Raw genomic sequence first — 72,089 nt, 5'->3', positions numbered from 1 at the left:
CTTAATACCCATCACCCATTCAGCCCATCCCCCCCACCTTCCCTCCAGTAACTCTCAGTTTGTTCTCTACAGTTAAGAGTTGCATGATGCTTTTTTCACAACTTGCGTATATTTCACAACTTCACAACATATTTATAAACCACTGGGTTCAATGAATTGAAAACATGCCTTTTATTGCCTTCTATCAGGGATCTGCCACTAACTAAACCTGTAACCTACTGTTTCGGTATCCCATTTCTTTATTTAAAAATGGGGCTAATAATAAGACCCTTCTAATAAACCTGTGAAGATTAAATAAGATAAAACATGCAAAATGTTTAGAAGTGGGCATAACAAAAATGTTACTCTGTCCAGTATCACTACTGGAAAAAGTTTTGAAATATGCCAATATAATTACACCACCTTTAATAATGAGCATGGAAATTTGCCTTCTTGGACCCCGAAGTCTTTATTTCACTCAGTTTTCTAAAGCACTTCTACATCACAGTAAAATAGCTAACATTCTGTGCCTTACCCTCCTACCAGGAATAGTATAATTTTGAACAAGTCATTGTGTGTAGAGGACATATGGTGTATATTGAATCTATAAACATATCTAGTGTATGCTCATGATTGCAGTCATAGTAGCTTTTACCTCTTAAAAAATTAACTTTAGCCCAAAGATTTTCCTAAGTAGAGAAACCCTTGTAGTTGAGTACAACGGCACACTGACTTTGATTAAGAATTACCTTAGGAAAGATAAACACAAAACTTTTAGAACTTAAATAGCTGTTTTCAAAAGCAAAAACACTTATTCAATAGCCAAAGTAGTATATTATTTAACAGAATCAATGTCATAGCTTCTTTGAGCCAACTCAATAACACATGTTTCCATCATGTTCTAATTAAAAAGAAAAGTGAAAAGGATGGCTTTCTATGTGGGAAGAAAAAAAACAAATTTAAGAGAAACATAATTTCAGTGGCAGTTTGGATTTGCCTGACCAGTTGGTAAGGACTTGTCTTTTTCAGAACCAGCTGAAGATAGAAACTTGACGGTTAGATAGTTTGAACTTGGAAAATTCAGACTAATGTGCTGTCTCAGGACACTACCTGCTATAAAAGGGGGAATTGATAACCTAAAAAAGACTGACTAGGAAGATATGTTATTTTGTGCAGATGGCCAGTTTTGGAGAAATCAGAGTACAAATGAGGAATATGGGACGACGACTGAGCCTAACTCTGACCATCTGGAACGGACCTTGGGAACTTAGCAGCAGATCCCTCCCAGCCAACGCTAAATATGGGAAGCCTTCTGTTTGAGAATATTAAACTACACATCTTTCACCCTTCACCTGGATTCAAGAAACTCTACGATTCTTTTTTTTTCTTATTTTAATTTTTTATTGTTATGTTAATCACCATATATTACATCATTAGTTTTTGGAAACTCTACGATTCTTTAACAAAAACGTAAGAAAAAACAACAAAGCAGTGCCTTTTTGGAAGATTGTTATCACAATTAATGAGCAATTCTGTGTAATGACTATAAGAACCCAAGAATCAAGATTAAACCTTCTCCTCTTTCTGAGATATTCCTTTGATGTACAGTTCAGGATTTGCTTCTGACCCTGTCAGTTAAATTGAACTCTAAGACATTGTGATGCTTAGGTAATCTTTCCAAATTAAGATCCAGTGAGCACTGACCTTTATGGAGTGTGCTCCATCAGCGCTCCAGTGCCCAGATTAACATGCTTTGAAGGAAAGGCCAAGGTGGCCAGTGGTGCTTATTTCACTTGACCAAGGGCATTTGTGGTTATCTTTCCAATTCAAAGTCTTTTGACATTTAAGAGTTCACAACATAATTCCCTCAAAAGTAAGAATTACCTCATTACACACCCTGAGTTCTTTAGACGCAGCCTTTTAAAAACATCCCTACCACACTAACTTGCTTCCGCCAAGGACGCCATCTTGCCCCAGGCATTCCGCACTGACCCAGCCTGATAGCAGCAGGGCAGGCTAAAAATAGCAACAACAAAGGCGGCGAGGGCTTTGAGGATGCTTTCACATTTTCCTTTTTGATTTCTTCCTTTTTTTTTTTTTTTAAATGGTACAAGGAAGCTTTATTGCAAGTCTAAAGCATGAAATTTTGATAGAAAATACACAACTAAAAGTCATACTACGTATGTCATAGTACTCCTCATCCCTTCTTGCTCCCCACTCTTTAAAAATACACACACACGTGTGTACAATTAATCCTAAGCAATAAAAGTATATTTTTCTAGCTCCATATCCTGAACTCTCAGCATGTGTTCTGCACTCAGATCAGGTATAACTAGTTGCCCCTTTGTTCTACTGCCATTATTTTCCTCTGACCACATCTTTGTATTTCAAGTGCATGGCATATGGTAATTAGTAAATGTTGAATAAATTAATTAACGGATATATATCAGTCAGGATAGCCCAGTTTATGTGGCAGTAACAAATGACTCCAAATGTTTATTTCTTGCCCATGCTTTATGTCCATCAGACTCAGTTGTGGCTCTGTTCATGATGCTTCTTTCATTGACGGAGGAAAGTCATATGTATAAACCTGACATTAGTTGGTTGGGATAATACAATCTGCTTTCAGGGAGACACATCAAATACCACAAATACTCACTTCTCTAAGTTCCCACATACAGAACACATTTACCCACTCCCCACAGGAGATGCTACTTATGGCATCAGGCTCAAAATCCTGGGGCTCATAATGGTCTTTACATTGGTCGGGAGACTTATTAACAAGTTATCAAGCCCATACTCATCCAATATTCGATGTCTACACAGGGTCAGGATAACTGTAATAGGTATTTTCATTCAGAAGAGGAAAGAATGGGAGCTACAACAGTCACTGGTCCATAAATTTTGAGATCACACTGGGAATTTGTAAGTGGCCCCTAACCTGAGGGTGGGGAATGTTCCTTGACAATTCTCTGATTCCAACCCTGGGAAGTTCATTATTCTCCCTGGCTCTAATTCTGTCCTCTGAGAAGTCTCCCTTTCTGTTATATGAAGAGAATATTGGGGATCATGCTTTCACTGGGAGCTGAGGTATATTCGTAGTCCCTTTTTACCCACAGGAATATAGGGGCCCAAGCCTCAAGAAATCAGTCTCCTTTAGTCCAGGTGGTGGGTTTTTTGTTTGTTTGTTTTTGTTTTTGTCTTTTTTGACAGTACCACTCACTCAGAAATGTAGCTGACTTCTCATCTACTTGATTCCAGCAACTCTGCTTGTCAATAGACATGCCTCTCTTTCTGCATTCAGTCCAGGTATTTGAGCTTATCATGCTCCCTTGGACATGCCACACCATCAGTCCCTTTCCCCTGAGCCATTTGTTCGACACAAGATGTACTTCCTTGGTGTCACACTGATCAATGTAAGGGTCTTAACAAAGGATATAATGACCATATGCTTGATTTGTACCTAGCTGAGTTTTCATTGGCTCCCCTTGTCATACAAAAGCTGTCTCCGTTTTATCATTCATGGGTTATACATGAGAATCACTTGTATCTTTCAACCCTGCAAGTTCCTAAGTGTCTTGTCTTTTCCTATTTCCTTTCATTTCCTTTTGCAACCTGGCCAATATTGTCTGAGCTCTTGGTCAAATGTACCTTATCAAATGCAGTCAACAGCAATTGAGACACATGATACTGTTTCCCAAATTCTTGGCCAAGAGCAATGAGCTCATTAGGAATGTTATTTGTCCTTTAAGTTTTTAGAGGCCACAGTTTTTATAAAGTATTTCACCATTTCATAACATGAATTACCATGTAAACAACCTTCAGTAACTGTTCCTTTCTATGCACAACCTGGCTTTGAAGCCATTAACACTAGATTAATTTATTTTGTTGTTGTTGTTCAGGCACTAATTTCTGTGTCAATGTAGGCTAAGTTATGCTGCAGTAAGAAACAAACTCATATCACCAAAATTTTAGTGACTTACGACTACAAGGTTGTATTCATTATAGTTCCGGCTGCATGTCCATTGTGGTCAGCTAGGGCCGTGCTCCATGTCCCCATGTTTACTTTAGGACCCGGACTGGTGGACAACTCTCTGGGCCATTTTGCCACTCTGGCAGCAGAGAAAAAATGGAAACAATTTGTCCTGTTTTAATTTTAATTCGCAGTTTTTCAATTGTTAGGGAGTTGAGCATCTCTCATGTCTATTTTATATTTTTATTTCTTTTTTAATGAATTTTCTGCTTATATTACTTGCTACTTGTAAAATTGGGTGATTTGTCTTTTTGGTTGTGGTGCTAAGTATCATGTCCAAAGTCACACAGCAGGTCAATGTCAGAGCCCGGCTTAGAACTTATCTACAGTGACCTTTCAAATGCATCATGGGGTCTTCATTATTCCAACTTCACAACAGGAATTAGTTTCTTTCCATTTGGAATATTTTCTGCCAATAAAATGGAGGTGATATTACTTAATGTCCCTATACTTCCTGCCACAGTCTAAACCTATTTAATATCAACATGACATCTTTTGTCTATGTGCCTGATAGTAATATGTAAGACTACTAAATCTTAATACATACACAATCTGGATTCCAGTTGAATATTTCTCAAAGTTTACCTCCCTAGTGATAATTGTAGGACTTTAAAAGAAAACCAACTTTACTCACAGACCTAAAATCTTGCCAGATGAATAAATATTTCTATTTTCATTTTTATTTAAATATGTTACAGAAAGACAGCTCCTCTTAGCTTAAAACTTTGAAAAAGTGGTTTTGATGATCTTTAAAGTGACCATTTTATCCTCAAACTGCTTCTCTACAAAGCAGCTTTTAAGTTTGCTTAAACCTATTAGTGGGACCACTAAATACAGAGAGTTAAGGGACCTAAGATACATCTGTTGACAAAAGAATTTTTTTGATTAAATAATTTTTATATTCATCTCTAATTGCTTCTTTCAATAGGCTTCTCCTTATAATTCATGTTAACTGGTGAATACCTAAAGTTAATTCCTGCTATTGCATGTGTGAACAAATATGGGCTTTATCCATTCTATTCTTATTTTAATAGTAACTTCTGAGAAGCAAATAAAACACCTGACTTGATTAGTAGGCTGTATATCAAGGGGAATACCAATGAACGACCTAATTTATAACATAAAAATCCTATTCTAGGTCAACAAAATATGAAAATGATAGGGCATATAAAATTTCAGGTAACTTTACCATTGGCTCCTAGTTCTAACGATGATTACATTTTTGATATAGTTTAATATATTATGGCTCAGAGTACAGAAGACTCAAAGGCACATGTCACTGATGCTTAGGAGCCCTAATTTTTCCTGCTCATTTGCCCTCAGACAACTGTGTAAATCCTTTTATTTTTTTTTTTTTAACCTGGAATCTAATCAGCTGTAACTATCCTGATTGTCACAATTAGATTTTAGATAGCTCCCCTTGGAGATGTCTTGTACTAACCTTAACTGGCCTCTTTATGATGAGTTCACGAATGCACTTATCAGAACTCTACCAACTCATGGAAGCAATCATTCTGTTCTAAAGTTCTCACCTTTGTGGAAGCAGGTGGAAATGTTTCAGATACTGGCTAACAGGACTGTTTACTCTTTAACACTAACACTGGTTCTGACTCATGAGCTACCTTTTTTTTTTTTTTGGTCCCTGGAATTCCTTAAATATGATTCCCTCTGGATGGATTTAAAATGAAGTTTATTCCATTTCTTAAAAATGTTACACCCATCTTGCTAAATTATTTACCTGTTATAATAATTGCATATAATAAAAATGCTCAAGGTTCATTCAGACTTTATCATGGCTTCCTTCCTAATGAATTAAAGTTTAGATTCTTTTGTCCAATATTAACATTAAAAAAACAAATAATTTCAGGCATAGAACTCTAGTGTTGATGATAGCAATTTATATGATATTTTCAATTTATAGAGAAATTATCAAAAGTGCATAAGCCTATGGCTTTTACTGATTTTTCACTAATTTTTACTGGATAGAAGCTGTGGTGGGTTATATGTTTGAGCTTACGATATTACATCAACTTAAAAATGCTAATGCTAAAACTACCACTTGTGGAATTAATATCCATTCTCGATTTCTCCATTAGTAAAAGAGTCCCTATATTTTGGGAAGCAGCAATGCTCCCAGATACAAAACTATATGTCCTATTCCCACTGTTGATGGGATAACCAATTAATTATAAGTATGTGTTACTGGGTGGGTGTTCCAGAAAATAAAGGGAGCTGACTCATGTGGAAGGAATATTTCTTCTTTTTCTTCTATCACTTTCTTTCTGAGAAATTATGGATAGAGTGGCAGTGACCAGTTCGTGAGCAGGAAGCTACGTTGAGGCTGGGAGCTGTGTGCTGAGATTGTCAAGGCACAGAGATAGAAGGAGCCCCAGATGACGCCGACACTGTGGAACCCCATACAGCTCTAAGAGTGCCTCAAAATGTGCTTTGCTGTAATGGGAAATAAAACTCTATTTTGGTAAAGCCATTTTAGGTCCTAGCAGTTGAATACAATTCCTAATTGAAAAAAAAAAAAAAAAGAAAACTACTTTAGTAAAGTGTGTATTGTAATAACACAACCAGAATCAGAGTGATAGCCTTTTGAAAGACCATACAATCATTTCAAGTGGCATAAAAGTCAGATATATTCTATACCATTTTTATTTAAATGTGTGTCTTTCTGAGATGAGGCTTTAGATGAAGTCAGTATTTCTCTCCTGTCCCCTGACCTAGTGAATAAAAGGGGCAATGTGCTATATGTCTATAACCAGATTTTATCATTGTAAGCTAGACTTCAAGAGATCATTAAAACATAACTATCAATTAGATTGCTCAATTGCAAGGAATATGATAAAACTGCTTATGTAACAATATCACAGTAAATTATTTTGTCTTTCAGAATAATTTGGTATAATCTGGACTTTATATAGACAGAGAATATTTCATACACACTTATTAATATACATACAGTGAACATATGCTGTTTTTGCTATGCACAAATCACCTCCCACTGCTTCTGGGATCAAACCTCCTCTTTCCTCACAAAATTTATTCCATGCTGCTCAACTGGGGCTAACCCTCCATCCTGTCCCAAGCTATAGGGTCTGTATCCAGCTAGACCTGGTCAATCAAATTATCTTTTATTTCTGGTCACAGTAAGCGACTGTGTATTGACAATTGACACAAGCTGAACCAGGAAGATCCTTCTTAAGAATATTTTATTAAAACTATTGGGAAAGACTTTCTTTTTTCTCATAGGATATGAGTCTGGGGGTGCTGGGAACCATTTGTCCCATCACAGGAAGATGACCTATCTGAAGAATACAGTTAGCAACTTGATAACCTGACATGATTTGAGCCCTTAGATTCAACTGTGCCTGAAGCCACACATGCCATTACATATGTTCATGTTTCCTTTTCTGTCTAAATAAGTTCTGGGGTGCCTGGGTGGCTCAGTTGGTTAAGCGTCTCCCTTCAGCTCAGGTCATGATCCCGGGGTCCTGGGATCAAGCCCCATGTTAGGCTCCCTGCTTAGCGGGGAGCCTGCTTCTCCCTCTCCCTCTGCCTGCTGCTCCCCCTGCTCACTCACTCTCTGTCTCTCAAATAAATAAAATCTTTTAAAAAAATAGATTCTGTCACTTCAATCCAAAAGAGTCCTGGTTAGCCTAAACTGATATTAGGAGTGGGATGTTATAAACGGTAAACATCAAAATAGGAAATTATTCTAAGTTGCAATAAAAGACAAAGAATATCCTTTTATCCCTATTTTGGAAGACGTGGCAAGTCTTACACTGTGCTTATGTCAGCCGAGGTATGGGCTCCTTGTATCTTGTGACATAGGCCATGTTACTACTGAGGTTAGAGCGTTAGGAGGCAGGAAAAAAGCATCAAGATGTCAGAATGTGTTCGTCATTTCTTGCAGCCTTTAGTCAAGTCATAAAAAAGGTACATACCTAAAAGTAGACACACCTGGAAACAGAAACAGTATGTAGCCATGATAAGATGAAGTCCTTTATGCTGGAGGCCAAACATTCACGATGGCTGAGAGTCAAATAACCATGGACCACGGGGGAATGAAAAAGTGCAATGTTCTGACCCAAGTTATTTTAAGTTAATATAAACAAAGGGAATCAGGAAGAACAGAGGAAAATAAGACTGGAACACAGGAAAAGCCAGAGAACGGAGTCAAGTCTGGTTTTCAGGTGTCCCCAAACACTTGGCTGAGCACCCCAGCCCCACACAAGGAATAACAATCTCTATTATAGTGTCACCCCTTGAAGTGGAGGCCTGGTACTACAGAGCTAATAGACCAGCCTCGGCGTTATAGCCCGCTGGTTTGTATCGGCAGGCCAACATAAACCTTAGGCGGAGGGTAAGAGTAGAAGCTAAAGTGACAAAAGGCAGAAATGAGAGAGTTCAGCTTTGGTTTCTAACCTGTAGTCTCAAGAATTCCAATTCAGTCAGCAGTAAGGTGGGGCATTAAGAGTACTGAAGAACCAGATAAAACCCAAACCCGGTAAGCAGAAGTCTCTGACTGCTCAAACCTAGGGCCACCTTCAGGTTTCTGCACCGACACTGGTAGGCGTTGCTAAAACAGAACATTCCCGAGGAATTCTGTCAAACCACCTTTGTATACAAGGTGATATCAGACAATAGGACAAAGCTCCTCTCAGGGAGCAGAGCTGAGAGCACAAGATTGGCTGGCCAAGAAACTCACTCCTCTGCCAGAGTAGGTCTCTGTTCTCCCATCCAAGGGGACAGGGTCCGTGCCATGGACTGGAGACCTCTATGCCATACTCTTCCACCCTTTTCCAAAAGGGAGCTTTTGTTCCGGTTTTGCTAATGGGCTTATCAGTAAATTTAAGTTGTTAATCCTCATTTGAACTAACCGAGGGGAAATGTACATCATTCAGAGATATCAACTTGGAATTGGATGCAGTAACTAGATGGGACTTTTAAGTTGCCTTAAATATGCAGTATGGGTAAAGGCATTTTCAATTTTGTATGTGGCAAAAGCGAGTAATTTTTAAAAAATTACATGTATTAAATAAAGATGTATGTAAATCTTTGGGGGTTCTTGTAATAAATATATAAAATCTATATATACATACATATGTATTATGTATATATATGTATATGTGTGTGAGCATATATATATTACATATGTGTATGTATCTATTATATATAATCATATATGTATATAAATGCTGTGTTGCTGTGAGGGGAAATGTTGTTGATATCTGTTATATTTGCCTATCCAGTACCCGTTTTCCCTTCTATTGATAATAGAATCTCTTCCTTGGGGAGCTATAGTAGAATTAGTGAGCTTTTACTGAAGAATGTTTGTCTAGAGTATGACCTCTGTAAGAACAGCTGCCTAGAGTTACAAATGAATCAAGTGTAGCTTGTAAATATAAACTGTGCTTCATACAACTGAAAAAGGATATAGAAAGAAGCTAGTCTGATGGGCAGGCTTCTGCAGATACTCTGATTCTATAAATATTCAGGATATTCAAAGTGATGAAATACCCTTTCCATGCCACTTCACTATACTTTTGTACTATAACCTCAAAGATGATTAAATAACTTATGTGAACAATTTATGAATCTGATCTGTTTGCAGACAAATAGCTGCACTGCTATACATCCTTTATAGGTAACCTATTCTGGATGTTTCAGGTGGAGGGGGCCCACAGTCTCCCAGCCTCAAAAATGGTTACATGACTCAGTCCAAGTGTTACCCACTACATGGAGAAAGCCCACCCATTAGGAGAGAAAAAGGAAGGCGATCACAGCATCATTGGAAACCCTGCATCTAGAGAGACAGTGAAATTCAGCTATGTAAGCCAAATGAGAATTCCCTTTATGTGTGTATTTGTTTAATATCATATTATTTTGCTTCAGTTCTTTTGCTTAAGTTACTTTGAGTTCTATTTCTGTCACTTGCAAGCATGAAAACCCTAAATAATAAATGGCAATTTCCTGCAAAAAGATTTAAAAAGCTTGTGTTAGGATAATGTGGAAAGAAAGCAAAGTATGTCTTGCTGGTATGTTAGATGCCATCGTGAAAGGTTTTTGTTTTTGTTTTTGTTTTGGTTTGGTTTGCTTTGTTTTGCTTTTTTCCCCCCTCTTTTTTTACTTTTATGGAAGTTTTCATTGAAAGGATTTGGAAGACTTTAGTGAATCAGTAACACAAACCTATTAAAGTAAATAATAAATCCTTTAAGTTTGGCTGTTTTCCCAGGTGAAAAGAATGTGGAATTCTTTGAAAGAATTACAGTATACTAATGAATTTTTAAAACACCACCATTGGTTTGTAAGTTGAGTGGAAAAACTCCTTGTTTTAAAAAAAATTACATTTCAGAAATCTTCTATTTAGAAGATCTTCACATGTCTGCTTTGAGCTATTGAGGCATTTAAAAGCCAGAGGGTTAGTTTTCTGTTCCCCCACAGGTTTTTAAAATTTTTAATTAGAAGGATAATGTGGTCCCTAGTTATTTATTGTTTAATTGACATAATAGCCATTCAACTCAATACAAGACTTCAAGGGCCAAATACAGTTGCTAATTTGGCACTACTTTTTACTTCAGTCAATTCATTAAAAGAGATAAAATTCCATTGTGAAAAAAAATCAAATAGAGTTAAAGCAACTTATCAGCATCATTATTTATACATAAAATCATTAAAAACTGAAATGAAAAAATGCAAAGTGAAGCTAAAGTTTGCTGCCATTCTTGTCCGCAAAATACTATACCATGAACACAACCTTCTCAGAAATAGGTTTCTTTTTTTTTTTACAATTACATTTCCATATCCATAATGATACCTTCTTCTTCCAAATTAAAACAAATTAGAGAACACCATTCTTTTGCAGGATAAGATTACTCTGCGTAGACCCTTTAGCAATGGACAAATTGATTGTATTAATGCCAAACCACAGCAGAGAACATTTCAAAATTTGTGGTTTTCTGGAATGGTTTAATTTTGAAAATTTGTATGTGAGAGAGTTACCATTTAAAAGCTGCTGACAGTCTATTTTGATAAAGAAGTTAAATAATTTTTTCATAGATTTTTAGTAATAATCAACAAATTGTTCTTCTAATTAAAAAAAAAAGGGTAGGGCGTGGTGCCTAGGTGGCTCAATAGGGTAAGAGTCCAGCTCTTGATTTTGGCTCAGGGTTTCAGGGTTGTGAGATTGAGCCCCGCTTAGGGGAGCCTGCTTGAGATTCTCGCCCTCCTTCTGCCCCTTCCCCTGCTAGCATTCTCTCTCTCAAAATAAATAAAATCTTTTTTTTTAAAGGTTGGGTAAATATCCTAAGGGTAAGAGATAATAGAGTACTTTTTTGCTTTGCAATGATCTGGGATATAAATATTGGTGCTAGTGAAATTAGGTACATTAGGTACAGATGTCTGAAACTTTGGCTTTATTTTGGGACAAAAGAGCCATTTCATAGCAGGTGGTGTAAATTCCAAAGCCTTTCCTTAAAGTTTCACAGTATTTTGAGAATATTCAATGGACTGGTGTGTTCCTGACAGAGGCAGTTCTTATCTAAGGTTAGCAGGAACCCCAAGAAGAAATTCATCACAAGGAAGGGTCTTGTAGGGAATGACCTGTGTTCAATGCCAAGGCTTTGGGTGCCAAAGAGGAGAACTAGAGGAGCAGTATATACCCACCTGATTCAGCCCTCCTTGAATAAAATGACTGTATTTGAAATACAAGAGCTGAGCACTGAAAGCAAACCCTCTTAGGAAATTCCACCCACTTTGGCACGGAATATTGTAGTTCAAATGTTACATTTGGGACAGAGAATTCCTGTGTACCCTGAGAAAGTATTGTAACATTAGAAGTGGATCTTGTCTAGTGGACTGACCATACTTTCTTGTTTCTGATTCTTTGAAACTGTTGAATTGGACTCTTCGGTCTAAGTAAGCACTTTGGAAAAAAGAACATAGGCAAATGTGTTGCTGAAAGAGATTCCTGGGTCGTACCCGAGACCGCTTAGGTACAATTTTCAGGAGGTGTGGATTAAAATTCATTAGTTTTTCAAGGTACCTCTGGTGCAGTCAAGGTTAGAAAACAACTGGGTTAGATTAACATGAACTAAGATAGCATCATATCCTTTCATTTCTTATCATTTCTCTATAACCCTCGAATCTTTCTCAGGTGTTAGATGAACTATGGGCTTTGTCAATGAATATACATGGGGAATTTAGATTTATTCTGTTTATATTTATATTTACTCTTTTGTTCAACATTGGATAAACATAATGCACACTTATACTATACACCTCAACTAGATACTTAAAATAGAGTGACAATCAGAATATAGTCTCTCGCCCTCCAGAAACTGAGTAGATTGTTTCAACCTACTGCCAGTGCTAGATGTAAGGAACCACAGGCCCATTCAGCTTTCTCAAACAGATGGCATCAGTTAACATTAGCACTGCATGTAATTCTAAAAATGAAAATCAATTGATATAAAGTTTATTCCCAAATGCTTTTTCTTCAGTATATATAAGTAATCTTTCATGAGATTTTCAGCATTTCTGGTTACAGCTGAGTTTGGAAAATTTGAACTCAGATGATTGTTGTATCCCAGTGTATTCTTACTTTGTCTTAGTTCAGAATAATCAAAAAGACAAACAGAAACCAAAAAAAAAAAAAAATGCTTATTCACATTTGTCCCAATCTAAAGAAATATTGAGGGGAAATTTCTTTATTCAAAAGCAGCTCACTGCCCTTTATTAGATAACTGAATGATTTTAATTATCTTTAGGACTCTCAAAGGGAAAAAAGCTGTTTTTAGAGCTCTTGGTCTAGAGCCTATTGTTTGCAGGTGATTTTAAATATATTTTTAAAAGCCCCATTATGTTTCACCAAGGACAGGTTTCTTGGTTTCCAGAGTGATATTCAAAATGAGTGTAGGTGCAATGAAAGAGAAAGATTACATTAATAGGTGGTTTAGCATTTCTGTTGAATATGAAGTTTGCCCAATATTTTAATATAATGAAACTATTTCTTTAAGTCCTCATTTTATAAGGGATACAGTTAACATCAGGTGTCTCCTTATGAAATGAGTAATAAAGCCGACTTTGCTTGAAACTTAAAACAGTTTCAAAGATATTGAAAGTTATTCTGCTCATATCTTGCTTTTATAAAAATGATATGAATAATTACTTCAGACAATTACTCAGAAAGCACTTTTTAAATAACTGTGTTCATTGCCTTATAAAAAAGAGGGATGGGGCTGAGATGGGTGAACAGAATCAAAATGAGTGGATTCTTGCCCTCAAGGAACTTATATCATTTCCAATCTATTGATGGACTTTAGCCAGTTGTTCTGTTTAGAAAATAATTTCCACTATAGTAACAACCAAACATTTATGTATGTAATGCAATAAGGGATAAAAAATGTATGTACCTAATGAAATGGGGGGTAAAAAAAAAGTTGCTCACAAAAAACCCCTAGGACACTCTTTTTCTCTACCTATGGACTAAGAATTGGCTCGCTTAGGAGCCAGACACCTGCTGGGTCTAGTAAATTATTATTGAATCATTTTAGGAACATACAGAACCAACACGATGTCTTACGACATTTATTCAGCAAACAATTATTTTCCTCAGTTACTTTCCAAGGATTCTCATAAATTACATGAGCAATAGTCCTTAGGAGGAAATGAAAAAACAAAACAAACGTACAAAGAAACAAAACAAAACAAAACCCAACTGCCTATACTAGCCAACCATGAGATGAAAAATATTAATAGATTATCAGAAGGATCTAATTTAAGTTTTGAGATAGGAACCTCTGAAGTGTATTGGTTATATGTTGATAACAATCTTTTAGTGTTCTGGGGTAAACATTTAGTTATAAACTGTGTTCAAGGAAGATTAAGACTGGAGCAGGAGCATTGTTCTCAAGGGGCTAAGGGACCTCAGTGTTCTTTTAAAGATATATTTATGTATTTACATCTATCTACCTACCTACTTACCTACCTGCCTGCCTATCTATTCAGTTGAATATTTATTGAGTGCATGTTGTATGCTTTCACTGAGCTTAGCATTATGGAGAGGAAAAAGAGACATGGTCTCCATTTTCAGCGCAGGTGGTGATAGACCTAAATCAAAGAATCCTAATCACTGAAGTGTGCTACAGAGGGGAAGTAGGTATTAACACTGGTAATGAACCTGTGACAGGAAGGAATTTGGAGGTCAGGAAATACTCTCAGAAGAAAGAATGTATAAAACAAGATGTGAAGCGGAAGTAGGAGTTAACCAGAAAGACGACCAGTTTTTCCAGAGGGCAAGGAGGAACCAGAGATAAAGGTAAAGAGGTAAAGGCAAGATCATACTAGTCTTTGTAGTCCATATTTAGAAGTTCTAGCATTGTCTCAAGAGCAACCAGTGTTGAGGGTCATTGAAAATTCTACAGAGATGTGGGTAGGTGTCAGATTTTTGTGTTAAAGAGTGACAGTTGTGAAGATCGGAGGGTGAGTTAGGTGCATTTTCTTTAAAAAGTAGTAAATAAATGTCACAGAAAGTAAAGTTTTTTTAACTCTAACTTTGGGTTCTCTAAAATTAGTGTTTGGGACACTATAGGAGCTAATTACCCACCCTGTAGCAGGGGCTTATTTGTAACCTAGTAAGTGTGCAAGCTATAAAGTGCCATTGTAAAGTTGTCAGATTGTTAAATCTATATAGCCTCAAACCGATCATTACAGAGAAATATGAAAATATGATAAATAGGGCGCCTGGGTGGCTCAGTTGGTTAAGTGACTGCCTTCGGCTCAGGTCATGATCCTGGAGTCCCGGAATCGAGTCCCGCGTCGGGCTCCCTGCTGGGTGGGGAGCCTGCTTCTCCCTCTGACCCTCTTCCCTCTCATGCTCTCTACCTCTCATTCTCTCTCTCTCAAATAAATAAATAAAATCTTGAAAAAAAAAATAGAAGCATTTTTGAACAGTGCCATGGGAGATGGAGCCCAAGCAGAGCACTAAAGTCCTGTTGAGTTGGAGAGGAAGATTTGGTGTTTGTTGTGGGATTTCTTTTCCTCTAGTGCCCACAATTCTTGGTCACACCACTTCGAAGAATGAAGAGGTAGACCAGATGAAGAGTGGTGGGCAGCGAAGCAAAGTTTGAGCAATAGTACAAAGCTCCTGAAGAGGGAGGGGACCAAAAGTGTTGGCGATTTGGTGGCTAAATCTAGAGGCTTTTATCGGCCCTTTGGTGTGGGCTGTTTTAATCTAATTAACCCTTCCTGTGCCCGTCATCCAATCAGGTTTTTGTCATCTACCTATCACATGGGAAAGGGTGGAGGGCTCCTTCTAGGGTGATGTAAAATCCTTTTAAGGATGGTTTCCTCTTAGAACGAAGCCCCTTGCCCCTGCCTGCCTGCCTTCCAACTATCCTTCATTACAGGATGCAAGCAGACAGAGGTGAGCAAAAAGCAGTAACAAAACAAGAATGAGCCAAAGAATAGAGAGTATGATACAGCAGAGTAACATTTAAGAGGACTGATCTGGGGGCGCCTGGGTGGCTCAGTCAGTTGGGTGTCTGCCTTTGGCTCAAGTCATGACCCCAAGATCCTGGGATCGAGGCCCCGCATCAGGCTCCCCACTGAGTGGGGAGTCTTGTCCCTCTTCCTCTGCTGCTCCCCCTGCTTGTGCCTCTCTCTCTGTCAAATAAATAAAAAAGTCTTATAAAAAAAAAGACTTATCTCGGGGTGCCTGGGTGGCTCAATAGGTTAAGCATCTACCTTCCACTCAGGTCATGATCCTAGTGGGATCAAGCTCCGTGTTGGGCTCCCTGCTCAGTGGGGAGTCTGTATCTCCCTGCCCCCCACCCCCAGGCTTGCTCTCTCTCTCTCAAATAAATAAATAAAGTCTTTTTTAAAAAAAGAAGACTTACCTGTGTTTTCTTGGCATTTAAAGACTAGTTTGAGGCCCTTTCTAGGTTGGCCATAATATCTCTACCTAAGAGAGGTGTGGGGCTCTCAGGCATTATTAAGAAAGAGTGAGAAAAAATTAGATGCACCCCAGGTGCATCCCATTGGGCCAGAAAAAAATTGTTATGGGCGGTCCAGTGATGTTCTTAATGACAATACTGCGATTGGACAGTTGGTCTGGGGCAGAGAGTAGAACAGAAAACATGGCTTCAGTATCAAGAAAGGAATCAACTGGTTTTGCTTCTATTTCCAAAATTACCTGAAGCTCTGGGTCTCCTATGATGAGCTGTTTCAAAGGAGTCGCCATGTATATCCACGGGCCCCATCAGTCCTGATCGGTGGTGCTGGGCTCCTGAGCCCTCACAGATTGAGGTCCCGGAGGGCATTCAGATTTCCAGTGTCCCCCTCCACAAGTGGGACATGGGTTGCAGGGCCTTGGTTTTTGCCAGTGGGGGCATTCTTGCTTCTAGTATCCCGGGTGGCCACAGGGATGGCATTTGGTGCCAAAGCCTTGGGAGGCCAAGCTGGTAATGGCATGCAAGCCTGCAACAAATGCCTCAGACTTCCTCTTTAGCTTCGTCTCCTGTTCCCTCCTCTCCTCTTGGTCCTGATTGTAAAGACTAGCTTGGCAGCTCCTAAGAGCTCTTCTAGGGTTCCCTGGGGTCCAAGAGTCAAATTTTAGAGGTTTTTCTGGATATATGGGGACAACTGAGTGACAAATTTGTCTTTAAGGATTATGAGAGCCATGGGAGAACTGGGGAAGATAGCTGTGTATTTAATGAGAGCCTCTCTCAATCTTTCTGAGAAAACTGTTGGATTTTCTTCCTGAGTTTGGGTAACAGTTAATAACAGCAAAATCATTCAAGCAAACCTTTAAAGTTTCAGGTTACCAGAGACTTTGAAAGCTATCTATTCAATCCATTTGTTCCCCATTGTTAATTTTTACCTGGGGCACAGGTGGGGACATCTGAAGTGTTAAGCTCTAGAGCCTTGCTCCTTGACAGCAAGGGGAGAGGAGCCATGATGCAGTAGGCATCGGAGATGATATAGGAACCAGTTTTATGGGCTGTACCCAAGGTGGTGAAGGGGAGACAGAAGAGGCAAAGTGCTCGAAGGCAGAGAAAGAGGCAGCAGATGCCATGGTTTTTTGTTTGTTTGTTTTGTTTGTTTTTTCCACCAAAGGAGAAATATGCAGTCCATGTCTGGCCAGAGAAGATAGGGAATTTCCCCCAAACAAAGGGAATTTTGGCAGCTGCTTGGGAATATTCCTTAAAGTCTCTGTCCTGAGGTAGACTAACCACGGTCTACAATTATAGCCATTAACCTGGGAAATGAACAAAGCAGAAGCCCCCACGCACTGCTCAATCCCTCTATGATGCAGACTTGGAAGTGACGGTGATACCAGTTTCCAAAGGAATCGTTAGGGTCCCAACTGGGGTCTTGAGAAGGTACAGCATGGGCTCCAGTTGGAAACCGGAAGCCACCCATGGGCTCCTCTGTCCCTTGATAACAAAGTAACTGGTCCCCGTATCTTTGAATGGCAGCCAGAACCCTGTGTTTTTCTGCCTCAGAGAGGGTCTGATTTAACAGAAGCATTACATCCTTCCAGGTTAATTCAAACACATAAGTGAGATTTTGGAAGGCTTCTGTTGATGTGGATGTGTTGTTCCTTTGTGCCCTCTGCCCCACACCTCAGGCGGTGGGACAGAACAGCAGCCAGGAGGTTGGGATCAATCCTACATTGCTGACATAGATCTTTGTTTTCTCCTAAGGCCCATAAACATCATACATAGGGTACTTCTCCCATTTTCCCTCATGCTTCCAGTTATAATACTTCCCTCGGGTGGCCATGTCTCATCCTCCAACTTGTATTGTGGCCATTTGCAGGTCGAACTCTTCCCAGTTAAAACCCTGAAGACATTCTAAAGGAGTCAACTTGTATTGTGGCCATGCCTCAGAACAAAAGAAAATGAGCCACATTTCCCAGTTAAAACCAGGAAGCCATCAAAGTTTGCAAGTTGAACTCATCCCAGTTAAAACCGGGAAGGCATTCTAAAGGACAATGGGTTTTGATCAGGGAATTGCCCATCTATAAGAAAAGAAGAAAAGGCGTCCCTTACCTCAATGTCTTGTAGTTGATCAGGAAGACTTTTGGGAAGAGATCAGAGGGCATACCCCCACCTCAGCTCCTCCTTATCCTTTCCTGATTTGTGACCCCTGCCACTCAGAGCATCTCCCATCTCTGCGAGGTGCTAGGAGTAGTTACACTTACCCAGGCATGGCCCTAGCTCTAGAGTGACCCTGGTTTCCCCCACCCTTTCCTTTTTTGTCCTCTTGCTTCCTGCCCACGGGACTCAAGGGGTACCCACTATGACCAACTAGACTGAGTAGAATTGTTCTGTCTGGCATAGCCAAATAACCATTTTGGTAAAGGCTAACTCTTGGAGGGACAAGATAGGGTACCCAGGGAGGGAAAATCCACCAGGATAAGCCCTGTAGAACCAGAAGTTGGAAGATCCCTTAGATAGACCTTGGTTCCCTTGCCCTACATGGCCATTCCTTCACATAGGTCGTATAGCCAGTGTGTGTGTGTTGGGAGGGAGGGAGGGTCCTAGTAATGCCAGGGATAGGAGGAGTTGGAAACAGGAAAAAACAAACTGAGAGCTGTGCAGAAAAGAAGCTTAAAATCTGCACAAAAATCTCCTTAAGTCTTTGGCTAAATAATAAACTCTGCATGTAGGTTAAGACCCTATAAGATCTGGCACAGAACAGATATTCTGGAGCTGTGAGCTGAATGTAGATTCTGGAGGCCACACAATGTTTGGAAACATTGGAGTTTTGACCAATACAGAATATACAGACCTCAGTAAATACCCTGGTATTTAACTGAGGCTTCAGAAAAGCCAAGCTTTCATGTAAGAACTACTCTAGACTAGAAGTTGGCCAACTTTTTCTATAAAAGATCAAATAGTAAATATTTTAGTTTGCCGGCCATGCAGTCTCTGTTACAACTAATTGACTCTGCCATTGTAGAATGAAATCAGCCATAGCCAATAAATAAATAAATAAATAAATAAATAAGCAAGCATGGATGTGTTTCAAAAAAGCTTTATTTACAAAAACATTTGGTGAGCCAGATTTTGCCCAGGAGTGTAATTTATTGATCCTTCCTCAAAATCTTCTATGAAAAGCCTAAAAATGAAGCTTAAAATATCAGTATGCTTCATTAATAAATTAACTGCCTGTCAGATCTAAATTCAATGCTCTGAATATAATAAAAAAACAGATTAACAAAAATATAGCACCCAAAATGCCCTACATACAGAAAAATTACTAGAGATACAAAGAAGCCTAAAAATGTGACCCATATACAAGAAAACAAACAGTTGGGTGCCTGGGTGGCTCAGTCGGTTAAGCACCTGCCTTCAGCTCAGATCATGATCTCACATTCCTGGGATCTAGTCCCGAGTCAGGCTCCCCGCTTCACCTTCTGCCCCTTCCCCACACCCCGCGCTCATGCTTGCTCTCTCTCGCAAAAATAAATAAAATCTTAAAAAAAAGAAAACAAATAGTCAATAAAAAGAGAGCCAGAGATAACAAAGATACCAGGATTGAGAGACAAAACTTTAAAATAGCCATTATTACTATGTTCAAGAATTTAAAGATTTTAAAGATTGCATAATAAGTGAACAGATGGGGAGTTTCAACAAAGAAATAAAAACTATTAAAAATACAAATTCTAGAACACATAATTCAATATTTGAAGTTTAAAATTCACAGTGATTCACAGATAAAAAGATCAATGACTTGGTGCCAGGACAACAGAAATTATCTAAGCCCAAGTAAAGAGAGGAAAAAGTCTAAGAAAAAAATGAATGGAGCTTCCATGACCTGTAAAAAAAATATCACGTGTTTTATATTTTTGTGATTGAAATACCAGAAGAGAGGAGAGAGAGAAAGAATGAGACAGAAAAATCCTTGAAAAAGTAATGGTCACATTTATTACAAATCTGGCAAAAAATACTAACCTATAAACCCCCGCTCAACAGTCTCCAAATAGAATTAGCACAAGAAAAACCAAGAAAAACATATCATGCATATAAATCTAATTGTTAAAATCAAAGATAAAGAAAAAATCTTTAAAGCAACCAAGGGGGTGGGGGAAAGACACTTCATATACAGGGGATCGATGATAAAAAAAAATTACTACTTTCTTCTTACTAGAAATAATGCAAGCCTGGATACAGTGGAATGATTTCTTTAAAGTACTGAAAGCAGAGGGAGCTGCTGATCTTGAATTCTACATCTGGTGAAAATATGTTCAAAATAAAAGTGAAATATATTTTTAGACAAACAAAAACTGAAAAAATTTGTTGCCCACAGACCTGTAGTATAAGAAATTTTTTTTAATCTTCAGAATAAAGGAAAATGAAACATTTGCAAACCCAGATTTACAATGGAATAAAGAATGTGTGTAAATAATACAAATTTTTTATTATGTCTTAATTTCTTTAAAACATAATTGAGTGGTGCCTGGGTGGCTCAGTGGGTTAAGCATCTGCCTTTGACTCAGGTCACGATCTCAGGGTCCTGGGATTGAGCCCCATGTTGGGCTTCCTGCTCAGTGGGGAGCCTGCTTCTCTCTCCCTCTCTCTGTCCTTCCCCCTGCTCATGCTTGCTCTCTCACTCTCTCTTCTCAAATAAATAAATAAAATCTTTTAAAAAAATAAAAATAAAACATAATTGATTGCTTATAGCAAAATTATAGCAACACATTGTAGGGTTTATATAAAAAATGGAAATAAAAACAGCACAAAACATAAGAAGGGGTAAATGGAAGTATATTGTTGTAAAGTTCTTATTTTTTAATATGATGTAATATAATATCAATTTATAATATCAATTTTTAGGTTATGATAAATAAAAGATAAATTTTATAATCCCTAGTGCTATCACTAAACAAACAAAAAATATATATATTTAAAAAAGCCAAGGTGAGACAAAGTGGAAGAGTAAAAATACAAAGTTAATTTTTAAAAATGGCAGAAAAAAACAAAACAATAAAGAAAGTAAAATTGGAACAAATAGAAAACAAACAGCAAAATAGTAGAGTTAACCTCAAACATGCCAATAATACTAAGCGTTCTAATCAAAAGACAGAAATTATCAGACTACATATAAAAGCAAGACTTGACTCCAAGTTATTTACAAAAAAATGTCCATTAAATATAAATGTACAAATAAGTTAGAGGCAAAATTAGAGGAAAATATGTATCATGCAAACACCAGTTAAAAAAAAGTTGAGTGGCTAGGAAAATATTTAACAAAGTAGACTTCAAGATTAGTAGTATTAGTAGGATAAAAAAAACATTTAGTAATGATAGAAGGGCCAATTCATCAGGAAGATACGCTAATCCTTAATGGGTATGTACCTAATATAGATATTTAAAAACTTATAAAATTGAATTGAGGAACAGACAAATCCATGGTTATAGTTGAAAATTTTAACATTCCTTTTTCGATAAGTGCTAGAAAATGGTGACAAAAAATGAGTTAAGGATATAAAAGATTGGAACAACACTATCAACTAATGTGACCTCATTAACATTTACAGAAACTACACTCAACAGTGCAGAATACATATTCTATTCAAGGGCATATGAAACAAATACCAAGAGAGACTATCTTTTAAGCTATAAAATAAATAATAAATTTTAAAAGATGAAAATCCTACAAGGCATATTCTTTTACCAGGACAGAATTAAATTAGAAATCAGTAACAAAAAGATAATTGGAAAACACCCAAACATTAGAAAATCTAATAAACCACAGGTTGAAGAATAAATCACAAGGAAAATTACAAAGTATTTTGAACTGATAATGAAAATATAATATATCAAAATTTATGGGATATAGCCAAAGCAGTACTTAAAAGGACATTTATGGCTTTAAATGCTTATATTACAAAAGAAGAAAGGTATAAAATCAGTCACTTATGTTTCCACCTTAATATCTTTTAAAAAAGAAAAAAGGGACTTCTGGTTTCTAGTCCAGCATGTAAGAAGCCGGAAATTGGGCACCTGGGTGGCTCAGTCAGTTGAGCATCTGGCTTCAGCTCAGGTCATGATCCCAGAGTCCTGGAATCAAGACCTGCGTTGGTCTCCCTGCTCAGCGGGGAGCCTGCTTCTCCCTCTCCCTCTGCTGTCTTCTCCCTTCCTCCCCCTCACCGCCCCCCCCCCCCCCCGGCCCCACTGTGCTCTCTGGCTCTCCCTCTGTCAAAAAAATAAAATCTTTAAAAAAAAAAAAGAAGCTGGAAGTCTCTACTTTATCGTAAAAACAAGTAAAAAGCAGATCAAACTGAAAAAGCAACAATTCTTAAATCGGACAAAAATTACTAATAGCATAAAAGAAAAGGAGACATCACTACAGTTTCCATGGACATTAAAATAATAATCAAGGGATACTATAAACAATTGTAAGCCCACAGATTTGATAACCAAGATGAAATGAACCAATTCCATGAAAGACACAATCTGCCAAAACTCACCCAAGAAAAAATATTCTGAAGAGACCTATATCTGTTAAAGATATTGAATCAATAATTAATAATCTTCTAAAACAGAAAGCTACAGGCCCAGGTGAGGCCAGTTGTGACTCTACCAAACATTTACAGAAGAAATTATACCAATTCTCTACAATCTTTTTCAGAAGATAGAGGCAGAGGTAATACTTCCAAACTTACTCTATGAGACCAGCATCACTCTAATATCAAAACCCAAAACAGACGTTGCAAGTAAAGAATACTACAGACCAGGACACCCGAGTGGCTCAGTCGGTAAGCATCTGCCTTCGGCTCAGATCATGATCCCCGGGTCCTGGGAACGAGTCCGGCGTCAGGGTCCTTGCTCAGAGAGGAGCCTGCTTCTCCCCCTGCTTGCCACTCCCCCTGTTGTGCTCTCTATCTCCCTCTCTCTCTAATAAATAAATAAAATCTTAAAAAAAAAAGAATACTACAGCCCAATATTTCTCATGAATATGATGCAAAAATCCTCAACAAAATATTAACAAAGTGAATCAAATAATATATAAAAAGAATTAGACAGCACAACCAAGTGGGATTTATCCCCAGTAAGCAAGGATGGTTTAACATTCAAAAACTAATCAATGTAATCCATCATATCAACAGGTTAAATCAGGAAACCACAAGATCTTATCAATAGATTCAGAAAAAGCATTAGACAAACTCTGACACTTATTCATGATAAAAATTCTCAGCAAATTTGAAGTAGAAGGGAACTTCTTCAAACGGATAAAGAATATCTACAAAAAAACCTCTGGCTAACATCATGCTTGATGTTGAGAACCTTGAAGTTTTCCCATTAAGAACAATCATAAAGGGGCACCTGGGTGGCTCAGTTGGTTGAGCGGCTGCCTTTGGCTCAGGTCGTGATCCCAGGGTCCTGGGATTGAGCCCTGTGTCAGGCTCCCTGCTCAGCAGGGAGCCTGCTTCTCCCTCTCCCTCTGCCTGCCTCTCTGCCTACTTGTGCTCTCTCTGTCAAATAAATAAATAAAATCTTAAAAAAAAAAAAGAACAATCATAAGGCAAGGATATCTCCTACCACTACTGCATTCCAACTAGAAGTACTAGAAGTCCTAACTAAAACAGTAAGACAAGGAAAGGAAATAAAAGGTATACAGATTGAGAAGAAAGAAATAAAACTGTTTTTGCTGATGCCGTGACCATCTATTTAGAAAACCTGAAAGAATCAACAAATAAACTTCTGGAAATAATAAGCAATTATAGCAGGATTGCAGTATACAGGGTTAATACACAAAAGTCCGTGGCATTCCTATATCCCAGCAATGAACCGATGGAATTTGGAAATTAAAAACATAATGCCATTTACTTTAGCATTCCAAAAAATAAAATAGTTATAAATCTAACAAAATATGTACAAGATCTCGATGAGGAAAACCACAAAAACCTGATGAACAAAATCAAGAAAGGACAGAATAAATGGAGAGATATTCTGTGTTCAAGGATAGAAAGATTCAATATTGTCAAGTTGTCAGTTCTCAACTTGATTTATAGATTCAACACAATTTCAATCAAAATCTCAGCAAGTTATTTTATGAAAATTGACAAACTGATTCTAAAGTTTATTTGGAAAGGCAAAAGACTCAGAATAGCTTTAACATAGTATTGAAGGAGAAGAATAGAGTAGAAGGACTGACACTACCTGACTTCCAGATCACTATAAAGCTACAGTAATCAAGGCATTGTGGTACTGGCGAAAGAATATAGAAATAGATCAAAGGTACAAAACAAAGAGCCAAGAAACAGACCCATATAAATATAGTCAACTGGTCTTTGACCAAGATCAAAGGCAAGACAATGGATCAAAGATAGTCTTTTCAACAAATGGTGCTGGAATAAATGTACATTCACATGCGAAGAAAAAAATTAATCTAAACACAGACATTATACCCTTCACAAAAATTAAATCAAAATAGACCATAGACTAAATGTAAAACACAAAACTATAAAGCTCCTAGAAGATAACAAAGGGTAAAATCTAGATGACCTTGGGTTTGGTGATGACTTTTTTAGATATAGCACCAAAGGAATGATGCATGAGAGAAAGAATTGATAAGCTGGACTCCTTAAAAATTTATGCTTTGGAAAGACACTGTTAAGAGAATGAAAAGACAAGCCACAGACTGGGAAAAAAAAATATTTGCAAGATACATAAATGATAAAAAACTGGTATCCTGGGGCACCTGGGTGGCTCAGTCAGTTAAGCGTCTCTGCCTTCAGCTAAGATTGTGATCCCAGGGTCTTGTGTCAAGCCCCACCTTGAGCCTGGCCTGGAGCCTTGCCTCATTCTGCATGTCAAGCCTCACATGGGGCTTCCTGCTGGGCAGGGAGCCTGCTTCTCCTTCTCTCTCTGCTGCTCCCCTTGCTTGTGCTCTCTTGCTCTCTTTCTCTGTCAAATAAATAAATAAATAAATACTTCCTGAAATATACAAAGAACTTTTAAAATTCAGCAATGAGAAAACAAATAATCTAATTAAAAAATTGGTCTAAGACCTTAACAGATACCTCAGCAAAGAAGATATGCAAATGAAAAATAAGCATATGAAAAGATACTCCACAATGTAGGTCATCAGGTAAATGCTGATTAAAACAACAATGGGATATCACTGCACATCTATTAGAATGGCCCAAATCCAAAACACCAGCACTAAATGCTGGCAAAAATATGGAACAATAGGAACACTCATTCAATGCTGGTGGGAATGCAAAATGGTACAGCCATTTTTAAAGACAGTTTAGAAGTTTTTCACAAAATTTAACACAATCTTATCATATAATCCAGCAATTGCACTCTTTGGCATTTACTCAAAGGAGTTGAAAACTTAATATCTGCACAGAAACCTACACATACGTAACAACAGATGTTTATCCATACCAGCTTTGTCCATAAATGCCCAAACTTAGAAGCAACCAAAATATCCTTGAATAAGTGAATGGGTTAAATAACTGGTACATCCAGACAATGAAATACTATTCAGCACTAAAAAGAAATGAACTACTGAGCCATAGAAAGACATGGAGGAAACTTAAATGAATATTAAAGTCAATCTGAAAAGGCTACACATTGTATGATTTCAACTATATAACACTCTGGAAAAAGCAAACTATGGATGCAATGAAAGATTCCTGGTTGCTAGTGGTTAAGGGTAGAGGGATAGAACTGAATTGAATTCAATTGAATTAGCAGAGCAGGAGGATTTTTAGAACAGTGAAACTTTTCTGTTTGATACTATACTGATGGATACATGTCAAACATTTGTCCAACTTTATAGAATATACAACATGAAGAGTGAACTCTAATGTAACCAATGATTCTGAGTAATAATGATGTGTCAGTGTAGATTCATCAATTATAACAAAGATATCACTCTGGTGGGGATGCTGATACTGGGGAGGCTATTCATATGTGGGGGCATGGCATATATGGGAAATCTCTGTATCTTCTGCTCAGTTTTGCTGTGACCATAAAACTGCTCTAAAAAAATAAAAATGAAATCTATTTTTTTTAAAAGCAAGAACAAATTAAAGCCAAAGGAAGTTAAAAAAAAAAAAAAGGAAATAGCAAAGATGAAAGCAAAAAGAAATGAAGTAGAAATTGAAAAGTTAATAAAGCCCTAAAAATGGCTTTTGAAAAGATCAATAAAATTGAAAATATTATGATACCATTTTTATACTGGAATTTTTAAATCTTCACGTATCTTAATTTTTATATGTGATGGTTAATTTTATGTGTCAACCTGACACTAAGGGATGCCCAGACAGCTGGTAAAACATTATTTCTGGGTTTGCCTGTGCGGGTGTTTCTGGAAGAGATTCGCATTTGAATCAGTAGACTAAGTAAAGTAACTCACGTTCACCAATGTTGGTGGGCATTATTCAATCCACTGAGAGCCAGAATAAAACAAGAAGGAGGAGGAGGAATGAATCTGCTCTATGCTTGAGCTGGGACATCCATATTCTCCTACACTTGGATATTGGTGCTCCTGGTCCTCAGGCTCCTGGTCCTCAGGCCAATGGATCTACTCCATTGGCTCCTCTAGTTCTCAGGTCTTTGGGTCTGGACTAGAACTATACCAATGACTTTCCTGGGCCTCTACCTTGAAGATGGCAGATCAAGGAGCTTCTCAAGCCTCCATAATCATGTGAGCCCCATAATGTCCCTCATAATAAATCTATTTCTATAAATCTGTATATAACCTATTACTTCTGATTCTCTAAAGAACCCAGGACTAATACATTATGTGAGTTAGATTAACCGTTCTCATCACATTTTCCTCACATCAGTGTGTTGTAATTTGTTACTAGTAAAAAATTACCAAATTTTAGAGGAATTTTTTATAATTAGAAATTATTCAAGTTTATTCCTACAATGTTATTCCCAAAATTCATTAGTAAATGTGTCTTACCTCTAGCTGCCCTAACAAACACTGTACACTGAGAGGCGTAACAACAAGGACTTATTTCTCATGGTTTTGTTTGCTGGGAAGTTCAAAATCAAGGAGCCAGCAGATTCAATGCCTAGTGAAGGTCCACCTTGTGGCTTGTAGATGGTTTTTAGCTATATCCTCACATGGCTCAGAGAGAGATGGTATTTCTCCTGTCTTTCCTTGTAAGGGTACCAATTCTATCCATGGAGGCTCCACCTTCACGGTCTAATTATCCTCCAAAAGGCTCATCTCTTAATCCTCCTAATCTTAGGGATTCAGGCTTCAACAGATGAATTTGGGGGAAACACATTTAGTTCACTGCATATAGGCTTCCCTGAAAGAGAAAAAAAACAGGTGACATCTTAAGTTATACTTTGAGAATTGTACATAAGCACTGATACCTCCATGGGAATATGTCCCAAATTTGGACATCACTTGTGATACTTGTTGAAGTAGAGGGGAAAAAAGTGAATCACTAAACTAGTCCAGCTAATGAAGTCCCTGTGTTAGAACATGGAAAGTTGTCAAAACAAAATTACTTGGAATAAAGTCACAGGACAGTGATCACAGGACATGATCAAAGGATTGAAGAAAACCAAGAGTCAGGTCTGTTGGCACTCACACCCATTCCTATGTGAGAATCCATTAGATCCTAGGCCCAAGTTTATAGAGTTCTTTCTGAAAATAAACTTTGCCCTTTAAGAGAAATGTTTTGTGTTTCACTTGAATCTTTCTGAAAACTTCAAGTGATGAATTTACAAGTAGTGTCAAAATCTTCCCAGTAATGTGTAATATAAATTAATATATAAATTAAATATAATATAATTAAACAGAATTATATATATAAATTAAACAGAATTATATTTCTTAAATTTATATTTCCTTTGCCTCCTGACCATCCCACATATATTTTTAAGTTCTTTCTTTGAATGAGGAAGACCATGACAATTTTACTTATCCAATGCAGAGGTATTGGAAGTAGCCCTGTGTCTGAGCAAGGATTAGGTAAAATATATTATCAGGAGAAATTGCCAACCTTCCTAACTCCATGGCTACTTTCTAGAGCGTATGCATCTTCTATTCATTCCACAGCAAATTTATGAAGTGCTTAGTATGTGCTAGGTACTCTGCTGGGGGCTTGGGATGCATCACTGACAAAACATATGTCTTTGCTTACAAAGTTTAAGATTAATTTTCCCAAAGCAGAATTTCAATCATTTTATAAGCCTGCTTATAAACTTTCAGTAGTTCCTCAGCTTCTGCTAAGTTAAAAACAAATTCCTCAATCTTTCATTAAGAGAGTCCAGAAGCTGGCTCAAGCTATCTTTCCATATTTTTCTCCCATTTTTCACTTTCCTTGAGATGATTTTATACTCCAGTCAGACTGGGAGATTCTTACTCTCTAGTTTTCACCTAACCAGAATGCCCAGATGCCTTCCTTTTCTGCCATCTTCTTCAGTCCTTCCAGTCTTTGTTTTTTCCTTCCTCCCTTCTGATTCTCTCTTCCTTCCTACCAAGCCACTCTGCTTCCTCAGCAAACATTTATCAAGTGTCTACTATGTGCTGGACACTGTGCTAGGTGCTGGGGAGGTAAAGATAGTTTTCTCTTGTTTCTGCTCATTGAAATATAAACAAGCAATGCTTGGATTTGAGCACAAAATACAAGTAGAACTTGGGTGAGGCAGAAAAATGTTACACAAATGCCCTTCTGCCCATCTATTGGCTAGTGTCAAGCTATAAATTCCAAAAGAACAGCACTATGCATGTTCACTTTTTTTTTTTTATCCCCAGCACCTGGTGCATTCCCTCTTATATGGCTGATGCTCAGTTAATAATTATTGAATAAATGAATGAATGAATGAATGAGACCTAGCAATAAGACTACAAAATGACTTTAGAAGAAGAGTAACAGATGACAAAGTATTTGAGTTGCCCAGGATCCATGAAGAGAGGGACCTCGGAAGCCTTGGAGTCAGAATTATAAAACCAGTTAAGAGCTGAGTCTCAAGTATTTTTGAATTGTCACACCTCTGAACTATCCTGAAACCTGCTAAGGATTGGGAGAGAAAATATTTATTTTAAAGGTATGCTTTTTGAATCCAGGGACCAAAAAAATTTTTTTCAGATGTACTTCCTTTTATCAGGCAATGAATATCACATCCATTTCCCTCTTTCACTTATTTGCCAAGAAACTCAGCTAAACAGTGCTCAACTCAACTCCCTCTGAGCCTCAACTGTAAATGCAGAGGCGGATGTCTTTCCCATTGGGGTCTAGCGAAGATTAGATGTGATAACTGATGGCAAGAGCACAGTTCATGTTCAATTACTTAGGAGAAAAAACTCACTGAGGGCCCCTTCCTTAAATACCCCAGAGACCCTTTATAGTCCTGCTGTTTCAGAGATAGGACCAACTTTTTATAGGTTCTAATCATGTGACAGTAGCATGTCATACAATGGAAAGTGGCTGAAAATCCTTGCTCTCTCACATCTCTTTTCCTGTCCTATAAAATAAGTATAATATTAGTATTTACTTTATATGGTTATAAAAATAAATGAGTTAACAAACATAAGAGGTTTGGTGAACTTCTCAGTACAGACTTTTTTTTTTTGGTTTCACAGTTTTTCAGTTCATTTCAGTAAAAACATAATATAAAAGGCATTGCCACCCTCTTCCCCTCCTGGGGATGAGCCATCTAGCCTGTCAGTCTGGGCTGCTCCAGTGGTTCATAGCTCATCATGCGATATGTGCAGGGCATGGTCACATAGATCTGTTCGCTTACTACAAAGTTTGTCTTTAACATTGTCAGCCTCTCGTGAAAAGAATTCAGTGAGTTCGTCCTATTCCTTCACAATGCTCTTACACGCAAACTGGAGAGTACCACTGATGTCCGTATCAATCCGGATGCCCTGTAGGTCCAGTTCACTGGATTCTCCACTCCGGCCCACTACACGTACGTAGTTCTTGCAGTGGGTGGAAGGGTCAATCTGTTCCCCATACTCTTTCATCCGGTCACATACTTCCTCTAGCAGCTCTATGAGGTGGGTCTCTGAGCGAGCATAAGGCACCTCCACCACTGACTGGCTGCCATCCGGATTAATTCGGAAAGAGCCCATCTGAATGGTCTTCTTGGGATCCACCTGGGCTATTTCCCACTCTAGTTCATCCACCAGAGCCCTGCAAGCTCCACAGCGTAGATGCTAGCTCCTCCGGGCTCAGGCAGTTCCCAGCGGGCCCCCAGAAGCAGGGCCAGACAGCCCCAGCCTTTCATCTCTAGCGTAACGCGGTTGCTCCACCTCTGCTCCCAGGGCCGCCGCCGTGGCCCAGGCGCTCGAGGACGCCCGTACTCTCACTTTAGCTCCCGCCCCCTCGCACCTGGCTGCTGGGGAGCGGGACTGTCCAGGCTTCTCCAGAGCGCTCCGGCACTTTCCAGGCACGGGTGCTCCAGCGACTGCCTGACCCAGCTCCCTGCACTCTAAGCGGGCGCCTAAGCAGGGCTCCGATGCGCTGCGGTGCGAGCCGTGAATATGGACTTATGTAACATTCTTGGTTGTAATCAACCCAGAGCCTTCATAGCTGAACAGCAAAAGGATTAAGAGCAAGATCACTCAGATCAAGCTGCTTGAGTTAATTTCTTAGGTCTACTAGTTTTTACTTTCTTTGTGAACTCAAGCAAATTAACGTCCCTGAGTTCAAATTTCCTTATTGCTAAAATGAAAATACTAACAGTACCCATGTTATAAAGCTTTGTGAAGTTTAAACTAAATAACTGATCTGACACTTAAAACAGAATCTGGCACATAATTAAACACCCGGTAAGTGTTTCTTCTTATAATGAAAAAGTGTATGCCTCAAGGTATTCATGGTCCAGTAGGAGAGAGAGAAAGAGAAATGTAACAAATAATTACAACATAACATGGTAAGTGCTGATAGACATAACTATACTTCGCAATCGGAGTATGAAGCTGATTTGTTTATGTGGAACATTAATTACCACCTAACTGGTAAAGTTAACACAATGTATTTACTCAATGATACTACTACCATCACTTAATTACCTGATTGGAATAACAAATATTGACAAAGAAAAGGAAACCCCACTAGAGAAAATAAGCATTCTCTTAATGAGATGGCTTTGTTTTGATCATAAATGACTTAGATGTATTTCACTTGTTCTAGGTTTTCCAAAAGATTGTTCAACTGTGATAATAACAGTGGATCTGGCTCTTTCTTCATAAAGGCAGAAAATGTGCTTAATTAAGATTGCACATCACAGCAGCCCCCTGTAAATGTGCTATTTTCACAGCTTGCTTCACACCTCTTCTACCAGCACCTGGTAACTCTTTGTGTATCTTTGTCCTCCAGAAAAAAAAAAAAAAAACACTGTCATCATCTCAGGCTGTGTCTAAATAGGTTGCATACACCCAAGAGTTCTGTGCTATTTCTTCACGCTCATCAATCCCATCTGCCTACCCTTGTCCTTTTATTCTTTCCATTTTGGTTTTTTTCCCCTATGGCTATGCCATAGGGGAAAAAAATCAGATACCACTTTGTATAAATATATTATTAGGATATGAAGTCAGGAATGTTTAAACCGAAGCCATCAGAACCAAAGTAAGCCTGATAACATGTTGGGGTCTTACAGTAGTGGTTCAGGACTGTTATTACATAAAGTAGTAATTACTGCACCTGGTTCTGCACATATGCAGATTAGTAGAACATTCTAGATAATAGAGTTCCGAACATTTGAAAATATAAAAGACTATGCTTGATTTCTCTATTGTTCTGCTCATGCCTTAGCTTTTTGGTTGTTTTTTGGTTCAGATTTAGTTTGAAATATGATTTCCTTACCCTTTCTTCCCCTTGGAGAGCAATGTAGAAGCTTATAGTTACTGTTTATGTGAGTAATAAGAGATATAATATCCAACCAAATCACACCAAAACTCCCTTCCTTCTCCAGGCCAATGAAAGACTTTATGTCCCAGAATTATCTTGCCAGGACTGAAAGACTATTGCCACTTCCAATAATGACCTGAATCTCAGAGGGGAAAAAAACTTACTTTTTTAAAGAGCTTAATGTTAGTCAATTTTGGCTCATTTATGAAGAGATGTCTTGAGAATACACTTGCCCTTAAGCATAAGTAATATTGAATAATAAAGAAATTACATGGTAGTAATTTTACTGTCATGTTGGTTGGAGTCTCTTTCCATTCTTCTGCCCTTCTTTTCTTCATTAGCTCTGAGAGCAGGATCCATGTGGTATCACAACATCTGCCAGCCCCTGCAGCCCTACAACCTTCCAAATGCAAATGCAGTAGAATTCCAGCTTCTCACTGACTTGAGTTGAGTCACATGGGCAGGTTGGTAGAATGCCCACTTGACTTAGGCATGGATAACACGCTCTTTCCTGAGCTTTATGACTGTGCACTGGGGAAGGATGGCTTACATGGGAAATTTAGGGTGTTATTAAACAAGCAAAAAAGATGAAATGGGATAATAGGCAGCCATAACACAACAAATGTCATCTAGTGGTAAGTGGTAACATGTCACTTAACCATCAGTTAACATGTACTGAGCACTTACCATTTGTCAAGCCATGTTCTGAGTGTATTAACTCTCAAAAGAAAATAATTTCCTGTGTTACTCCGTGTTACAATAACCTGTAGGATGAGATAGAATTTTGGGTTTTTCTCCCATTCTTCATTCAGACCCATTATTAAAAACTCAATATACTTGACAAGAAATTAAAATTATAGGATACTAGATCTGGGAAATGTTTAGAGCTTTATTATAGAGATAAGTACCATTAGAGGTAGGAAAAATAGTGCAGGATTCTCCGAACCATTTTTTTTAAAGATTTTATTTATTTATTTGAGAGAGAGAGAATGAGAGATAGAGAGCACGAGAGGGAAGAGGGTCAGAGGGAGAAGCAGACTCCCTGCTGAGCGGGGAGCCCAATGTGGGACTCGATCCCGGGACTCCAGGATCATGACCTGAGCCGAAGGCAGTCACTTAACCAACTGAGCCACCCAGGCGCCCTCTCCAAACCATTTTGATCAAGGTCTTCTATGAATAGAAAATTACTGAATATGTGTGTATATTACTAATGAACTATAATCTTCTACTACTCTATTAATGTATTGAATATATTATAAAATGTACACCAAAAATAGAAATTACAAAAGAACCATTTTAAAGATGAAATAGATGATATTTTATAATGTCTTGCTAACTGTGACAGCTTCGTGTTATCATTTTTTGCACAATATTCACTTCTCAGGATTCATCACTACAATGGTGAATGAAAATCCATAGTCCAACTATTCTTTTGATAATTTCAAATATTTTGGCCAACTTATTTCCAGTATTGTTTAAATAGACTTTTAAAAAAATTGTGTGATGTTGCTAACAAAAAACTAGTAGTAAATCTAGGAAAAGTGTCAGCTGTGCCATTTTCTTGTATATTTGTGCCTGAATTATTAGTATCTGATTCAGTCTGCTGTTTTGTTTTTTTTCTCACAGGAATCTTTGTACACTACTGTCTACTCTGTAAGTATTATTTTATTCAAAATAAAAAATATTGAATCTGTAAAACCTCTTGACTGGGCATTCATCATCTGCACTGAGAGGAAAAATCCTCGGTTGAGGACTGCCCACTCTTTCCTCAGGACCCTTTCCACATCTTAAGTGCTCAGTTATGGCTCAGTGAAGGACAGGTGTCAGTCTATGTACTAAATATTGAAAAAGCCAATTTTTTTCTCATTTTTAAAATAAAGAGAAAAATGAATGCTGATATTTTCTCTTCCCTCCCCGCTGCTCCCCACCTGTGAACTGCCTTGAACAGTCTCTGGATCATACCCAGATTATTTCTGGAGATCAGTGACTAGTGACACAGAATGAGCGTAGGTAAACACATTGCATGCCCTGGTCTTGCCCGAAGCCCACTGTGCAAACTTAGTCTGTTGTTCATCTGTCAAATGAGGACTATGAAGTCATCCTCATGAAATTTTTGTGACAATTACATGAGATGATTATTTCAGTGCTGAGCAATCTTTTTTGAAGGGGAATTAGGTGCCTTAATTAGGATCTTGTGTGGTCTGAAGTCAGACTGCCTAAGCTCAAAGGCCAAGTCAATAGTCCGCTACTGGTGTAACCTTGGCGAGTTATTATGTTTTCCAAGGCCCATCGCCTCACTTGCTAAATGGTAAATAATATTGGTGGCACTGTCTTCTAGGGTTGTTTTGAGGATTAAATGAACTAACATTTGCAAAGTTCTTAGCACAGTGCCTGATATAAGGAAATTCTTTATGAGAGTTAGGTCTTATTTTCATGGTTATTCTAAGGATCAATTCAGAAAAAATAAAAATGTTTACTGACAGCCTTCATTCAAAATTAATATAATTATATGATTATATATAATATATACTTTATATATAATATGTGCATACATACTATATAATATATATCTTATATATTAAACAATATATGCATATATAAGTATGTATTTTATAAGTAATATATATTTTATAATATATAATTTTTATATTATTTATATATCATATATAATAATATATGAATACATACAAATATATAAGTGAATATATTATACATTATATATTTAATATATAATGGTTATATATTAAATATATAATAATTATATATTTTATTATATTATATACAATATATAAATATATATAATACATAAAAACATATATTTTATATATAATATAGCCTTACAATTTAGACCAGCTACTCCATCATATAGAACAACAGTCACAAAGTGAAGTCTGGGACTCCTAGGGCCCTCCAAAACTCATTCAGAAGTACTGAGAGGTCAAAAGCATTTTCATAAAGATACTAGGAAGTTAGTTTCTTTTTCACTCTCATTCTTTCATGAGTTTATAGTGGGGTTTTCTAGGAGCTACGTATGTGATATTGCAACAGACTAAATGAAGAAGCATCTATGAGAATCCAGCTGTTATATATTGAGCCAGATGTTACAGAGATTTGTAAAAATCTTTTACACTTTCTCACTAAATTTTTTTGAATTAGAAAGTGATTTTTCATAAAACATATATTATTTATATAATAGGCTTTTAAGAACCAAATTAATAAATACTGAATATTTAAAGTTCTCAACTGGGGAGGAGGAATTGGAAGAAACAAGTCAAAGGGTACAAACTTCAAGTTACAAGCTATAGAAGTACTGGGGATGTAATGGACAACATGATGTCTAGAGCTAGTGCTGCTGTATGGGAAAGTCATTAAGAGAGTAAATCCTAAGTTCTCCTCACAAGGAGAAAGAAAACCTTTCTCCTTTTTGTCTTTTCTTCTTTCTTGTCTTTTTACTTTATGTACATGAGAAGATGGATATTAATGGAATGTGTTATAGTAATCATCTCATGATAATAGGTAAATCAAACCATCATGCTAACACCTTACACAGTGATGTATGTCTATCATTTCTCAGTAAAACTGGAGGGAAATGTTCTTAGTTTTAATTTTCAGTAAGGTAAATTTTGATAGATATAACCCATATAACCAAAGATTTGGGGGATCCCTAATAATTTTTGTGTAAATAGAGTTTTAAAACCAGAAAGTTTTGAGAATTGCTGATATAGATTGCCGATGAAAAAGTTGACGTGACTTTTAGCAACCGAATTTAGCGACACATTCTATTCTTTCAGCCTGGAAGTAGACCACAGTTGATAACATGAGATTAAGCTGGGTGCACAGAGCCCTCTAGGCGAGGCGGTTCTCAGATGCTGGTGTAAATAGAATCTTGGTAGGTGCCAAAGGATGAGTAGAAGGTAAGAGCCACAGCATCATGGTGGTTGAAAAGGGACCCAGAAATGTCAAATATCTTGCTTATGGTCTTAGCCCATTAGTGATGGAGCTAGAATACCAAATGGAGTGTTCCTCCTCCAAATTTTTATCTGAGGGTGAGATTTCAGATATAAAGATTACAGAGCTTTTCAAGATTATTTCTGTCTTACAACTCCTCTGAAATGTAGTAGAAATAAATTACAAAACATGTATTGATTAAGTTGTAATTCTACCTGAATCTTACTATGAATCTCATTGTCCATCTTAACTAGATCTTGTAAGATCCACCACAGAGAGGCAGGTTAACATTTTTCCCATTGTAAACTATCCAACTTAAAGACATCATCATTTGTCATATTTTGTAGGTCCCCTTACAGAATTGTTCAACCTAAAATCTGTATTTTCCCTACAAAATGCCTTACATCAATGTCATATTGTTCTTTTTTTTTTTTTAAATTTTCTTTTTTTTTTAAGATTTTGTTTATTTATTTGAGAGAGAGAGAGAACGAGAGATAGAAAGCACGAGAGGGAAGAGGGTCAGAGGGAGAAGCAGACTCCCTGCTGAGCAGGAAGCCCGATGTGGGACTCGATCCCGGGACTCCAGGATCATGACCTGAGCCGAAGGCAGTCGCTTAACCAACTGAGCCACCCAGGCGCCCAATGTCATATTGTTCTATTCCTTCTATCTTGCCAAACTAAATAAAGAGGTAAACTAAGGCAACTTAAATTACCAAAAATTGAGTTCATTTTGGAATAGCAGAGGAACTATAATTTGGGAAATGCAAATGATAGCAATCTATAGGTGAGTCCATTGGTTTGAGGTGAACTGTATTTCGGGGGCAGGAGTGTAAAGAGAGAAGTCCAGCCAGAGTCCAAGCAGTAAATTCATTGGCTTGAAGATGGGGAGAGATTCCCGGTGGATGTTCATTGGTCAGGAGATAAATTCTGGTTTTCTGGAAGTCAGGCATTTATGGGAAATTAGTCTTTCAGTTCTTAAGTTTTGTTTTCCTGAGGTTGCATGTGTGATTCTCCATTTCATAACCTCTAGTTCCATTTTAGATTGAAATCCTTTCACAATATCTAGTGATAATATTTAGGCTTTTTTTCCTTTTCTTACTTTTTTTTTTTTGAGAGGAGAAAGAGGAGAGATCGTTAAAAATATCCCATAGGAGCAATGGCATATTTTTTCCCTTCTTCATCTCTTACTCTCAAATAATTGAAGATAACTATAACCCATCAAATAACTAAAATTAACAGCAAAAGAATCTTCATTCTGATTGTAATTTCTAGAGGTTTAAAAATGTAGGCTGGGAGTTAGTGACTTAATTCTATTTGAAATCAACTTTTCGAGGTGATTTGTGACCATGTTTTACTTTAAGCTGGTGGGGGAAGGGGGGACAATTTGTTCATTTCAATCATTTTTCTTTAATAGTAGTATAAACCAAGTTTGAGTTTTCACTGTCCCCCTGTAGAGCTCCCATAAATTCTAAGGATATTTAAATAATAATAGCTGTCAGAGTGTTAGGAAATTTTGAGGCAGCTTAATCCTTAGCCCAGTACAGGCAGTTCCAAAGCAACTAATAATTTAATAATGTTTTTGTCTTGCAAAAATGATCTGCAGGCTTAATTTGCTCGTAGCCACAAAGTTAGCTGAATGCTTTTGCTGTCCCCTGAAGTTTTCTTCTAAGTTATGACTACTGCAATGATTTATAGAAAATAGTTTTCAAGATGCAGGTTTCCATCTCTCCACGCTTTTTGCAGAAAATCTCAGAAACAAACGTATCTATTGTGGGGGAGAAAAAATAGTTCTCTACTTCTCTGAGCTCTTGGCTGAGACTTCCCTGTAATAAAAGACACATTAGCAGAAGAAACAAACAATTTTAATTACCTGTGGAAGCCCTACAAAGATATGAGACGCAAAAGACAGCCAGACAATTGAAGCTTGTATACCATCCTGAACTAAGGAAAGGGATAGGGTCTGGGGCTTTAAAGAAGGGAATGCAATTCACCTGGCAGGTGAAAGAGGAAATGTTTGTCAAACAAAGTTTGCCTGGCCAGGTAAGTAGGTCTCTCAGATGCAAAAGTGATCTCTGGTAACAGCTCTCTTTCTGGCACAGGTCCCGTTTCTAACATAAATTTCCTTTATAAATGTAGATTTCCCTTACAAAAGGTAACTTTCACTTTGTTTTCAGAGCTTCTCTTGTGTCTGTAGTTTCTTTAAAATAATCAGCTCAAAAATAATACATATGCCAAAAAGTCATATTTTCGGTGACAAACTATTCCCCTTCAGTTGCCAAAACATATATTGGGTTCAGAACCCAGGTCAGAGATTTCTTGTCAAAACTGTACTGTTTGAGTAAGCACAGATAAAATTATTTGGCTCTATACTTTTCCGTAAATTCTAGAAATATCAATTGTTTCTAGAGAGTTGGGTTTCTCTGGAGGCTGGGAAACATGAGCAGTTCCTGGAATCTGCCGGGAGACTGGGCTCTTGGGAATTTGTCTAGCTTAGTGCAGATGTCCCAACCCCACCTCTTTTCAGAGACACAGATGCTATTTTACAATTTTGGTAATGGAGTTGTAACAGATCCGTTACCCTAATCTCTGCCCAGAGAAGACTATAATTATATAATTTTCAGGAGCTTCAGCAAATAATCTTGACCTAAGTCATCTTCCTTCTATCGCCGCCTCCCAAAACATACTTAATTGTTAAAATCTTTTTCAGACTCCTGATAAATAGCAGGGTATTTATTGTTCTTTTGAAGAAAGGAAAAAGAAAAATTGTTCTCATGTTATTTTGTATTTTAGTTTCGAATAAACTTGTGAGAAAGAAAGCAAAACACAAGTTTGAATTATATTTCGATTAAACTCCTGGGGTTTTATACATTCCACAAATAATATCTAAATCACACGAGCAAAAACCCCAAAATAATTTAAAAAATAAAAACAGGAGTGCCTGGGTGGCTCAGTTGTTAAGCGTCTGCCTTCAGCTCAGGTCGAGAGCCCTGCATCATTGGGCTCCCTGCTTAGCAGGGGAGTCTACTTCTCCCTCTCCCTCTGCCTGTGTGCTTTCTCTCACTCAATCTCTCTCTCAGATAAATAAATAAAATCTTTAAAAAAATAGGGGCCCCTGGGTGGCTCAGTCATTAAACGTCTGCCTTCGGCTCAGGTCATGATCCCAGGGTCCTGGGATCGAGCCCCACATCGGGCTCCCTGCTCAGCGGGAAGCATGCTTCTCCCTCTCCCACTCCCCCTGCTTGTGTTCCCTCTCTCTCTGTGTCTCTCTGTCACATAAATAAATAAAATCTTAAAAAAAATCTTTAAAAAACTAAAAATTAAAAATAAAAACAAATCTGTTGGTCTTATCTTAGTATATTGGAAAAGCCAAAGAGCTTGCTCCTACTTGGTGTTAATACTACAATTTGAGTTTGGCATATAATCTTACCTTTTCCGAAATTATTTTTAAGTACTGCTCCTTAGTGCTATTCCAGTTGAATGGGCAGTGGAACTTTCCCATATTTAAATTCTTTATTATAAAATGGTTTTGGGCACCTGGGTTGCTCAGTGGGTTAAACATCTGCCTCTGGCTCAGGTCATGATCCCAGTGTCCTCAGATGGAGTCCCCCATGGGGGGCATGGTCCCTGCTCAGCGGGGAGTCAGCTTCTCCCTCTGCCCCTCTCTGCCTCCCGAGCTCGCACGCAGTGCGCACGCTCTTTCTCTTTCGCACACACAAAAAATAAATAGATAAAATCTTTAAAAAGATAAAATAAAGTGGCCTTAGCCTCTTTTTCTTTCCCCTCTATGGAATAATACATTTAGTTGAGAGTTCTACTAGTTGACTGCATGCAGCTATGGGTAGAGTTACAACAGGAAGTTACTAAAATAAAATAAAATAGAATAAAATCAGATAAGTTGGCTTCTCACTGTCATCTGGATGCCTTAAAGATAAAACAAAGAAGGCCTTTTTTTGAGCTTAGGAAAATCTTCCAGGAAAACTTGTTTCCCTAGGAAAAAAAATGGTAAAGCTAATCAAAATGTCTCCTGCAAAAAACTGAAGTAAATCAACAAACATTTTCAAATAATGAATAAACTAGTATCCCACCACGTCACCTCAGTCACTCTTAAGGAAGCATGGGTCAGAAAACATTCATCCACTGCTCTTTCAAGAACAATTGATTCGTACTATTTGGCTCAAACTCTAAAAAAGTAATTTAAAATAAAAAGGATATGGTAAATATGCCAAATCTGGCTAGGAGCCACCCTGTAACATGTCAATGCTTATGGCATAATGTGTCTCTACTAGGTTAGTCATGCTTTCAGTGGGGATTTACAGGGACTGACTCATTCAGATTTAGGCTTAATCGAGCTTTTAAAATCCCTTCATGTACCATTATATAGCATTCACTCATTCATTCAACAAATGTTTATTCAGTGCCTACTCTGTACCTTAGGCTAGTATGTTGAAAGCTGGCTCCCCAAAATATTAGCAACACAATCTGCTGACAAGACCAAGCTGAGTTTATGGAATTTATTTATAAGTGGCACTATCAGCTGAATCAAGCTGCAGTGGTGTCTCTAATGAGGAACGCAAGGTCGGGATTTACTGAGAATCAGTAGTTAGGTTTAAGGCAGGTATTTCAATGGGAGGAGGAGGCTTGCTTAGGATTGGGTAAGGATCAGGATATAACAGTTTGGAATTTGTGGGAAGAGCAAGGTGAAAAATCTTTGAAGAAATTCAAAGAATATTCATCAGTTAAGTGTTGTGTTTCCTATTGTTCATAGGCCTTTCTGGAAGTTCACATAATGAGCAGCCAAGTTATGTGCCTGGGCAAGAGTCTCCTGGATTGGGAAAGTCATGCTAATGAAAGCAATGGAATAGTAAAGTCATGTTAGTAACAGGAAGCTGTGTGTGGGAGTAAGGATGGGGATAGGTCATTCCCAAGCACTTGGGAAACACTGGTGAACCAAATGACAAAAATCCTTGCCTTTGTGGAAATTTGCTTCCTAGAAATTTCAATCTACCTCAGATTGTGAACAAAAATGACTAGTTTAAATTATATGCCAGTCACTGGATTCTTTCGTAGTTCAAATTTAGAATTAGCCAGGTACTATTTCTTCATTAGGTTACTCAACAAGGCTTTTTGGATTCTTCCAGATGCTAGCCTTGAACTAGGTGTGGTGGCAAGACTCTGAAGTCAAGAATTTCATTGTCTAGTGGGTGACACCAACTTGTAAAGAGTTGCCTATAAAATAAGAAGGGATCCTAAGAAAGTTATTTATCTGATAAAATTAGTATTTGTTCTAGCATGCTGTCCTACTTAGAAAAGTACTGACTTTACAATGGCAGTGCATGAAAAGGAAAAGTAAATGGGTGAAAAGCTGTATCTGCAGGCAGCTTTATAACCTGGCCCAAGACTGTTAAATTTGTTTCAAAAGGATTATGCATTTGAATAAGACCCAAGTTCATTGCATTTACTTGTTCTTATGACTAAGCATGAAGAAACTGCTACTGTGTCTCCTCTTCCCCTTCCCCATCTGTGCTGTTATTCCACAGGTGATTTTAACACTTAATTAGAAGTTACAAAACCCACATGACTTCTACTGCTCGACAGACAGGATAATGTGTGAAGTGACTAGATAAGGCAACGAGAAGGCGGGAGTTGAGTTTAACTGGAGAAGGTGTGCTCTGTCTAAGTGTATTCACATTGCCCTGGGAGTGGTGCAGAGGAGGTACAGGTCAAAGAAACGTCTGTTGTCTTAATTCAGTTGGCCTATGACCAGCTTCATAGCCTTGATTAACCTAAACAAAGGTCATAGAATAGGGCTCTACTCCCAGTGCACTGGGATCTCCTGGTAGATTGGGAGCCCTGTCTTGTTAGATAGAAAGCTACCATGCACTTTCCTGGGGTACCAGGGACTTGACCATCCTTCTTTTTCAGAAATTTTACCCATGTAGGGAGATCGCAAAATATAAGGCAAGTACAGGTATTATGGGCTTTAATTTCACATAAAAGTTAATGCAGTAATCATTTCACTACAAACAATCTTTCTTTAGAGAAAAGAGAAAGATTAAATTTTTTTTTGGTTGAAAATATTGGTCAGTATGCCATACTTAATGTATATTTAATTCTTATACATCTTTTTAACATATAAATCTTCCAAATGTTATTCTATCCTCAGAATTCTGTTTGTACATATTATAAAGCCTAAAAAATAGATGTGTGTTCATACATTGTTACAACTGAGGGGGATGTTCGTGCCCATATAGGTCTAATCCCCCAGTTTTCAGATGAGTGAGCAAAGCCAGAGAGTTGGATCTGTTCAATCCACGTCACAAAGCATGTCAGAGGTGGAGCCAAAGTCTAACCCTGAGGTCTCTGCCCAATTGATGCCCTTCCACCTTTCCTAAGGAGTGTTTCTTCTAAGAAAAGAGCCTGACAGAGTGCCTGGGTGGCTCAGATGATTAAGTGTCTGCCTTTGACTTGGGTCGTGATCCTGGGGTCCTAGGATCGAGTCCCACATCAGGCTCCCTGCTCAGCCGGGAGCCTGCTTCTCCCTCTCCTTCTCCTGCTCTCCCTGCTTGTGCAGTCTCACTCTCTCTGCCAAATAAATAAATAAAATCTTAAAAAAGAAGAAAGAAAGAAAGAAAGAAAGAAAGAAAGAAAGAAAGAAAGAAAGAAAGAAAGAAAGAAAAGAGCCTGACAACGTAGATAAAACTATCTTCCTTTTTAAATTGTTTTTAATAATTAACAAAGTAATACATACAAGTTGAAAACAAGTAAGACAGAAATCTATAAAGTAAAACATTAAAGCTCTAAGTGGTCCCTTTCCTCATTCTCAATTGTATTTGTGCAGCTCTTTTTTCACGCACATATGTATACTCATTTGACTTTTGCTTGTTGTTACCAAAATGGGATTATACTTTTGCAATTTCATTTTCCTTCAATAATATATTATGGGCATCCTTCCACATATGCAGGCTACTTCTTATTTCCTTCCCTGCAGAACATTCCATGATAGGCAGGCCATGACTTGTTTTCAACAGTCCCTGAATGAAGGCAAGTACAAAAATGTTTCAATAAACATCTTTTTCATATATTCCTTATCAGCCATGCTAATATTTCTATAGTAGAGATTCTTAAATATGGAATTTCCAGGTCAAGAGGTTTTGCCATTATGAATTTTAGTTGCAAATTTTGGTAGATACTACCAAATTACCATCCAATAAAAAAAAAAAAGATTACACCCCAGCCTCAGTGAATGTGAGAACTCTCTCCAACACTATCAAGTACGGCATTTGCATCATCCTCTGTATTTATAGGAAGCACGTTCCTGAATTTTAACAGGAACTAAAATAACCATAAAGGGAGGAATTCACTGAGCCGAATTTGAGAGGGACAGAGTTATACTGGCCTTAAAGGAGTCTATAACTAGTCACGAGAATACACTCTCACCCTACCACCCCAATCATGTCTTTCTGCATGCTGTATTGGCTTGTCTGGCTTCCTCGTGAGCTCTAACCTCAGTTTTTAAGAAATGACTTCTGAGCTCACACCCCAACAGTTCCATAAACAAGAAGGAAAGGAGGCTTCTTTTCCCAGTTTTGTTTGAAAAACCCTACGGTAGATTCTGATTGGCCAGCTTCCATCACGGGCTCACTACTTGGGACAATTACTGGGTGCAGAAGGAGGGACGTGCTATGACTGGATCAGCTGCATGTGCCCTGGCCACTTACGAGCATGATACACTCAAAAGGGGGGAAAAGTGTTGGACTGATTTATAAATAAATAAATAAATCACACCAGAGTGTAAGTATATATGTGTACAGAGGTGTGTGTGTGTGTGTGTGTGTGTGTGTGTGTGTGTGTGTGTATTCATGATTAAATTTAATGGGTTCTACAATTCACTTACACTGTTTGAGATCATGGTTCAGATATTTACATATAAAATAATTTTAATATTTATTTGTTTAATAATCATTTGTTCGGATGTTTAAACAACTTCCATGGACGACATCTCTTAGTCTAGAATGTCTGTGTTCTCTAAAGGTTTGTTATAACAAGTTCAGAGTGAAGAAATGACTGCAAATTTATATTAGAAAGTTTTTTATTATATCTCCACAGACCACATCTGAGCTATCAAGAATATAAAATCCCAGTAATAGTAGCATTTGTCATAAATACCGATTGTTTTTGGTCTTCAGTACTTTACTAAATGTTGTCTGACAGAGTGAAATCCAAGGTTTTACTAAGTTATTATTCTGGTACAGTTAATCAAATTTAGTTATTAGTGTCTAATCACTCAGTAAAGCCTCATAAAATAGGAACATGAATGCAGAGAGTCATGATGGTTAATTCTCTTTTGGACGCCACATGGAAGCTTACTGACTATTCTGACATTGGAATTGCTAGATCTGTGTGGTAGGGTCCGCTTTGACTCTTACAGTGTATGCACATGGGAGGTCAGGTAGTGTAGCCGGGTCTCTGAATCCAGACTGAGAAGGTTTGAATTCTGGCTATGATACTCGCTAGCTATGTGACCTTGACTAACACATTTAACACCCTTGTCTCCATTTCCCTCTTGTAAAATGGGGATAAAAATGTCATTTGTCTCATAGATACATGTGGACTGAATAAGTCAATATGTGCGAAGTACCAAGTACATAATAAGCAAGCAACCAGTCTTCCTTATTATCATTATTATTTAGGGCAAGCTTAAACCACAGTTTTGTAAGCATAAAATTCAGTTTTAATTATGTACCTATAGAGGTATTATCAGTATTAATGAGATGATGTTTATGAATTCCTATTATGAACTATATTATAAAAAGAAACCGAGTTATCATTAATTGAATACTGACCATGTACCAAGCACTGTTGTAAGACTTCCCACGTGTTACTTCATTCACTCACTGTGACCCTCTGATCCCATTTTAAAAGATAAAGAAATGGAGGCACAGAGAAGTTAAGGCACTTGCCCAATGTTATAAAACTAGTGAATGATGGAACTTGAACTTGAACCTAGACATTTAATTCCAAAGCATTAATCCATTTCACTATGATGCCTCCACAGAGAAACACAGCTAAGGGCAGTCATAAGGGAAGGTCTTTCAGGTATTTTTGCAGATGCCTAGGTAACCTTCAGATGCCCTCATCCAGGGCAGCAGAGGGACAAGGAGTAGAAGAGCAGAAGCCTGGGTTTACACTGTGACTCTGCTCCTTAGTAGTTATGCAACCTGGGGTTAGCTGTGTGGACCATCACCTGGTTCCTCTGTGAAGAAGCCCCCCCAATTTCCTTAAATTGAATAGGATTTGCATTCTAAACTTCCTTCACACAATGGTGGGCACTCTGCAGAACTGCACGTGGAAATTGCTATGCTGGAAAGTAGGCAAGGTGAGCGTCGGTGGCAGGGGACCCCCTCGAAGGAGAGGAGCCCTGGGTGCCAGGGTTGTGGAAGGAAGGTAGGATGATTCCAGCCCTCAACTTGATTCCATTAAATCCACTCAACAAGCCTACGAGGAAGATATCCCTGTTATAAGATCACAAATGGAGGAATAATTACCTCTAAAATTGAATACAATGTTCTAGGACTGGAATAGCTTTAAATCCACACATGAATTTGAGAAAGATTTTTTTTGGGGGGGTGCCATAAGGCACCTTACACCTTACCATAAACAGCATTCTAAAATTGCTTTGCAAAGCAATGGACTATGTGTGTCTAGCAGAAAAAAAGAACAGAAAGCAAATCTGTTCCTTAATAGCTCGTTGCTACCCCTGATGCAGAATATATGTGTCATCACTCTTCCCTCTACATTTTGCCTGTCAGCTCCTCCACAGTGGCATGAGTACTCCGTCCAGTCACCCAAGCTCAGTGCCTCCCACGCAGCCTCTGAGGGGGACCCTCCCGCCAGGAAGCTTCACCTCTGGTGTGCCAGGGAGTCACGTTTGCCTGCCACTCCAACTCGAGAGTCTCTCCTTTGCTGGGCTACTGCCCACTTCTGAGTGACCAACACCTGGCAAGATAAGACCATTCCTCCATCACTGTTCCCAGTAGTCCTTCCTCCTCCTGTGGTAACCCTCTTCCCTCTTTATTTGGATTTAAGAACAAGTGATTATTGTGTTTTCCAACCATTTCTCCCCCAGATGGTCTCTACCAACATTCATCCATTCTCATTTCATCAGAAACATTTAGTCAGTCTGTTCTAAGTCTGTGAACCACCTGTAGGCATTTATAAGTAAAACTGGAAATAAAAAATGGGATATACAACCTTATCTTATTTAATAAATAGAGTCCCTATATTAGCATTTGTTAATTTTATTTTTAAACAGGTAATCACTCACATGGTTAAAAATCAAGAAGCACAAATACTATATACAGGAAGAATATATCCTCTGATCCGGTGCCCAGTGACCAAATTCTCTCTCCTAGAGGTGCTCAAAGTTCACAGTGTCTCAAATATCAGTCTAAAAATATTTTATGGTTATACAAGCAAGTGGGTACTATAGTCCCACATCCAAAGAAAGAAGAATTGGGCTCCATCTTTTCAAGGGAAGACTGTCAAGCAATTTGCACACTTTAAAACCATCCTACATATAAAATCTGTTTTTATTAACACAAATTTAGTACATATTCTCCTTAATTTTTTTACTCAATACATTTAGAGATAATTCCAAATCCACATATGAAGAGATCCCTTTGTTTTATTTTGTTTTAGTTGCATTAAATTCACTTATAAAGATCGATATACCATGTTATTTAGTCAGCCTCTTACTGATTGGCAATTAAGTTGCTTCTAATTTTTTGCTCTCAAAAATATTATTTCTCACGTGTAAATTTCTCTGTAAAATAAATTATTTGAAGTAGAATTGCTAGATCAAAAGGTCTGTGCATTAGCAATTTTGATATATATATTGCAAAATTTTCCTTCATAGAGGATTTTCTCAGTTATACCCCCACAAATAGCACAGGGTAAGAAAAGCATCGTTTACATGAAAAAAACATTTTCTCTGTATCTCAGTTCTAAGAATCTGAAATTGCAGCCATTATCTTCTTCCATAGTGACAATGGAGTAAAAACGCAAAATGATAAATTACTGTCATGTATTCTTCTGTCCTAAGCAGAGCCTAGAGTTAGAACAATGTGAAGAAATCATTGTAAGGAAGCATAGATGAGTAAATCCCCCTATGCTGGAGGCAACCTGCCTCTAATGTTTGTAGACTCAACGCATCACCAACTCCCACACTCTTTCCTCACTGCCAACTGTAGGAATAATACCAAAGGTTATCTCAGTGGCAAAGATGGAAAATGCCATCATGCATTGATCCACACATTTAAGAGATTTCTATTTCATCCATAGCATGTGCCTGGTGATACACACCCCAAGGCAGCTTAGAGTGAGGTTACTGTATCTCTAGGTCAAGGCCAAGATCAAGTCAAACCTCAGCATGATGAAAGCAGAACCCTGCTATGGAAAGGAAAGACAATAATAATTCTTGGAAACCCAGTGGTTCTGGCAGATAGAGGCTGTTTCTTTGTCCTTGCAGTCTTATAGCACGGTTCAGAGTCCTGGCTTTGGATTCAAATCTTGTTTCTGTATATCTCAATACCTCTGTTTTCTCAACTGTAAAAGGCAGATAGCATATTAACTCTCTCATGGGTTAAGATTAAGTAGAGTAACATATTCAAAATTCTTAGAATAATGATTTCCCCATATGAAACTTACTAGTATTATCAACTTTCTAATATTATAATATTATTACAAAACATATTCTTCTGTATCATTGTTAATATAATCTTAATACTCTAATATTATTAGTATTAATGACATTATTTAATATTCTTACCCAGCTTCTTATTTGTTGTATTAGTTATCCATTGCTGCACATCTCATTACCTCAAAACCTAGTGTTTTAAAATATTTATTATGTCAACTTTTGAAGATCAGGAATCTGGTTTTAGTTTAACTAGATTCTCTGCTTCAGGTCACTCTCAAGATTGAAATCAAGGTGTTGGCTGGGGTTACCCTCATCTCAAGGCTCAACTGGGAAAAGATCCTCTTCCAGGCTCAACCACCATGTGGTGGTTGGCAGCGTTTGGTTCCTTATAAGATTTCACTGGGGGCTGCCTTTATTTCCTTGCCACATGGATCTTTCCAAGATAGCAGATTGCTTCATCAAGGTGAACAAGACATTATAGCAAGAGAAAGAGAATGCCAGAAGGACATTTTGCCTTATCTCAGAAGATTTTATACTTTAATCTCATAAGTAATATCCCCTTCACTTCTGCCACACGCTATTCATTGGAAAAAATTACTAGGTCCAGCCCACATATAAAGGGAGGAGAAGGGTTGACAGGAAGAGAATACCAGCAGGAGATCATCAGGAGACATTTTAGAAGCAAAGCAGCCCTCCCCAATAGTTCTCCCCTGCACCGTTGTGGCCTGGGTGAGAAAGATCACACAGAGATGTTTACAAGCACTACCTAACTGAGGTAAAGACCATACTGGTTATAGGTTTTGTTATGGTTTAAAATGAAGATAAATATCCTGTTTGCCTAATTTTCTTTGTAGTAAAAAGATAAAGCCCAAGATAGTAATAAAAGAGCACGTTTGAAACGGATCCAGCGATGTATGAAGACTATGGTGCAGATGTCAGCTTAGCTATAAATAACAACCACTCACAGGCATGCCTCAGAGATATTGCAGGTTCACTTTTAGACCACCACAGTAAAGTGAATATTGAAATAAAATGAGTAAATGCAGTTTTGTGGTTTCCCAGTACATGTAAAAGTTATGTTCATACTGTCCTGTATTCTAGTAAGTATACAATAGTATTGTATATAAAAAAATATACAATTATCATAGGATCTCACTCACATGTGGAATTTAAGAAACAAAACAGAGGATCATAGGGGCAGGGAGGGAAAAAGAAAACAAGACGAAATCAGAGAGGGAGACAAATCATAGGAAACAAACTGAGGGTTGCTAGAGGGGAGGGGGAATGGGGGAACGGGGGAATGGGGTAACTGGGTGATGGACATTAAGGAGGACACTTATTTAATACTTGGGTGTTTTATAAGACTGATGAATCACTGAACTCTACCTCTGAAACTAATAATACACTATATATTAATTAATTGAATTTGAATATAAAATAATAATACATACCTAAATTTAAAAGTACCTTATTGCTAAAAGATGCTGTCATCTGAGCTTTCAGCATGTCATAATCACTGATAACGGATCACCATAGCAAATATAATAATAATGAAAAGTTTGAAATATTGCTGGAATTAGCAAAATGTGACACAGGGACACAAAGCAAGCAAATGCTGTTGGAAAAATGGTGCTGATAGACTTGTTCAACTCAGGGTTGCTGTAGGTCTTTGAATTGTAAAATATGGAATATCTGCAAAGCACAATAAAGTAAAATGGAATAAAACAAGGTATGCCTATAATTGCATAAGTTATTTCCATTCTCAAGAACACTATGATTTGGTTAATTGCCAACAGGATGGGGGTGGATCATTCCTGGGAAAGAAAGAAGACATTTTATAAAAAGCTGAAAATGCTTTCAATCTGCATAAATAAATGGTAACATGACTAAGTCAACTTCATTTGACTACTTGGCACTATTTTACCTTTTGGAAATCTGCTAAGGAAACTGCACCTGTTTATTCAGTGGGAGAAAGAATCAATTAATGGTTCTGACACTGTAAAGAACTCTGGAAACAAAATTCTTACTTCTTTATTTCTTAGACCAAGCAAAATTTCAAATGGCTCTAATATTTTAATGCAAATAAATTCACCAAACTAGGAGAGAAAATAGTTTTCTAGCTTTGGAGTAGACAATACGTTTCTGTGTATGAACCAAAGTTAGAATTCATAAAAGAGTCATAAGTTTTAATACATAAAAATTAAAAGTTTCTCCATTGTCAAAAAATAGTAAAAGACTTAGTGTTAAATGCTATAAAACAACATGAAACAAATAGTTGCAACATCTGTTATGCTCAAATTGATAATTTGAGCATATATAAACCCTTCTACAAATCAATAAGAAAAAGAGTAAAAAAGATCAAAACGAAAATGGTCAAAGAATATTTAAAAAACAATTTTGTAGATCAATGATCTTTAAACATGTGAAAAAATTCTCAGACTCCTTCAGAGTAGGATAAATACATATTAAAATCATAAGAAAGTACTATTTTTACCTATTTGATGGCAAAATTCATGGATATCAGGCAAGCACAAAAAATAAGCCCTCCCAAATTGCTGGTAAGACAATAAACTGGCACATATTTAAAGGACAATTTGTCAATATCTATCTCGATTTTAAATATACATTCCCATCAACTCAACAATTCCTCTACTAAGAATTTATCCCATTCACATGTTCATAGGGAAGTATATTCCAAGACATACACTGAAGCATTATTTAAAACAAAATATGAAAAATATGCTTAAACTCTTTTTAAAAAGCTTTTAATTCCAATTAGTTAACATATAGTACAATACAGTGACTCAACCATTCCATACATCACCCAGTGCTCATCATGACAGGTGCACTCCTTAATCCCCGTCACCTACACTTAAATAAACTCTTAAATCAGTAAGACTCATGAAAAAAATTAGTGTATCACTACACACAGAATATTAATTGGCCATTTAAAAGAATCAGGTAAATCTCAATAAATACATAAGGAATGCTCTCCATGACATACCATTAACTTTTAAAAAATTAAAGTAAATAATAATATGTCTAGCATGCTTTCATTTATGGTTAAAAAGTAATAAGAAAAATGACACAGACACACACAAACACACACCTGTATGTGCCTAGACTATCCAGCATGATATACAGCAATGGATAACAGTGGTTTGCTTTTCACTTTATAGTTTTACCCCTTTCTTTACTATTTGCATGCATTTCCTATTCTATATACACATATATACAGTGATATGATATATATATATATCATGCCGGATACTTTATGCATACACAGGGGTGTGTGTGTGTGTGTGTGTGTGTGTGTGTGTGTGTGTGTGTATGTCATCCTTTTTATTACCTTTTAAACACAAATGAAAGCATGCTAGATAGATAGATAGATAGATAGATAGATAGATAGATAGATGATAGGTAGATAGATACAGATATCACTTCAAAAATTTAAACAATGTGATACCAATAAACACAATTAATAACATGACAAATCCAACCCAATATCAAAATTGCTTAAAATTTAGTCACTCTTTGGGGTGCCTGGGTGCTCAGTCATTAAGCGTCCACCTTCCACGCAGGTCATGATCCCAGGGTCCTGGGATGGAGCCCCGCATCAGGCTCCCTGCTCAGCAGGAAGCCTGCTTCTCCCTCTCCCTCTCCCGCTGCTTGTGTTCCCTCTCTCCCTGTGTCTCTCTGTCAAATAAATAAATAAAATCTAAAAAAAAAAAGTGAAAAAGACTTAGTCACCCTTTGAAGAATGTGATTTATACACAGAGACTCATATTTAGCTTTGTTGGATTTTGGTGGTGAATTCTGGGTCACAGTAGAGTAGAAAGTTTAGGGGACACCTGGCTAGCTCGGTTGGTAGAATATGCAACTCTTGATCTCTGGGCCATGAGTTCAAGCCCCATGTTGGACATGGAGCCTACTTAAAAAAAAAAGTAGAAAATTTAGTAGATTCATTTAATTAATCCTTTTATGAAAACTAATTTTGTAGCATTATTTTTTTATTAATGCATTTATTTTTTTTTCAATTAACATCTATTGCACACCCACCATGGGTCAGGCCGAGTGCTAGAAGATAAAAGACATTAAAGCACAGTGCTTGTAATGAAGAGAATATCTCTAGTCAAACAGGAAAAAGGAATTTATATGCCTGTTTTGGTGTTTATTATATTGTGCATTTGGTCTCTTTGGTTTATGGTCTGCTTACAATGAACTCTCACTTGTTTGAGTAGCAAAATGAATAGTGATAGTAATGAGTTATAACCTATAGAATAAAATAAATATCTAGAAATCTTGACTGATTAGTCTAGAAATAAATAGTTGACCTAGTAAATAAATGGATAAGGGGTGGCTCTTTCTCATAGTTGTATAGTACTCCAGTTAATAATTGTAGAAACAATAATGGAACTAGAACATCTTCATCAGGCAAAAGTCAGATGTATACTAAAGTGAGTGAAGAAATAAGAAGAAGCAGGATATTTGCATAGTCTTTAAGAATGTCTCAAAAGAGACTATTAATTACAAAGGAAAACATAATAAATTTATATTGGAGAAACCTGGCAGACATTGCCATAATCAATGATTAAAATTAACATCACCAGTAAGACAACCTACTGATATTATGTCCCTCATGATGTGATGAACCAAAAGCACACAGCATCACTCTGTGACAATATTGCCCAAAATGCATAGCTCCAATCTAATCAAGAAAAACATCACATAAATCCAAATCAAAGGTCATTCTACAAAATAATCAGTTTTTTTAAAAAAAGTTTCAGTCATGGGAATACAAACTGGTACAGTCACTGTGGAAAACAGTATGGAGTTTCTTTCCCCAAAGAATTAAAATGGGATTACCATATGATCCAATAATTTCACTACTGGGCACTTTCCCAAAGAATTCAAAAAAAACACTAATACAAAACAATATATGCACCCTCTGTTTATTGCAGCATTATTTACCATAGCCAATTATGGAAGCAGCCCAAATCTCCATCAATAGAAGGATGGATAAAGAAGATGTGGTATATACATACAATGGAATATTACTCAACTATGAAAAAAGAATGGAGGGGTGCCTAGGTGCCTAGGTGCCTCAGTTAAGTCAGTTAAGCGTCAGACTCTTGATTTCATCTCAGGTCATGCTCTCGGGGTTCAGCCAGAGTCAGGCTCCGCACTCAGCACAGATTCTACTTGAGGTTCTCTCTCTCCCTCTCCCTTTGCTTCCTCCCCCCACTCATGCTTTCTCTCTAAATAAATTAATTAAATCTTAAAAAAAAAGAATGGAATCTTGCCATTTGCAACAACATGGATGAATCTAGAAGTTATAAAGCTAAGTGAAATAAATCAGTAAGAGAAAGAAAAATACCATATGATTTCACTCATATGTGAAATTTAAGAAACAAAACAAAGAAAAAAAAGAAAAAAAAATAGACTCTTACCTACAGAGAACAAACAGATGGTTACCAGCAGGGAGGTAGGTGGGAGGATGGATGAAATAGGTGATAGAAATTAAAAGTACACTTATCATGATGAGCACTGACTAATGTACAGAACTGGTGAATCACTATATTGTATGCCTGAAACTAATATAACACTGTATGCTAACTATATTGGAATTTAAAAAAAAGTCAGTCATGAAAGAAAAATAGAGAAAGAAAAGAAAAAAAGAAAACCAGAGGAACTGTCAGATTGGAAGTGGCTAAGGAGGCATGATAATAAATGTAACGTGTAGTAGATCCTGGATTGGATCCTGGAACAGAAATAAAACATTAGTGTGAAACTGCAGAGCTTTTAATAAGGTCTGTAGATTGGTTAATAGTGTTGTATTTAGTTAATAGTATCAATTTCCTGGTTTTAATAATTGTACTATGACCATGTACATTTGATGAAACTGTGAAGGGTATACAAGAATCCCCTGTACTATTTTTGGAAATTTGCGCAAGTCTGAAATTATTTCAAACTTAAAAAAAATAAGGGAATGTTATTCCTTACCACAGATTTAGTCAATTCAGAGGACTTTAATAACCTGGTTGTTTCTCTTGTGGAGAAAATCCAGCTTGGCTTATTTACAGCAAATAGGCCAAGACCAATTTAAGGAAAGACATTTTTATTTTTTTTAAGATTTTATTTATTTATTTGACAGAGAGAGAGAGAGAGCACAAGCAGGGGGAGCGGGAGAGGGAGAAGCAGTCTCCCTGCCAAGCAGGGAGCCGGATACTGGGGCTCGATCCCGGGACCCTGAGATCATGACCTGAGCTGAAGGCAAACGCTTAACTGAGCCATCCAGGCGCCCCAAGGAAAGACAGCTTTAAACTTTAGGTAACTCATTCCCTCGTGTAATAGCTGATATAGACAGAGTACTCTACCAAATAACTACCTGAACATTGAGATATACTCGTAAACAAAAGCAAAGACAAAAGACTGCTCTTGAAAGAAAAAAAAATGTTAATACCTATTTTTTCCCATATCTCTAGATTTCTCTCTCTCTCTTAGACTACACATGGCCGCAATCTCACTACAATCCCAGGCCAGTTTACAATGGCATGAAGAAGCTAGCCCTGGCAGAAGAGACGTAAGATAGATCTACAGGCAGTGCCGAAGAATGACCTCTCAGTAGTCATTGCTTACGATAAAACACAGTATTAAAAGTTGACTCATTCTTGGGGCGCCTGGGTGGCTCAGATGGTTAAGCATATGCCTTCGGCTCGGGTCATGATCCCAGAGTCCTGGGATCGAGCCCCATGTCCTGCTCCTGGCTCAGCAGGGAGCCTGCTCCTCCCTCTGCCTCTCCCCCTGCTTGTGCTCTCTCTCTCTCTCTCTCTGTATCTCTGTGTCTCGAAGAATAAATAAAATCTTTTAAAAAAATTAAAAAAAAAAAGTTGACTCATTCTTTTAGCACTGAACTATGAGCTCTTCTAGGACCTAGGGGCTCTAGGGGAATACGAAAAAAGAAACAGAAGACTATTTGTGATTTTGATCACATATTATCTAATTTGGGAGAGAAAAATAGCTGTGTGAAATGACTTAAGAATTAAATACAGAACAATATATTACAGTTCTACCTCAAGTAAATGGAATCCAGCTCACCAGAACCCTTAATTAAGTTTTGTTTGTTTGTTTGTTTTTCCTTTCTAGTTTCCACTTACAGGAGAATGCCAACTAACAAGAAAACAAAATGAAAGAGCTGGAGGTGGGGTGGACGGATGGGAGGCAGGAAGGGGGAGACTTGATAGCATGAAGACTTCAAGGCCCTGCTGGACCTGCACTCCTTTGCTCCCCTCCAGGCTTGCTCCTACTGCACCCCACTGGATCTTCTTGCTCTTCTTCAGACACCACCAAGAAGCTCTAAAATCTCTGAGAAGTTTACATCTCAGGACTTCCGCACTTTTCCTGGATGACTTTTCTCTCTCTTATTTATATGCTCACTCCTTACTTCAGGTCACTGCTCAAATGACACTACCCCTGGGGTTTCCCCTGGACATCTGTGTCAAATAGCTGGTTCACCCTCATTGGGTCCCTATTCCCCTTCGTCAGCTCTAGTTTTCTGCCTAGATTGTACCACCATTTAACACACTGAGATATATTGGTTTATTGTCTATGCCCCACCTCTCTAGAAAGTGCACCCGCAGAAAACAGAAACACTATTTTGTTTTGTTTTGTTTTTTCACTGCTGTAGCTCAGGACCTAGAAAGTGCTGACATATAGTAAGTGTTCAGTTATTTCTGAATGAACAAGTGGTCATGCTTCATTAGTTTTCCCAATATCTTGTAATCTCTATAATTCCTGTACTTAGAAAAATCATTGACTTGTCTACTAGGGTGTTTATTGCCTTCTGCTCCACATAAGCATTACTCTATGTATTATACTCCCGTGTTAATATCTAAGGGTTCTTAAGACGGAGCTTATTCATCATTAAGGGCCTAGTACATAGTAAACATTGAAAGAATGAATTTATTGGCCTTAATGATCCAGTGCCTTAAAGCATGGCAAGAACCAAAATCCCTCAAATAAGAGCCAACCTATTTATTATATTTTGTTTACTAAGGCAAAGAAAATCTATTACATCTTAGCAATGTTTCTACAAGGGGACAACTAGAAGCGTGCTTTGTTGAGCCCTCATTTTACCAGGAAATCCAATTATCCAGTACAAAGCCTTTTTTGAACATTCTGACTTAGCTAAGGGCTCATTCGAAAAAAAGAAATGAATCTTACTTTCATTAAACCAGGAAAATGAAACAAAACATTCAAATGAGTGCCAAACACATTAAAAACATTCAATTGAAAATAAGAACTAACTCCTCTGAGCACAGACAGAAACATTGCTTCATTCAGTATGCATTATGATTGTTAGCTTCCTGTACATTATGTGACTCTATTTTCATTGATTTATATTAGTCCTGGTCTCCAAAAACTCGGCAGGAGTGTGATAAGTGCAATGATGGGTTGTTTGAACCAGGCCTTACTGGGCCAAAAATTGGACAGATCTAGTGGGGTCAGACTAGAGCTTAGTGAGGTCCAGGAGAGAAAAGTCTGAATAGGCAGATAATGCTTGGTGGAGTCTGACAGAAGGAATAAGGAAGTGATATGGGGTATGTAACCTCAGACGTCCCATCAAAGATGGATGTTCCAGCATTCATTGCTGTGATGGGCAGAGCACAGGAGCAAGTTCAGATTTTAGCATTCAAGCACAGGATGATTGTCCCTGGGAGAATTGTCTCCTATTTTAAACTTCATGGCAAGACAAATCATTAGTCACAGAGAAAATTAAGCTTATTCTTGGTAATCCACCCAATGTCCCAGGCATGAAGGAATAAGGCAGTTAAGAATTTGGTCGTGAAACATAGGAAAGCAAGAGCCAATTTCCTAGTAATTGTACTTAAGATCAGATTTGACTTGATGACTCAAGGTCTGTACTGAGAGGAATAATTGATATCAGTAGATAGAGAGCATTAATCCAGCAGATGAGGGCTGGATGGCCCCCCACTTAGGGAGAGGCAAATGGTGTAGAGCTGGGAATCTGTCCTTCAAGGGAAGAACAGAAAAACGAAAGACTGGAATGAGGGTCTTCCCTGCCCGTACTCATAGGCTGCATCTTTCTCATCACAGGGTTTAGTTTTAGGTTTAGAGGCATTTGATTTATCATATATGCTAAGGACCTTTGTGACTGTCTCTGGGAGAAACAAAATAGGGTAGGAGCATGGATATTGGAATTCTCTTTCTTGGCATTTGGTTTCTTCACTTTTAATGGGTAGGCTTTGAAGCCAATATAGAGAACCTGCTAATTCAGGAAATGAAAGATTTAGGGTGGAATTATTTCGATAGACTGTGCATTTAGATAATTATATGAGGCTCTGCTTTACTTAAGCATTGCCCACACAGACTATGTAATGTCATGTGCTATGAGAAAAGTGCCCCCTCTTTCACAATAGGGTGATACAGAGTTCTGGAAATAAGCTCTGTATCAGTGTGACGGTAGAGGAACAAAAAGGAAAGCAGAGCTATTGAGATCAGTGGGAGTTGTAAAATCTGAAGTATATAATTTTTGTATTTTTAAATAAAGGAATATTATAAGGAAATATGCTATCTTCAGGGGTGGACATAGTTAGAATTCCACTTTAGATTCAGGAACAATTAAAGTATGAATGCTAGAGTATGTTGAGACTAAAAATTCAGGAATAGAGGACCAAAGGAGGGGGGGAAGCTGAAGGAATAATGGGAAAAAACAAAAACAAACAACAAAACAAAAGGAAGCGAGGAAAGAAAATAAAGAAGATAAGGCAGGGAGATCCCAGGAGAGTGGATTGAGGGGCCAGCACCAAGACCAAGTGGTTTGATGAGGCCATGACACAAGCCAGGATCATTCTAAGCCAGTAAATGGGTCAGTTGCCCAAAGCAAGACTGTTGAGTAACCTGAGCTCAATTCACACAAAACATGATGTGATAACTTGTGAGTGATTCTAACTATAGCTTAGGGATACTCTGAACATCCCTCACAATGCAATCTCCCTATATTGTGTGGGAAACTCTCTTTGGGTGCTGGATCATAGTGGACCAAAGTTGAGTATAGATAATATGCACTCTACTGATAAAATAGACTTAATAGTAATCATTTTCTACTCAAAAGTAGAAGCAACAAGATTTTATTGAAACTATTTCCAATTGTTTCCTTTTGTCATTCAGAATACCTGAATTTTTTGCTCTCTTTTTCAAAGCTCATTAGAGGAAATAAGATACAAGTAATTATCCATAGGAAATTTGGCCATTTTTACCAAGTTCCTTGAGACAGAGTCTGTATTTTACTCATTTCTTTTTTTTTTTTAAGATTTTATTTATTTGACAGAGAGAGAGAGAAGGAGAGAGACAACAAGCAGGGAGGAATGGCAAGCAGAGGGAGAGGGAGAAGCATGCTCCCGCTGAGCAAGGAGCCCAATGTGGGGCTCCATCCCAGGACCCTGGGATCATGACCTGGGCTGAAGGCACCTGCTTAACTGACTGAGCCACCCAGGCGCCCTTACTCATTTCTTTTACACTTCCATGTCTATTTAGTGCTATGCACATAGAAGGACTTAGAAAATTGTTGTGTTGTGTCTAAGTGGTATTCTCAGGCTTAATTATGAGAACCAGTCTCCCAACTAAAAACAGACCACTGAGTCCACACTCTTCTTGGATGCGTGGATTCTTACAATTCTAAATTGAAGTATTTCCTTTTACAGTTGTAAATGTATAGATAAGTTCTAGGAATTTGAGTTCTTTACAATTTCAGGGGTGTTTTTTTAGCTTCTTATATTAGGAAAGAGAACTAACTCCTAGTGCTTACATAATTTTTAAAAGAATACTTCTAAAACCATAAGAAATTTGTTTTTGCAGTTTTTCAGGCTTTAATCTCACATCCTCCTCCAATGATAAGTAGAATATTCTGATTATTTTGTTAGTCTTGTTTTCTGCAACACCAACTCCCTATTGGACTCATCACTTTCATTCAAATATTTCTTCTTTTCTAACAGTTTCTATTAATTTAACTAAGAATATTTACTGATAATCACCATGTGATTTTTTTTCTCTTTTCTATATCATCCCTTCTCCTTCCCAAAATTAGTCTTTGGTGAATCAATTAGTCATTATTTTTAACTGTTACTTTACAAAAGCAAATCCTGCTTTTATCTAAGTACCCGACATACTAAGAGTATAACCATTAATTTCCTGATTCATGGAGCTGTGCCTGTTTCTTTACAAGGATGAACATGTTTTGCAATAGTAGCTCCTTGGAATCTCTTTTTAAGGTAATGTGAACCACTTGTGTTTTTCTTTGACTTGTATCTGACTCATTAAGCTTACTGGTTTCTTTACTTCTAAAAATCCCTCTATTGATCAAGTTAGTATCATTTTAATTCTGAAACCATTTGTGTTTCCACTTCAAAAGATAAATTTATTTTAGAAAGAAAAAAGAAGACACAATTCTTTTTACTTTATCTTTTTTTTTTTAAAGATTTTATTTATTTATTTGAGAGAGAGAGAGAAAACAAGCAGGGGGGAGGGGAAGAGGGAAAGGGAGAAGCAGACTCCCCACTGAGCAGGGAGCCCGGTGCAAGGCTGATCCCAGGACCCCGGGATCATGACCTGAGCTCAAGGCAGACACTTAACTGACTGAACCACCCAGGGGTCCCAAGGAGACTCGATTCTTAAATTTACCTAGGTAAATGGAGCATAAAAATATGAGAAAAAAAGACATGGTGAATTGTGGGCTGTTTATTCTCACAAAATCATTTATGTAACCAAAAAAATATTGGCTTCTCTGCTTAGTGAATTCTAAACACCCATTGATATTGTTCTCATTTCATGAACAGGTATTCAGCATTGTTATTACAACAGGCTGAATTAGACTTTAAACCCTTAAAATCTAATCTATAATTTTAATTGACATTTTGAATTATATAATTATAAATTAAATATATATACTTATGTCTACTTACATACATATAAATTGAATGATAGAAGATAAATTTTAAGTATTTGGAAGAAATTAATACTGGATTTTTTTATACAAAAGTAAAATAGTGTATACTTTATACACATGGGGTTACTTAAATAGTTATAAACATATCTTCTTCATCAAATATACAGTATTGCATGATTTTTTAAATTTGACAAGTTTTGAGACAATTCTACTAATAGATGGAATTTCAAACCATTTGCTATTGAAACTGTGTATGAGTATTAATAGTATAATAAAAGACCTTTTTCCAAGTTTATGTTTACAGCTGTCTCAAAGTGGTGAACTGTTGCAGTTTTGAAGTCCTGTCTAAATCCCTTCTATTCTATAAGCTGTGTGACCTAAAATATGTTGCTTAATCTCTCTGTGATTGAGTTTCCTCATTTTGCTTTTAAGATTTTATTCAATTATTTGAGGGAGAGAGCACAAGCAGAGGAGGGGCTTAGGGAGAGGGAGAAGAAGGCTCCCTACTGACCAGGGAGCCCGATGCAGAACTCAATCCCAGGACCCTGGGTCATGACCTGAGCTGAAGGCAGCCGCTTAACCAACTGATCCACCCAGGCACCCCAAGCTTCCTCCTTTTAAAAACAGGATGACGATAGTGTTATGTCATTGGGCCCTTGAGGGCATCAGATGAATCCATAGTTGTCCTGTATGTCTGACAAAGAGTAAACGCTCAGTACATGGTTGGTGAAATGGCACAGTCTCTTCACAACCAGCAGAATTTTATGTTACATGACCTAACAAACACTCAATCTCCAAAAAATATCCTTTATGCTTTATTCCCTTGAAAAAACATTGGAAGATCATTCCAGAACTTTAGTGTCATACTCTTCTTTGTTCTTTTAAACAAACATTGTGACCATATTTTCAAATGTATATTATCAGTTTTCACTTTAAAATTTATTTGCTTGTGAGCACAAGGCCCGTCCTTTCTTTGAGATCATGAAGCAATTCTTACACAGCAATTCCGGTAATGAAATATGTGTGTTGGTTATAGAGGAAAGGGGTTGAACCTATGAATTCTGTAATTCTCAAGTATCAGGAGTAGGGTGGAGTGATCCCTCACTCCTGACTGATAAGCACTCACCTCTTCCTTCCTGAAATATTGTTCTCAGAAATGACAAAATTTGATTTTTAAAATTGAAGTCTGTGATCTTTTTATCCTTCCCAGAACTTTAGCTACAAAGGTAAATAATTTTTTTCATAAAGGATTTTCTTAATCTAAAGCATTGAAAATTTTTAAAAAAGTTTTCTGAATACAAAGAAACCTCTATACATTCATAGATCTTTTCCAATTATTCATTTTCCACTTCTGTAATTAGATGGAGAAGAGAGGAGGTTTATTTTACCTGAATTTGAATTTCCCCTTTCCTGAAGGGGAAATAGGTTAAGCAGAGACCCAACAATTAGTTTTTGCAATGGGAGGAAAGATCCACAGAATAGATGATACTTGGAGTATAACTTTTATTTCTCCTTTATCTTTTTAACGATTTTATTTATTTGAGAGAGGGAAAGAGAGCATGAGTAGTAGGGGAGGAACAGAGGGAGAGGGAGCAAGGGAGAAGCAGAATCGTTCCCCCAAATACCTCCGCCTGCTGAATAGGGAGCCCAAGGGGGGACTCGATCCCAGGACCCTGAGATCATGCCCTGAGTCGCAGGCAGATGCCTAACCGACTAAGCCACCAGCGGTCTCATATTTCTCCTGTAAATAATGAAAGAAAACAGAAATATTTCATTGTACCAACTTCAGTGGAGAAGATCTTTCCTGGAAACCAACTGCTCCCAGTGTTGGATGTCTGCAGTGGCAGACAGAAAGAAGAATTTCTTTCATTTTTCTCCTCAAAGAAATGGGTTTGCTCAGAGACTCTCTGGGTCTGGAGCTCAAAGCCATTCTTAGAAAATCTCTCCAGTGGCACCAGCTGCCAAGAAGGCAACTGCCTCACACTGATGTCCATTCTGAAGCTCTGGGAAGGCAGCTTTTTTTGGGTCTCAGTCAATATTGAGTAAAGAGGAATGAAAAGTCTTAAAGTTCTCAGTCCCTAAACCTTTAGTAGGCAAATTCTGACACCTCTCAAATGACATCTGAAATGTAACCCTTACACATGGACATTTTGGATTCACAGTCATTCTCTTCCTGAAAATAAAAATGCACCAATATGTATTCTAACATTATAGCACTATCTGGGGAAAAAACATTATTTTACACTTAAATCAGGCCTTCAGACCAGGCTAGGCCATGGGAAAAATTAAATAGAGAATTTATGCATGCAGTTATAGAGTTTGTCAGACCTAGAATGAACAAAATTCATATGAGAAAATTGGTCTATTCCAATCTCATCCTTGGACTCATTAACCAGGCACAAACAGTAAACTGTTATTCTTAAAACCAGAAATATTACATCTGTCTCCTGTTCTCATTAGCCTGTAGATTCAAATGAAGCCACTGTGTTCTTTGGACTCATCCTTTACTGAGAGACACTATTCGGCCAAATTCTGAGGGCCCCTCTCCTTCTCCTCCACCTGTGAGAGTGTCCAGGAATTATGTCTGCATGCTCCTGAATCAGTCTGGACCCATCATCTCCACGGTGTCCCCCAGACCAGGGCTCATGATGGTCTACTTAGGCAGATGCCAGTTGCAAGCTTGCGAAGTCTTCAGGATTATTGCTCTTTTCTATGCTGCTACTCATGGCAAACCATCACTTGAGGATCTGTTTACAAACTTTCTTTGGTAAATGAGGAGGCAGTCTCTTCCTTCTCTGGATTAGCTCTCTCAGCATAGTGGGTCAGCAGCATTGTGTGTGACCCACACTATGAGAACTCACTAAGTTCAAATACAAACCTTCCTCTCTATGGAATAAGGAGACTTCCAGATTGTCTGGAATAAGTGTAGGTCCCAGTGACAGTACACACTGAGGACACTGAGGACAGGTTGCCTACTTACCTTCTCACTTCAGATCAATTCTTTCCGAGGAACCCTACAGTTCCTTATAATTTGTCTTCTGTCATTTCCCCCACTTCTAGTTAATCAGACACAAATACATACTCCCCATTGTAGACAAGGTTCTACTTCTCACAATTCCCTCAGCCACTGTAAAGTCTGCCAGTGCAATTAGGTACAGAGAGAAGTGGCCATCACTTAATCCCTTATCTCAAAATATATAGGAACTCTCATTCTCTGAACTTGATTCTGAAATGTCCAGGTTCTAATCTTAGGACCACCACTTACTAGAGGTGTAACCTTGACAAATTACTTGACTTTGTTGTAGTTCAAGTTCCTCATCTCCAAAACTAAAGCAATTGTACTTAGCCAACATCTCTACTTTGAGATTTGAAAAAGATAATGTAAAAGGAAGCACTTTTTCAAAAGTTCTCAATGTATTTTATATGGGGCCGGAGTCCCTGTTTGACTTGTCACCAGAACACAGGAGTACATGGATGTCTTGCCATCTAGCCCAACTAAAATCTATTTGCAAGAGGGCTGAAGAGCCTTCCAAGAGAGATTCCACGTTAAGTGGAGTATTCAGACAAAAGGCCCTTGACTCAGTAAGGAAATTTTACTCTTCAGAAAGAAGGGCTGATTTTCAGTTTAATACAATGACATATTTTTTAAGCTCAACTCCCACCTGGGCTCAATTCTCCCTAAATATCTAGTTTGGAAGCTGAGCTTCTTCTTGATCAGGGGCAAGCTTTAGGAATAGTGGAATTTGAATTGTTTCTGTTAAGGTACTCCATTTGTACTCTAAGTGGTGAGACCTGGAAAAATTAACTATATATACGTAGGTTAGAAATACAAGATAAATATGTATATTAGAAATACAAATTAAGTACATTCTGCATTTGCCACCCTAACAAATATAGAAGGTAAACATTTCGTAGGAAATTATCCTGTATATTTTATTACTTTATATAATTTTTGTTGAGCTAATGAAAATTATAGATTCCACTTCTTTATCTTTGATCTACAAAAGTACAGAAAAGTACTAGGTTTATTTGGTCACCAGAAGATGATTTGGGGAATTACGATTAACAATGAATTACTACCTTAAAGCAGATCTTATTTAATAGAAATGTCATTTCCTTTTTGGAAACTGGTTATCAACTAAGATGAATCACTAGTAATGTTTACTTTTGTAAATTGTCAGGAAAACCATAAACAAATCACAAAGGAGATGAATAAGGTCTCAAGGACATCAGTACTCCTGCCTGAATTCTTAAACAACTCAAAACCAGAAAATATGGAATTCAGAATTTCAGTGTTTCTTCAAATTCTGAGTGGACAAATGTGGAAGAAATCAGGACATCAGCCTAACTGTTCACAAAATAACTTAAGGCAGTAATATAACAAAATCTTGAAAGAAAAATTAACACCTCCAAAGAAAAAAAGTGACAGTCCCTGTTAAGGGCTAACTGGTGTCCCTTCGAAAATTCATGTTACATCCTAACATTCATGTCTCAGAATGTGACTGTATTTGGAGATAAGGCCTTTAAAGAGGTAATTGAGACAAAAGAAGTCATGGGGGTGGGCTCAAACTCAATATGGCTGGTATCTTTATAAGAAAAGGAGATTAGGATGGGTGCCTGTGTGGCTCAGTTGGTTGAGCGTCTGACTCTTGGTTTCAACTCAGGTCATGATCTCAGGGTCCTGGGACGAGCCCCACATCAGGCTCCACGCTCAGCAGGGAGTCAGTCTACTTAAGGATTCTCTCTCTTTCCTTCTCCTTCTGCCCCTTCCCCTGCTCTCTCCCTCTCAAATAAATAAATAAATCTTAAAAAAAGAAGAAGAAGAAGAGGGGGAGGATATTAGGGCACAGACACATAAGAAAGGAGACCATTGAATACAAAGGGAGGAGACAGTCATCTATAAGCCAAGGAGAGAGGCCTTGAAACAAAATCAGCCCTGCTGACAACTCGGTCTTGGATTTCTAAGCCTCTAGAATACGAAGAAATAAATTTCTGTTGTTGAAGTCACTCAGTCTATGATATTTGTAATAATAGCTATAGGTCCCCTTACACCAAAAAACCTTCCCCAAAAGTTTATACTAAGGAGGGAGAACCATAACTCTTTCTCTTGGTTCTATGAAGTCTCTTATATCTGGATTGTTCTTATAATTTTCAAAGTAGCTTCGTATTTATTATCTCCTGCGTGCCTCACGACAACCCTATTTAATGGATGGAGAGAGGGAAGCTGAGAGGAGAGCAAGGTTAGCCTTACTCAATGATAGACTATCAGCACCAAAGCCTCTTGATTCATATTTGTAGTGTCAGCAGCCAAGGCTTGAGGAGGATAAATATACCATTACTCCAGATTTACTGATGGGGAGAGAGACACCATGTGGTGGGTAACCTGCCTAAGACCCTCCCAGCAAGAAGCAGCCAGTCAGGGCCTGAAGCCAAGTCTTCAGACTTGATCTTGTGAGGTTTCTGCTTCTCTGTGAGAGAAAGGTGGGCACTTCCTCTGCAAGTCAGGATGATTCCGAGCTTCCTCTTCTTCCTTCCTCTCTCCTTGCCAGAGATGCCAGCTTGCAGGACTAAAGGGAGGACAATGGGTTAGGCATGCACCTACAACTTTTGCCAGAAATTTTTTAATACCACTAAAACAATTTTATATTTCCATACATTTTTAACTTTTGTTCTTAATGAGAAAGAAAAGGTCAATCTCTGTATGACAAAAGCAATAATAAGTAATTACAATTCTCTAGCCCTTTCTCCCACACACATGCTATTATACTTATTGGGGGGGACATGGGTTTTGCTCTACACAAAGAAAGGTCATCTAAAGAGACAGGCTCATAAGGGATATGCAGAGATCCATATGACTACAGAGAAATTGGGAGAGAGGGACAGATGTCTAATAAGGGATTTTAAGAAGTTTAATTTATTATGTAAACTATTATGTGCTGTGTAAACCCCACTGTATAATTCCCACTTGGATGTCTTCTAGAGTTTTTCAGTAGAGGCCTCAATCACTTTTCAGTGATTCTTAGAGCTGGAGTTGTGTTTCTTTCCCTTTCTCCTCTCCTTCCTCCTCCTCCTCCTCCTCCTCCTCCTCTTCCTCTTCCTCTTCCTCCTTCTTCTTTACGTCCTACCCAACTGGGACTGGTCTTAAAGTGGGCCAATCTCATTTAAATTACAATTGTTTCCTCTTAGGTTTACTGAGGAGTGTACAAGAGTAAGGATTCCAGACCGCAAGCTGCTGCTAACCAATCAGAAAGACCTGGAACTCCAGATTTCAAAATGTGATTCCCCTACAGAGTCTCCTGGATCAGCTAATACTTCCTAACAAAGGTCACTCCTAGGACTGAAAAGAAGTACCTACTAGTACTAGTCACTCTCCTTCTCTTTCTCTTTTTCTTTTACCATCTATCCATCCATCTATTTATCTGTTTGTCTGCTTAAATATCTGTGTATACATTCTACTGAGAAATTTCTACACATTGACTTGGGTTTACTAAATTTTCTCACATGGAAGTTACAAAAAAAGAAAAACTATCCATAATTAAAATTAGACAGTATGAAAATCAGAGCTCCTGTTTATAGTTCAACTTTCTCCACTTGCTGACAAGTGACTCACTGTCTCTCACCCTCATGACATATAGAGCCAAGGGGTGAAGGAGCTAAGGATAACACAATCTTTAACCAAGAACAAAAAAAAAGTTTTAAAAGTTTTTTTTTTTTATTTGACAGAGAGAGACAGCGAGAGAGGGAACAATCCTAAATGTTCTATCAGAATCTTCTTAGTCTTTTAACACTGTCAGTTCCCATATGTAATATGGGAATCAACCATATAATATCATCCATATAATATGAAATCATCCAGAAACCAATCAAATCCAGCCAGAAATTCCTAGAGGAGATGTGGAGGGTCTCAGAAGAGATGATTCTGAACACTCCTTTATCAAGTACCTAAGTAATTGTCTGAAGATCTCTTAGGGAATTGGTCGCTGTTCACATGAGACTCACTGAGATTCCAGGTAACCTCCATCAGTTAAGGAGTCCAGCAAGAAGGCCATAGTGTAGACTTAGAATGCACTCCACATGATGATGCTTAGGCTGTGACAGAATTGGGTCTGTGATGTCACACACTAGTCAGTAAGTCTTATAAAGGGAGACCAGGACTTGAGGGAAAAAGCCCCAAAAGATGGGTCAGAATCTCCCAGCCGGTCATAGTTACTGGAGTAAGCCTTTTTCTGTTGTGTTGGTGGCTGAGTAAGATCACCCTCTGAGCCACTGGGAGGTAGTCTCAGGTTTCCAGCAAGGTTGCTGGCTCCAGACAGCCACAGAGCTGGGGGCACCTGTTTGTTCTTTATTTAGTAATAGTCCACTTTGTGATCTGCTTACTAGTCTCAAACATCTCTTCTATTTTTATCCTGTCATAAGTTGGATTCCTTGGCTGATGTCCTGCCTTCACCTTGACCCTCTCACCCACTCCACCTTACTCCAAATGTGCTTCCATCAGTAAAAAATATTTCAGTAGAATGGCTGGTTGTTCTTTGGCTGAATTCTCCTCTTGCTTAAGCGGTGTGCTTACCCTTGAATGTCTCCCTGGTTTGACTCATTCATGTAGAAGGATTTCCAGAACACTTTTTGCAGACACACTCCTCTTAGGAGCTGGTTAGTCTTAAAATTATCACTCCACTGCCCATCTTTTTTCCAAAATAGATTTTCTTCTAGGTATTTAAGGGTCTTTTTGTCTTTAAAGTATTTCATTAAGATGTAAATGCTTATTTTTTTAAAATTTTTTTCCCTTTTTCAACCAACATCTTATCAATCCCTTTTTTAAAATCTTTTTTATTTTTCATTTTTAGAGTCATATTCTATCCCTTCATTGTAGTTAACCTTATTTTTGGTGTATATATAAGTTGTTCTTTCTTTAAAATTTTGGGATACAGTTTCTTCTAACAGACCAAAATATACCCTAAATCTCTAGTGTATGGCTTTGTTCTAGTCTCCTGCTTGATCACATTCTCTCCCTTTTTTTTTTAAATTCTCTTCTTTCTTTCATCAACCAACTTCTTCTCTTATCAATTCCTTTTATAAAATCTTTTATAATTTTCATCTTTACAGTCATATTCCATCCCTTCATCATATTTACCCTTATTTTTGTACATATATAAGTCTTTCTTTCTTTAAAATTTTGGGAGGCACTTTCTTCTAACAGACCAAAATACGCCCAAAATCTAGTGTGTGGCACTGATCTGTTCACCAGCCTGATCATATTTGATCATACCCTTTTTTTCTTTTTCTTTTTCTTTTCTTTTTTCTTTCTTTCCCTTTCTTTTCCCCCAGTTTCAGGTTTCTTCTGATTTGTTTAGTGTATATTTTTCTGGGGTCATTCTTACCCTCTCAGCATTTTGTTCTCTCATTCGTCTATTCTCCTCTGGACAAAATGACAAGACGGAAACACTAACCACAAAAAACGAACAAGAGGCAGTACCAACTGCCAGGGACCTAATCAATATGGACATTAGTAAGATGTCAGAACTAGAGTTCAGAATGACGATTATAAAGATACTAGCTGGGCTTGAAAAAAGCATGGAAGATACTAGAGAAACCCTTTCTGGAGAAATAAAAGAACTAAATTCTAAACAAGTTGAAATCAAAAAGGCTATTAATGAGGTGCAATCAAAAACGGAGGCTCTAACTGCTAGGATAAATGAGGCAGAAGAGAGAATTAGTGATATAGAAGACCAAATAATGAAGAATAAAGAAGCTGAGAAACAGAGAGATAAACTACTGGATCACGAGGGCAGAATTTGAGAGATAAGTGATACCACAAGATTAAACAATATTAGAATAATTGGGATCCCAGAAGAAGAAGAAAAAGAGAGAGGGGCAGAAGGTATATTGGAGCAAATCATAGCAGAGAATTTCCCTAATTTGGGGAGGGAAACAGGCGTCAAAATCCAGGAGGCACAGAGAAGCCCCTCCAAAATCAATAAAAATAGGTAAACACCCTGACATCTAACAGTAAAACTCACAAGTCTCAGAGACAAAGAGGAAATCCTGAAAGCAGCTCGGGACAAGAAGTGTGTAACCTACAATGGTAGAAACATTAGATTGGCAACAGACCTATCCACAGAGACCTAGCAGGCCAGAAAGGACTGGCATGATACATTCAGAGCCCTGAACAAGAAAAATATGCAGCCAAGAATACTATATCCAACTAGGCTATCATTGAAAATAGGAGAGGTAAAAAGCTTCCAGGACAAACAAAAACTAAAAGAATTTGCAAGCAGGAAACCAGCCCTACAAGAAATAATCAAAAGAGGCCCTCTAAGCAAAGAGAGAGCCTAAAAGTAATAGATCAGAAAGGAACAGAGACAATACACAGTAACAGTCACCTTACGGGCAATACAATGGCACTAAATTCATATCTTTCCGTAGTTACCCTGAATGTAAATGGGCTATATCAAAAGACATAGGGTATCAGATTGGATAAAAAAAAGACCCATCGATATGCTGTCTGCAAGAGACTCATTTTAGACCCAAAGACACCTCCAGATTGAAAGTGAGGGGTTGGAAAACCATTTACGATGCTAATGGACATCAAAAGAAAGCTGGGATGGCAATCCTTATATCAGACAAATTAGATTTTAAACCAAAGGCTATAATAAGAGATGAGGAAGGACACTATCATATTAAAGGGTCTATCCAACAAGAAGATCTAACAATTGTAAATAACTATGCCCCGAACATGGGAGCAGCCAATTATATAAGGCAATTAATAACAAAAGCAAAGAAACACATTGACAACAATACAATAATAGTAGGGGACTTTAACACACCCCTCACTGAAACAGACAGATCATCTAAGCAAAAGATCAACAAAGAAATAAAGACTTTAAATGACACACTGGACCAAATGGACTTCACAGATATATTCAGAACATTCCATCCCAAAGCAACAGAATACACATTCTTCTCTAGTGCCCATGGAACATTCTCCAGAATAGATCACATCCTAGGTCACAAATCAGGTCTCAACTGGTACTAAAAGATTGGGATCATTCCCTGCATATTTTCAGACCACAGTGCTTTGAAACTAGAACTCAATCACAAGAGGAAAGTTAGAACGAACTCAAATACATGGAAGCTAAAGAGCATCCTACTAAAGAATGAATGGGTCAACCAGGAAATTAAAGAAGAATTAAAAAAATTCATGGAAACCAATGAAAATGAAAACACAACTGTTCAAAATCTTTGGGATGCTGCAAAGGTGGTCCTAAGAGGAAAGTATATAACAATACAAGCCCTTCTCAAGAAACAAGAAAGGTCTCAAATACACAACGTAACCCTACACCTAAAGGAGCTGGAGAAAGAACAGCAAATAAAGCCTAAACCCAGCAGGAGAGGAGAAATAATAAAGATCAGAGCAGAAATCAATGAAATAGAAACCAAAAGAACAGTAGAACAGATCAATGAAACTAGGAGCTGGTTCTTTGAAAGAGTTAATAAGATTGATAAACCCCTGGCCAGACTTATCAAAAAGAAGAGAGAAATGACCCAAATAAATAAAATCATGAATGAAAGAGGAGAGATCACAACCAACACCAAAGAAATACAAACAATTATAAGAACATATTATGAGCAACTCTATGCCAGCTAATTAGATAATCTGGAAGAAATGGGTGTATTCCTAGAGATGTATCAACTACCAAAATTGAACCAGGAAGAAATAGAAAACCTGAACAAACCCATAACCACCAAGGAAATTGAAGCAGTCATCAAAAATCTTCTAACAAACAGGAGCCCAGGGCCAGATGGCTTCCCAGGGGAAATCTACCAGATATTTAAAGAAGAACTAATACCTATTCTTCTGAAACTGTTCCAAAAAATAGAAATGGAAGGAAAACTTCCAAACTCATTTTATGAGGCCACCATTACCTTGATCCCAAAATCAGACAAAGACCCCATCAAAAAGGAGAATTACATACAGACCAATATCCCTGATGAACATGGATGCAGAAATTCTCACCAAAATACTAGCCAATAGGATCCAACAGTATATTAAAAGTATTATTCACCACGACCAACTGGGATTTATTCCTGGGCTGCAAGGTTGGTTCAACATCTGCAAATCAATCAATGTGATACAATACATTAATAAAAGAAAGAACGAGAACCATATGATCCTCTCAATAGATGCAGAAAAAGCATTTGATAAAGTACAGCATCTTTCTTGATTAAAACTCTTCAGAGTGTAGGGATAGAGGGTACATACCTCAATATCATAAAAACCATCTATGAAAAACCCACAGCGAATATCATTCTCAATGGGGAAAAACTGAGAGCTTTCCCCCTAAGGTCAGGAACATGGCAGGGATGTCCACCATCACCACTGTTATTCAACATAGTACTAGAAGTCATGGCTACAGCAATCAGACAACAAAAAGAAATAAAAGGCATCCAAATTGGCAAAGAAGAAGTTAAACTCTCACTCTTTGCAGATGATATGATACTTTATGTGGAAAACCCAAAAGACTCCACCCCAAAACTGCTAGAACTCATACAGGAATTCAGTAAAGTGGCAGGATAGAAAATCAATGCATAGAAATCAGTGGCATTCCTATACACCAACAACAAGACAGAAGAAACATTCCATGCTCATGGATTGGAAGAATAAATATTGTGAAGATGTCAATGCTACCTAGAGCAATCTACACATTTAATGCAATCCCTATCAAAATACCATCCACTTTTTTCAAAGAAATGGAACAAATAATCCTAAAATTTGTATGGAACCAGAAAAGACCCCAAATAGCCAGAGGAATCTTGAAAAAGAAAAGCAAAGCTGGCGGCACCACAACTCTGGACTTCAAGCTCTATTACAAAGCTGTCATCATCAAGACAGTATGGTATTGGCACAAAAACAGACACATAGATCAATGGAACAGAATCGAGAGCCCAGAAATGGACCCTCAACTCTATGGTCAACTAATCTTCGACAAAGCAGGAAAGAATGTCCAATGGAAAAAAGACTGTCTCTTCAACAAATGGTGTTGGGAAAATTGGACAGCCACATGCAGAAGAAGGAAACTGGACCATTTCCTTACACCACACACAAAAATAGACTCAAAATGGATGAAAGACCTAAATGTGAGACAGGAGTCCGTCAAAATCCTAGAGGAGACTATAGGCAGCAACCTCTTCAACCTCAGCAGCAGCAACTTCTTCCTACACACATCACCAAAGGCAAGGGAAACAAGGGCAAAAATGAACTATTGGGACTTCATCAAGATAAAAAGCTTTTGCATAGCAAAAGAAATAGTCAACAATACCAAAAGAGAACCGACAGAATGGGAGAAGATATTTGCAAATGAGAGATCAGATAAAGGGCGAGTATCCAAAATCTATAAAGAACTTATCAAACTCAACACCCAAAGAACAAATGATCCAATCAAGAAATGGGCAGAAGACATGAACAGACATTTTTCCAAAGAAGACATCCAAATGGCCAACAGACACATGAAAAAGTGCTCCACATCACTTGGCATCAGGGAAATCCAAATTAAAACCTCAATGAGATACCACCTCACACCAGTCAGGATGGCTAAAATTAACAAGT

The 72,089-nt window shown here is 37.7% G+C and overlaps 1 long non-coding RNA gene and 1 pseudogene across 1 annotated transcript; both read right to left on the bottom strand.

Moving 5' to 3' along the window:
• Positions 1-29,596: 29,596 nt before the first annotated feature.
• On the bottom strand, positions 29,597-30,464 carry LOC112823635 (protein canopy homolog 2 pseudogene; annotated as a pseudogene).
• Positions 30,465-64,815: 34,351 nt separating this feature from the next.
• On the bottom strand, positions 64,816-66,964 carry LOC112823721 (uncharacterized). The gene is made up of 2 exons (XR_003208103.2): positions 66,428-66,964; positions 64,816-65,052 (listed from the first exon to the last, which is right to left on the bottom strand). It is a non-coding gene; the product is annotated as an uncharacterized lncRNA (long non-coding RNA).
• Positions 66,965-72,089: the final 5,125 nt, after the last annotated feature.

Source organism: Callorhinus ursinus, unplaced genomic scaffold (genome assembly GCF_003265705.2).
Source record: "Callorhinus ursinus isolate GAN/ISIS: 27379988/994484 unplaced genomic scaffold, GSC_fseal_2.0 scaffold5, whole genome shotgun sequence".
In the NCBI taxonomy this organism is placed as follows: Eukaryota; Metazoa; Chordata; class Mammalia; order Carnivora; family Otariidae; genus Callorhinus; species Callorhinus ursinus.
Note: the sequence above shows the minus strand (reverse complement) of the source record. Positions and strands in the feature narration are given on the sequence as shown.